At 45.1% G+C, this 67271-nt stretch overlaps 1 protein-coding gene across 1 annotated transcript; it reads left to right on the top strand.

Moving 5' to 3' along the window:
• The first annotated feature begins 16656 nt into the window (after positions 1 to 16656).
• On the top strand, positions 16657 to 60265 carry LOC118770483 (LARGE xylosyl- and glucuronyltransferase 1-like). Its single transcript, XM_036518194.1, has 14 exons — positions 16657 to 16762; positions 23973 to 24247; positions 26199 to 26281; positions 32315 to 32438; positions 33009 to 33180; positions 44756 to 44860; positions 46564 to 46676; positions 47210 to 47335; positions 48038 to 48193; positions 52174 to 52337; positions 54824 to 55102; positions 56733 to 56879; positions 57322 to 57517; positions 58006 to 60265. The coding sequence occupies exons 1-14, from the start codon at positions 16657 to 16659 to the stop codon at positions 58201 to 58203; spliced, it is 2244 nt and encodes a 747-aa protein (XP_036374087.1). The 3' UTR covers positions 58204 to 60265.
• Positions 60266 to 67271: the final 7006 nt, after the last annotated feature.

Consider the following 67271-nt stretch of genomic DNA (forward strand, 5'->3'; position numbering starts at 1 on the left):
CAAAAGAATAAATGATCATCTCTCTGTACATTCAGCAGAATCTCTAGCAATTGTGTTAGCTCTGTACTCTGCAGAAGGCGCATCGCCTGATAGGGTAGTTTGTCAGGAAGATATGCCGGGTGATGTATTTCACCACCTGTGTTCCTTGGCGAGGGATTGTACTGTCATTTTTATGGGTTAGAGCACGTGCGTAGTATGCAGGAAAACATACTTGTTGATCATCTGGCTAGGCAGGCTTTGTATAGTTATATACAGTTATGTACTACTGTAGGTACAAAAAAGGCTAAAGCTGTTATTAAAAGTCAAGCTGTTGGCATTGGTCTTGGACCACAGAATGGAGGGGAAGACATTCACAGCAGATACAAAAAGACGTTAGATCTCATCAGTTATGGGGAGAAATGGGAAAGGTAATTGAAGGTAATAAGAAAGGCAGGTACCTAAACAGTGGAACATACGTTCTTTAGACATGAGAGAAAGTTTTACTAATTTTAGTATAGCAGGAACACTGGGGGTCTAGGGGTGTCCTCAGAGTAGTTCTCACCTTTGCGTTTTCCACAGAATGAGCAAATATGGTGTGTGGATTTGCGATGTCTAACCATCGCACTCCCGCACAGCAGGAGGTGGAAGTACACCTTTCAGTTGGTTTTTCAAGCTGGGAATAAGCACCATTCAGGAAGAAGACAAGCTACTCTGCATAGCTGGGGGCAGTCTTTCTCCGCAGGGAATAAAGGCAGTGAGATGCATGGTTAATGGCGACATTAAGTTCAAGCAATTAAGAAAATTAGCAGACCATATTAATCTTGACCTTTCTACTGATTCGAAGAAGGTTAAGGCTCTCTGCTGACCTTGAAATAATTTACCGAGGACCTTCCTGAGCTTTTAGGCTGTGCCAAATAGTTAGGAATGGCCATAATTGAAGTGGAAGGAGAAGCTGTGCTTTGCATGAAAAGCAGGAATTGGAGCAGAAAGATGGAAAAATGTTGGTTGGTTAGGTTCAGGTAGAAGTGGCAAGTATGATGTCACATTAAACTGTAGAAACTCCAGAAGCTCCAGGAGAAGAAAACTGACATTGACTTTGACATTGACTTGTCTGCTTCCAAAAACTACTGACCAGGATGAGTTTCTTCTGAAAAGGTGGCCACTAGCTGTAGTTGGCTACATGTGTGCTTAAGAGAATAGTGACTTAGATTGTTGAAGCCGCTGTTTTACTTGGATATGAGTTTGTAGTGGAGCCTTATAGGTGCAAATTTTATAATAAAATGTGAAAGGCTAGACATATCCATATTGAATTTGCTGGAATGAAGGAATTAGCCCTTAATTAATAGTGTAAAGCCAGCCATGTGGAGTAAAATTTTGAAAAGATCAGACAGCTGATTTTTGTTGTAGGAGGATTCGAAGAACTCTTGTGCTAAGTGTTAAATCTTACCAGGAACAACATAAAATATCTTCCATTTGGAAAGGTGCTGTTACAGCTGATGACTATGAGCTATATCCCAGTTTTATGTTGGATAAAGACAGAATGCCACTTTTGCAAGGGATTGTGTGGAAAGAGCTTTGTGTTGTGACTAATGCTGGCTAAAAGGTCCCAGTGAGTCGAGTGCCCACAGGCAGAGGCACTTCATATGAGCTCGCTAGTTGATGCGGGCTCTGAATGTAAGAAACAAGGACACGTCAAATCACAGTAATGGAAGCTTCCTTAAAAAAGAATGTTCCTAGAGCAAACTTGATCTCCGGTGTCCCTAAATATATCTGAAAAACTCTACTATACCTGTTGAAGTGTAGGTAGTAGTTGTGTCCCATGGATTTGTTTCTCTTAGTGATGATCGTGAACTTGGTTGTCTTGCCTGATGCAAATTGGGAATTTGTGTCAGTACATCTCCGTCAGGTCCACCTTAGGTCTAGTTTAGTATAGGATTTGGTGATAAACTGGTCTTGCACTCATTGTACTCATTTAGGGTCAGTATATTCCCAATAGTGCTCTGGGTTCCTGAGGCAAAGCCTGAAATGGAAGAACTTTGAAGAGAAATCCTTGGCTTTCTTCCTCCCTGTGGGGTCTCCTGGTCCCAGTCCAGGGCAGCAAAGCAGGTTGAACATGGCATGAACTCCAATGAACCCATGCCTAGCTCATGGAAACATTCTTTGCTATTGCATGCACACAGAGGGAATGTGTTTATTAGAGCTAGGCTAACAGCTGAATAGTGGAAACGCACCATGATTGATAGCAGAGACTGCTTTGACTGACTGACAATTCAGCATGTACCTGAAGTTTTTGCTCATGTAGGGATGCGTTAATGAAAAAGGGAAGAGCTTCTGGCGGTGCTGCTGAGAACTGAAAGGTCTCACATCATATTTTCCTGTGTTATCGGGAGGATATTATTCCCCTTGGGGCCATTTCTTAACCCTTGAAACATGTAAGTCCGTATCTATGAACCATCATGAACACAGCTACCAGATTCCCAGAGGGAATACCCCTGACAAACATCACTGCTCTCTCTGTTCTCAATGCATTTTTCAGTTCTTCACCTGTTGAGGGCCCCCAAAGGAAAGTAAACATCATATCAAATGTACTACTTGGTGTGCTTCTTGTATTTCAGGAGGTCATGCATGAACTATATCAGTTCAAGCCTTATGACATCCGCAGTCTCCAGGCATTGGAGATGCACCCTCAGTCTTTAAAAACCGCTAGACATGTAGGAGTGAATTTCCCAGTGACTTGGAGAGAGACATTCCATTTAAAACATCCATACTCTGGAACAGCATTTCATTTTAACATCTTATTATTAATTTAATCTCTCTTTTATTGTTTTTTTTTTTTGATTTGGTGAAACACTTTGCGATGTGCTACTGCTTTACAAATAGAGACATTTATGTTATTCTCTCTCCATGATTTTGTCAATGAATCCAGTTCATTAAGCTGATTAGAATTAGTCAATGGCTATGAGGTATCGGACCCCTTAAAGCCGTTGTCAAGGAGAGCTGTTTATCTCCAGACATTGATGTTGCTTGGCTGGATTATATGTCTGAGTGTGACGAATATTCAGACCCATGTCTGCTAAGACACCGGCCGTTGCTGACCTTGCTGCTCCTAAGATTAAGAGTTGTTGTGGGTGTCAGCCTCAAGCGGCTTTGGAGCTCGCTTGCGTCTCATTAGAATGTGGAAATGTGTACTCTTTACCACCGTCACTGGGCATTTTCCTAATCTCCAAATTCCAGTGGACAGCACCGTGCCAGGTGGTTTTTAGTCACCTCAAGCCTGTACTTTATTCTGAGCCAGTGCTAAGGGTTGGTGATTTTTTTTTTTTCCTGATTCACACTTGTAGGTGTGGATGCTGTGCTTCTGCAGGGCATCCCTCTGGGGTGGATCGATTTATAGGTTCCTACACCAAGAAGCTTAACAAGAAAGCCTGCTGAACCATTGAAAAGAATGCATTAGCCGTTATTTATTACCATACGAAATTTTGATGTTGACATTTCTCGTGGGCAGGAAGAGCTTGCGGCCTACACTGATCATAACCTCTTAGTGTTCTTGGGGGAAAGTTCAGGACCCAACAACATAACCTATTTTGTTGGAGTTGTGAATCACAGCCACACAGTTTGCACATTACGCAGAAGAATGTTATAGTGTCTGACACACTATTCCTGTCTTCGCTCTCAGTCACTGCTAAAAAACAGAAGATGATGGTTTCAGTTCAGTTCAGTCGGTGGGGTTGACGGACCATAGGCACGCTTTTTCCTTTGCAAGGCATGCACTGCTATGTAGCTGGAAGGAATCCCCAGGGAATTAAGGCATTAAGGCAGGCCATTATTAGCACTGCTAAGTTTGTGCTAAGTCTCACACTCTGAGTTCCGTAAGTTCAGTGCTTTCAGTTTATTCCAGTGTGTTTCTGCAGCATCAGAATAAACTTATGCTTCTCAGCATTCTTTTATGCAGCCTCTACGATGCTAATACAATACATTGCCGAACAGACTGAAAGCCTGCTCACGGAGGACAGCGCAGAGCTAAAATACCGTAGCTTTCAGTCTCATTTCTGAAGACTGAAGGCTAGTAGATCTCTGTATTTAAGAAGCAATGATAAAGTTGGCCTCACTCCTTCATATTTACCTGGTGCAGCAGTCATGGGAAGACGATTTAGTTTGCTGACTGGATTCAGTTAGTGGTATGCATGAGACAAAATGCTGTAATATTGAATTTCACGGAATTTGAAAATGATGAGATTTTGCCCTGCTCAGAGCATATATCGTGAAATCAGATTACCATGTAACTTGGATTAAAACAGGTTAGAGTGTAATTTACATTTTTTTCCCCCAAAATAATCATGTCAGTGAAATATTTACCTGCCTTTATTCATTTTGTCCTTTACTTCTCTTGAATGGTTTCTACATTTTTGTGGCCAGTTGAACTACTACTTACTAACAGAACCACTACAAGATGTTACTGTTAGTTGAGAAAGACAGCAGAGTGCTGCAGACCTTGATAAGACTGCAACTGAATAAGGTTGAATTTGTACTGTCACTGTTCATACATTTAATTTGAAAGTCTGTGTGAAGAAGGGAGAGAAACTAAAAGTAAATTTGTTAGTCCTGTTATACTTTTGTTTTTCTGTCAGCATTATTTCTCAGGGGAATATTGTTCTGTGGTTTTTTTTTTTCTTTCTATTGTGAACTCCATTTTGTGAAACGTGTATCATGGCCAGAGTCCACCCTCTCATGCCTAGTTACTGGGGACTGCGGTGAGTACATGCGGTTTGGACACTGAATGTTGGTATTTTTGTTTAGAAGTATCTCCCATATGGCCTCCCGTATCCAAATGAAACTTTCTCCCCATTCACACAAAGTGTTTGACTGGTGAAGATAAGTGGAGAGACGCATGCTGGTAGATGCCATATTCATATTGTATGTATAGATTTGTGTACATCTTACTGCACAGGATATCCATTGCTGCAAACTAATTATTAGGAACGTAATATTTATACAGTGCTGCAGTTTCATATTATCATGTGAAATCATAATGCATAAAAAGGCAGGGAAATGGTGCAAAAAATGACAAGTCTATGAAAAGACATGATGACTACTAGATTTGTGTTTTTTTTTCTTTTTCTTTTTAGTTGACCCATATTTACCTTTGAATTGCCCCCCAAATGCACACACACAAATCAAATCCATACACGTCAAATCCACAGACTGTGCTGGTGCACCAGATAATGTTGTTTTTGCTGCTGTTTACTTGAGATATTTATCTGGCTCTGTGCCCTGGGTGCCTTTACCTCTGCTTGGGTTAAACATCAGGGACGCATATTCTCCATATCAGTCCTCCGCATACGTTTCCCTCACAGACCGCAATTATCGCATATTTCCAGCACAATCTCCTGTTTTCAGCAGCTCCGAGTGTCACCCGGCCCCGTCTTTCTCTCGGGCTTTTCCCTGCCTATCTCCGCACCTGGCAGCCCGCCTCTGAGTTCTTTGCTTACCGCCTGCTGGGAAAAAGGCCAAATATACCGCTAAGATCCTGTAATTCAGTCATTATTTACACTTTAAACAGTCTTACTGTTGGGTGAGTTTTTTTCTGGTGCAGTTCACATGTCTGTCCAGAGGCGGCAGTGTGCAAGCCTGACTATTTGCTATACTTAAAAGAAGCTAGCTGTGCCAAAGAGAGAGGCAGTTCTTCCTTATTGGAAACTTTTAAAATCACAACCGATATTTATTTAAACCAAATAAAGGCAATTTGAGGAGAGCAATCATGTTATGACCCATAAATTATGGCAGATGGTTGTGCTGCAAACAGATTGAACCCATAAATCAAATCAATTAAATTCACTTTTGTCTTTATGAATATAGCAACCCTAACAGTAGAATTGTCACTGGGCAAAGCGCTGAGGAGGCATTGTCAATTAGATATGATCTGTAAAACTGCACGTTGTGACCAACAGAAATGTACGGGGCAAAGATGCAAGCAGTGTGAGAGAACAGAGGCAGAGAGATGGCAGGAATGAAATGACTCCATGCCGGCCAATAAGGTTTCATCACTGAGTGGAACCAAGTGATGAGGTAACACACAGCAGCATGGTACAAACAGGATCAGAGAGTTCCGGAATGAGAAAGCGGCAACACTAAGCTCTATAAAAGAGAGCAGGAAAGAGATCTGCTCTCTGCTCTCACCACCTCTATCAGGGCCACCCGGTTTTGCATGCTGCTAACGGATATACCAACACGAAGGCAGCGAAGCGATTTTTGAAGCGGCACCAGCCTGTGCGTCTGTGATTTATGGGTCTGTGAGTCTGCCTCTGAGGGGGGCGTGGCGGGTTAATTGCCCTCAGCCTGAAGGTGGAATACCTCCCAATGCATGCTTTATTATGCTTCTGACAAGGTGTGTGATATGTCACTCTGAGCTGCACTGTGAAATAAAGTGGATGTTGCTACAGATGAATACTGAATTGTGTGGGGGGCTTGAGCATTCATCACCACCAGAGGAAATTGAGATGGGACTCTTAGGCCATTCATCACTACCAAGGGAACGTGGTTATGCCGAGTGTTCCTTTACTAATCCACTGGTCTAATAATTACCGGGGTGGAAATATCACTCCAGATCCATAGCACTGTGAGCCGGTCCAGGTTTTGCTGGAAGCATGACAGTGTACTGAGAGCAATCTGTTTGTTGCTCTGGCGGAACAAAATAATGGTCATTATTATTTCTTGAATTAGTATGTTATTTAAATGTGTCCTAGGTGTTTTTTTTATGTAACCCATCCTTTGGAATGTACTGTGTAACTACTGTACGAGTCAATCTATTTGTGCGGTATTAGTATCTGAATATCTGACTTGATCCCATCTCATTTGCATTTGTGATGTCATCACCACAGATAAAGAAATAGACCATGATCCCCTCCTATCCTCTTCTACACTCTGTAAAAAAATTTACAGCCCTTCTTCAGGTCCTGCTCATAACATTGCTCTGTGGGACGAGAGGACTCAGTTCCCGTTGATCTGGTTTATGATGATGCTTCCAGGAAGGCATTGTCATAAAAGCCTGCATTTATCCAGTAAAGGGTGTATCTGAGAGAACGCTCAGTGAAGGTGACAGCCTAGGCTTGACAGTCATAACAAAGAGGGAATCTCGGCCTTGTCCTGACACAGTGAGGTACTGTGAGATATGGATATGGGGACATGAAGTACACATGGATGTGCCTCATCTTCCCATGCACCTTCTCTGCTGACTAGTGTCAGCATTTCCACAGAATGGACTCAAGCAGCCCTGTCTAGCAAGAGCCAAATCGGTGCTTTTTTTTTTTTTTTCACAGAAGAAACACACACATACACGCTTTCACGAGTCAAGGATTTTTTTGTTTTGTTATGGCAAACATAGAGGAGGATAGGAGGGGATTATGGTCTATTTCTTTATCTGTGGTGATGACAGATGATCACAAATGCAAATGAGTGATGTTCACACACTCTGGCAGGTGTGATTGCTAAAGCTTCCGTTCCCTGCAGCATTCACTGGAATTGAATATCTCTTTCACAGGAGGTATTGCATACATCTTTCACAGGAGGTATTGCATACATCTTTCACAGGAGGTATTGCATATCTCTTTCACAGGAGGTATTGCATACATCTTTCACAGGAGGTATTGCATACATCTTTCACAGGAGGTATTGCATACATCTTTCACAGGAGGTATTGCATACATCTTTCACAGGAGGTACTGCATATCTCTTTCACAGGAGGTATTGCATATCTCTTTCACAGGAGGTATTGCATACATCTTTCACAGGAGGTACTGCATACATCTTTCACAGGAGGTATTGCATACATCTTTCACAGGAGGTATTGCATATCTCTTTCACAGGCACAGTGTGATCTCCCCACAGCTGCAGGGATACTGTATCTGTTTAAGTATATGCTGGGTGTGTAGGTGGGTCTGTGTCGAGGTCAGGCAAGGCTGTAAACCTCACTATTTTTTTTTTCTTTCAGCAAACGTGACATTCATTTTCAAACCCAAATTAAGCTGTGATGTGTGGTAGTTGTATGGCAAACCAGAAGTCTCCCTGCAGGGTTTTTTATAAATGTACTGTAATCAACTGAACATTAGTGTGAGGCTGAGGCAGCAAGGATTTCTCCAAACAGATTTTTTCTCCCCCGTTTTCAGTTCCAAGTCGGTTTGATTAATAGACCTTTCCAAAACAGTAAAGGTTTAAAACTCACTGTAAGTTGTGCTTCATTCTCATGCAGTTTTGTGAAAAATGATTGGGATTGTGTTTGGGCTTCTGGGTTCCTCTTTCAGCCCAGGCCTGAAATTGCCTGTCACCACCTGAGGTGGTTTATTTGCTCAGGCAGTTTTGGGTGAATAAAGAGGTTTTCAGAACAAATGAAACCAGCATGGAAAAATGCCCTCTCTTTATGAGGTAAGACAGAAGTGTAGAATTGGAAGGAGTGGGCTGAGTTCATCACAAAAGCCGAGCAAATTTCCGTTCAAGAAGCGCAAACCGCATCGTTTTACACAAAGTGCCATTTGGCCAGAGACTTTGTTTCCATGGTCACGGGGAAGTCACACCTCTGTCCGTCAGGAGTGTGCTCCTCCTGAATCATTTGGCTGGCCCTGTAAATCCGTTGGAAAATCTCCTTGCCTTTTTTTCAGGTGTTTGATTTTTTTTGTTCCTTTCCACACCACCTAAAACGACATGAAGTGCATTCTTTGCAGTGACCTTTTCACAGTTTATGGACGCTTTTTGCTGCTGATTACAATGTACTGGGCTGCATATTTGTGATAGCTGGGATCGTGCACATTGTAAAGCTGAAATTATGCTGTGAAGTGTACGGTTGCATGTCATGGTGAGAGGTTGTTCGGCTGTCTCACAGTACAGAAGCTGTGCTAGCATTTGATCACTTCTAGGCCTGAGCAAATGTTAGCTCTCTCAGCACACAGGTGTTTCCTGCCCCAGAGGATGATGGGAGATTCAAGGAACCTTTTGTTTCTCTCTTTCCAAAATAGAAATGATGGAAGAATCCATACTCAACACAGTGGGGCAATGTGTCGCACCAAACCGGAAACCATGGCGACTGTGTGCCTCAGGGACATGCCGGATGGCTGAAGTAGGCCATCGAGTTGGGCGGAGTTACCCCTGCCAAGCCAGATTCCCTAAAGTGTCCTCTTTATCCCTGCTTGTTACATGTGTTATTAAAGCTTTCACAGGCCTAATGATTTCCCATGCTCTCCCCGGCTGTCAGAATCAGTTTCTGCGGCGGGGTATTTAAGCGCTCATTTTCGAGGCGGCCGAGAGCTAACTTCACCCGGCACCTGGTATCAGACGGCAGGCTTAAGGACTGCACGCTGCCGTGACGTTAAGTGGCATGTCATCTGCCAGTATTGCGGTAATGAGCACACGTCTCACCCGTTTAAGGAAGGTGTCAGATTTACTCGGTCAGCACTCCCTCCTGCTATCTGATTGCAGTCTGCAGCTGGACACTGCTGGTCATAATGATGTGTCTGTCTCTAATGGGAAAAAGTGACCCTAATTACCTGTGGGTGATACATAACCTAACAGCATGGTCCCTGCCACCTGGTACATGTCAGATGATTTTACAATTAAAATAACCGCAGTTTCTCCTCTCCAAACTACACAAGGATGCAAGTACTACATCTTTTACACCATTTTTTACCTTTCCCTAAGCAACATAGAGCAGAAAGTTTGACTAGTAAATTATTTTGGACAGCACGGTGGCTCAGTGGTTAGCACTGTTGCCTCACAGCAAGAAGGTCCTGGGTTTGAAATTATTATTATTATTATTATTATTATTATTATTTTTATTATTTGGACAGTGGTAGCATGTGGCTCATTGCTGATGTATGAAATGCAGGAACCTGCTTGAGCCACAGGTGTTACTTATTGGATACTCTTTGTAGCCAATCGGGATGGAGCTTTTGTTGCTCCCTGCTGGAAATGTTATGTGTATGAAGCAGCATGTTTCAGTGATGTTGCCTTTGATTAGATATTGATTGGTGTGACTGTGCGGGTGGAGATGGAGAGTCCCACGCAGCGTCTCAGACAGGACCAGCTGTAGTGACTCGCCCTCATTGGCTGGAGACCCACAGTGTCTGGGCAGGTGGGGAATGTCACCCCAGGTGTCATGTCGCATGCTGTCAGCCCACAAAGCTGGTGGCCATCTCTCCATGATAATTCCAGTGTGCAGTTGGTTGCCTGTTCATCCTTTGCTGTGTCACCAACAATTCAAGATAAGAGAATCACATTATGAAAAAAAAAACATTTAAAGACAGTTATTCAGGTCCTGGAGAATTTGCTGGAAATTATTGCACTCCTTTAAAGTGGAACAAGTATTACATCTTTTGTAGGGCAGTAAGATTTGCTCTCTGAAAATCTGTCAGTTGTAGTTGTTTATCAAATATGAACCATAAATTTAATTTAATGTTTGCTTGGAAAAATGTAACGTTATTCAAAAGGAACCCCAGTGAAATGGTTGCTTCCAAACACACACCAGGAGGTGAGGTCAGCGTTACTTTGACCTATCAGTATGTGGGGTGGGGGCTTCTCTTTGGGGGTCACATGATCACAGAAGTGCAGGGCAGGGCAGATTTTTATTAAGTAACCAGGTGCTGGGCTGGTGGATGGTTGCTGCTAACTGTTGGACAACCTGAAAGATGATTAGGAATGCCTTTCGTCCATTCACAGCTTTTGCCATCCAGTCCAGTAAATCAGTAATGTCGGGCTTGTCTTTTCCTGGACCTATGCTGGCGTGCACCTGTTCCTCGCTCCCTGTTGTGATGCAGAAGACTGGAAACCACCTACTGCTGTCCCTCTGTCACTACACAGCAGTAAACTTTCCAGGAAAGGGTTCTGACGGAGAGCCTGGTTTGGTCCAGACGGAGAGGAAGATCGTAAGACTGCGGCGGCGTTCTGATGGAGAAGCCCTGTTTGGTCCCGACACAGAAGGACATTGTAAGACTGTGGTGGGGTTCTGATGGAGAACCCGGCTCAACGCAGACACAGGGAGATTGTAAGACTGTGCTGGGATTCCGAGGGAGAGCCTGGTGTGGTCTAGATACAGAGAGAGGTTGTAAGACTGTGGAGGGGTTCTGAGGGAGAGCCCAATTTTATTGAGATGCAGAGGCAGATCAGAAGACTTCAGCGGGGTTCTGACAGAGAGCCCGGTTTGGCCCAGACGGAGAGGAAGATCGTATGCAGGCCTGCTGTTCTCACTTACCCATACGGGACTCTTCTGGAGTGATAAAGCTATCTCAGCCGGAGCTTCGCTCACCCTCCCTCTCTTATTTACCGCCCTCGGCTCGGCCCACCTTTCAGAAACAAAGACCATCATCCCTGTGATTGATGAGTGTTGTGTTTGCTTTCACCTCCTGTTAAACCATCACTTGCGGCTGTAAAAGCTGAGAATCGGCAGTAAGTCAGGCTTTTATTTTCCTGTGCTCTGTGTGTCTCTGCTTGGGAGAGCATGTCCTTTGTGTGTGTGTGTGTGTGTGTGTGTGTGTGTGGGGACATTTCTGCCTTTGTGATTGATGTATCTCCTTCAACATCTCCTTGTTTTTAGAATCAGACAAAAATATTTCAGATCCCTGGGTGGTGGGTTTGCCTCTGCTCTGAGGAAATTGTTGAGAGTGATGTCTGCATCCGAGGTCTTTGATGGAAACCATTGACCTTAGACCAACAGATGTTTGTACCATGAGCAGCCACTCTCCCATGATGACGTGTGATAAAAACACAGCCTGAAATACGGAAGTATGAAGAAATGCAAGGAAATCAGGACGCGTCAGAATATTCTTCATATGCTCCTCAAATACTTACTCTTTGCCATGCCAGAATTTTTGCATGAGCTTTTGAAAATGTTTGCAGAATTATATACGTTTGAAACAAAGTTGCATCTTTGAATAAGGTATACAATAAATAATATATAAATAATATTTTGTAAGGCCCACTGTATATTATGAGCTTTATTGGAATTAAATGGCTTTTGGATTTTATATTTTCCCCTGTGCTGAAATATATCAGTTGTGTAAGGCTGTCGTGGCAGAGTGTGTTCGATACCCACACAGGGTTGAGTGCCTGAGAACAGGGCACATCTGGCTGATCGCCCTGCTGATGCATTGTGGGTATTTGACACCTGAAAGACAGACCAACACTATGCCCTTCCACTGCATTGCGCAAACGCTGCTGTTCTGCTGGAATGTAATGTCCTTTATCTGTCTTCGCTGAATTCATCCTTCCCCTGTTTGACGAATTTGACTATAGTTTGACTATTCACGCCTGTGTCCTAGGTCTGCGATTGCTGAATTCAAGTAATTTCTTGCTCAGTCAGCTCTGGCTCGGTTAATAATCGGTGTTTGCATTGCCCCCATACCTCCCGCGAAATTAACATATAAATGCGAAAGGCACCATTTCCAACGCTGTTATCCTTATTGGTGCTGTTTGGCTCGCAACATAAATCAGCTGTAATTGTTCTGAAATTAGCTGCTGCGTTATTACGCGGCCTGCCTTCTGCAGAGGAGACACTTAACAGGAAGTACAAGCAGCCTTTGTCCCTTTGAGTTTCTGCTCTCCTCATGGTGACTTTGTTGGGGGTATTTTCTCAGCCACATCGCTGCTTAGAGGGGTACAGGACTAGCCCCACCTGTAGCACTACTTGTTGCTAGGTAACTCATAATCAATGTTAATTACATTACATCAGCATTTAGCAGACGCTCTTATCCAGAGCAGCTTACACAGTCTAAAATTTTTTGAAGTTATCTATTCATACAGCTGGATATTTATTACTGAGGCGATTGTGGGTTAAGTACCTTGCCCAATGGTACAGCAGCAGTGCTCCAGCAGGGAATTGAACCGACAACCTTTCGGTTATGAGTCCTGTACCTTACCACCGTGCTGCATTGCCGCACGTGTTGATGGCATGAGGGCCTTTACGGCATTGGGGGGAGATGGGAAATGGCTTCCTTGGCTGGGGGTAACAGATGGAGCTCAGCAGCAGCGTGGAAGGGCTGAAGAGTAACGTTTCAGCGCTGGAATGGACAGGGTGATTCTGCCGGCTGTAGGGGAGGTTGTGTGAGCTCGCGTGTGTTTGCGGAAGGCTTCGAAAGGTGCTCTGGGGAATGGAGAAGGGGCAGAGGAGCTGTATGTAAACGGCAAGTGAATAATACTCCATGTTTATCGCCCCGAGTTCCCACCCACCGCAAGAGACGGCTCCGTTTCCCTTTTACAGTCAGCGCCTTGCAAGGGACTGAAAGCGGTAACAGGTCAGTTAACCGTCAGTTAACTGCTGGTTACCACCATAAATTCTTCCAGTAATGAACAGCTTAAAGCCGATTCCTGCCCACACGCATGGCTTGTCACCTGATGGAAACCGTCATACCGACTGGTTTTGTGTAGAAAGCAGTCAAGGGCCCTTGCTCTTGTGTAGGCCAGGCGCTGTAATGGAGAAGGGGTAATACTGAATGGGGTACCTGTCCTCTCCCTCCGCGAGCAGTGTAGAATCTGGCTTGGGGCTCAGGGAGAAGGAAGCTGCTTAGCGCTGAGCTCTCGAGGGGGGCAGAATAAGAGGTTCAGGCGTAGGCTGTGTGAACGTTAGGCTTCAGACGGATAAGGGGCGTTAAGGCAAGAACAGCCGATTCCTCTGGAGTGAAGGCTGGTAAGAAGCATCAGCTCAGCAGTGTCTGGGCCACTCTCTGAACACCACACACACATGCGCTCACAGGCATTCTCTTCTGAAGGGGCTGAATGTAAAGGGTCCTACTTATGGGGGGTGTGTTTGAGTATATGTCGTCTGTTCAAGGTGATCGTGCCTTGTACTCAGAAAATGTCATCACGTTACATTATTAGATTCGTCATTAGACACGTTAGATGCGTCATCCCATTACATGCACTGAACTGAGGACAGTTTTTCAAAAAAAAAATTAAAAAAACCCTGACAGCCTTTGGTAGAAGAGAGAAGAGGGCTTAGTGGCACCTCCTCAGATGTCTTCTAATATGGATGAGTGAACTTTACATTACATTATTGGCATTTTAGCAGACACTCTTGTCCAGAGCAGCTTAGACAGTCTACAATTTTTACATGTTATCCATTCATACAGCTGGATATTTGCTGAGGGACTTCTGGGTTGTGTACCTTACCACTGCGCTACACTGCCTCCCAATGGAAACACTGTTGGGTCATACAGGACCCAATACAGAGTTTCCATTTACTTACCAAAGTGCAGATATATTGAGGTGCTGAGAGCTCTGCACTTGGTTTCTTTACAGTGGCTTTTGTCTCACGCAGGAAAGCAGGACCTCTTTCTCTGCTGCCGTTTGATAATCTATTTTTGCTGTTTTGCTTTTAGTAAAAGAGGAGTTCATGTAGGCTGGATCATCTCCTTCATCTCCTGAAATGGTGTTGTTTAACACTGAGAGCTCTGAGGACGTGTATATATGGCAGTTCAGAAATAGTTTATGTCCTGTGTGGTTGTAGCGTGATTGGTGGATGGTTTGCGAAGCTGGCGGTTTGTGCGTGTGTGTGGCCCCCCCCCCCCCCCCGAGCGGCACGCAGGGGCCGCGTAATCCCCGTTTCAGAGCGGAGCTCTTCTCCCGCCTGACGCGGGCTCTGCGTTTGGATCGGAGCGCGTACGCCTCCGCACCCTGCCCTTCCGTGCTCAGGTCGGCGTGTTTGCGCAGAATAAACAGCTTTTTTTCGCGGTACATCTCCGCCAAATGCGCTCCAGCTCGCCAGCTCCAGTTTCAGGGCTGAGTGCCCGGTAAATACCCTCTGGGATCTGCACGATGATCCTTTTTTGATCAGAGCTGAAAAATTTCTGAAATTCACAGCCACACGGTACTGGATGAACTGTGTCCTGTGACTGAAGTCCTGCTGAACTGTGGCCATTTTTTATTATTTGGAGGCATTTAAAAAGAAAGCTGAGTCCAACTACTTTTTCTGTCTATAAACCGCTATATCTGTAATGTAATTATATGTTCTCAGTGTTAGGAATTGTCCTGTAATCAGTTCTGATGACTCTGTCTACATTAGTGAGGTGAAATGAAAGATAGGTCTTGTGGCAGTGCCCTGGCATCCCCAGTAGGCTCAGACAGTATATCACAGGTTCTGCTCATGATTTAAGTGTAATTAGATTGAAACACATGATTTTGAGTTTCATATCAAACTCCATTTCCTTTATCTTATAAAGAAAGGCTGTTGATACTGAGGATATGACTGTGTGACAGAAGATTAGAAGAGAAGAGGAATGACACATTAGGCAATTTTAGAGAACCTCTCTTTCCTCATAGTGCTCCCACTGCAAACTGCTGTCATTTAGCCTCTGCGGATGACAGTTTTCAGACTGACTCTGAACCATCGCCAAGTGGGAGGATTTGGAAAGGGCAAGCCGTTCACCTCAGTGAATCCGTGCACAGGGAGCCATCACAGTGGATTTCTTTCAGTAGTGAAGGTGCGGCATCCAAATTGCCCCCACCCCCTGTCTCCTGGCCTGTGAACCTCCACATGTCATTATCCACTGCCTCACCCCCCTCCTCCCTGATAGACCTCCCGCCCCGTGTGGGAGTTAAGATGCGCCACTGCCCTGAAGACGGTAATGGATTCTGAAGCGTCACATTATTAATGAGGATCACAGCATTAATCTGGGACCGCATGGCGGTGAGAGGCGAAATGTTCCTCAACAGCCCAGAATTATTCAAAGCTCCCAGCATCAAAACAGTGTGTGTTGTTCATTCAAGGCCTCTGATCAGCGGTAGCCCGATTTCACCCAGCCAGAGTCCTCAGCGCTCGGCCTCTCAGGAAGCCGGGTGAAAAAAGGCCTCGCAATCGAATTGGCATTCGTGACACAGGCGACACGCGTGTGCCTCAGACATCCCCTCTGATATTTCCTGGTTTTATGTGCCCTGTGCCTGGCTCACGGCAGGGGACATTGATGTTTGTGACCTTTTCAGAATATTCCAGATTTAGCCCATTGGAAACCTGAAAGGCAGCTGAATATTGGGGAGAAGCTCTTGCTGTTCCACTGAGGCTTTGGGGCAGGTTTGAAAATGCGACCAGGTCAGCCAGTTAACTCATTTAATATGGTTGTAATAGGGGGGGAGATGCATTTAGCTATATTCTGTGTAATGAGGACTCTACTCTGTTTGGTAATAGAAACATGTCTGGTAAGTCATTGAGTCATTCGGTCACGTAGACCAGCATTGAGTGAAAGAATTCTTTCATCTTTCATCATTGACCTCAGTGGCCTGTGAGCTTGTTTCACTCAGTGCGCATTTTTGAAAATTATGGGTTTTGAGTTAACCATGACAAAATTCTAAGTTTTCACAGCAGGGCAGTTTGCCAAACGCTTGACATCGCATTTATATCTTCCAAATTTTGCATAAAATTTTGAATATGTAATCTAAATGCATATAAAAATACAAAAAATATAGGGTGTGAGTACAGACGTGAAGTGAGCTTGAAAGCGTTCAGTGTGGCAGATGTGATTGGGTTAGCCACCGCCGCTGCTGTGGAGCTTCTGTGCCGTAGCTCAGTGACCCATTTCTCCTCCCGTCCCCCTCTCCTGCTCCAGACAGGGCCATGCGCCCCCCTGGCGACCAGCTGCTGCCCACATAGAGGTCCTGCCACCCCCCCCCCCCCCACCCCCCCGAGACCACAGCCTCGTGCCGCTCAGGATGCTGGGAATGTGTCGTGGGCGCAGGAAGTTCCTACTGGCCACCTTCGCCCTGCTCTTCGTCCCAGCGCTCACCTGGCTCTACCTCTCTGCCGCCAACTTCCAAGGTACGCCGCGACCTGTCACACCTTCCAAGGGCATGCTGCCAGCGTGTGCCACGGCTTCACACAGCGCCTCTTCAGCCTGTCAGCATGGGGCAGTTTTTTTCAGTAGTGTTAAATAAAATGTTCCATGATGTCATTTGGCAGACATCTTTGTGTCTCGGAGTCTTCATGAAGATGGTACTGTTAACTGTTTAAATTAACTGGAGCCACTATGCACTCTAGAAGCTGTATACCTGAGTGACACGTTACCTCCACGTTAACTATAAGATTGATTAAATAAGACAGATACCAAGCCTACACTGCCATGTTCTCCTGGCTGCAGATGATAAATTTGTCTAACCTGGGTTATAAACCACAGTGAAAGTTTGAAATTCTTTTCCATTTTCTAATTTATGTACCTGTATGCAAAATGATTATGTAATCTTAGGTCGGTGCTCTGTACACTTCATTTGAAGCAATGTGACTTTGTGAATTAATTACATAATCATTTACATAATATTAAAGATGAGTAAAGATGGGATACGGCATCCAATCTCTTGCAGTTTGCAGTCCATCAATTTAAAGTAGTTATGGACCCTTGACAACTCAATCAAGCAGGCTTTTTCGCTGGCACTCTCCCGCGGATGAATCGATACACAATTATCTCTGTAAAGATGTATGATAAACATGAAGAGTATTTTTTAATGATTGATTTTAAATCATGTGCCGCGTGGAGTCTTCACCCTTGTATTGGCAGTGTCGTTACATTGCGTTCACGAGAGTTGCAGAGAATCACTAAAGGAATGGAAGTGAACGTGAGGAGCAGCATGTGGCCTGTGCTGATGACCTGAGGACCCACACAGGACCCAACACAGGCTCTGCCGGGCCTTCCCTGCCTCTCGCCCAATCATCACGCAGTCTCATCGTATGCTTACTCCCTATTGGACGAAACCAAGTCTGTCAGCCAAGAATCCGTGCCGCGTGGGCCGTTGTGCTGACAGCAGCCTACGCCTCTATGTGTTCTGATGTCTTAATTTGTCACTTTCGATCTCCAGGTCCGGCTTGCTGAACTGCTGAAACTGGTTAAAGTGACACATTAACGGCGAATTCCTCCGAGGAGGCAGTTTTCTGTTGTACCTGTTTTTAATGGTTCGCAGTCTGCAGCAGTTAAACAAATCAAATGGCGCTCTTTGATGTAACAAAATGGTCTTAAATGGCCTTTTGCTCGAGCTGTAAAATGGTTTTTTGATCCGATGCAGTAGGTTTTGAGCTGCCATGTGAGTGTTTTTCCTGGTGATGCTCTGGAGTGCAAATGCACCATGCAGACCGGGGGAATGTTTATTTATGCCGTGCTCTGAGCTGCCCTTAAACGACCATGCAGCCGATACGGCAAGTTCACCACCATCTTTTCCTTCCGTTTGTGTCGGTTCATATGTTTGCTGTGATGAAATGCGTAACGTAAAACGTGTAACGTAAAAGGAAATTACCCGCGCACACAGCGCATTTTACACACTGTTCCCAACGCTGGAACCGTGATTAAATTGATCTTCCATGACTTCAGATGTTCAGCGTTGCTCAAAATTTGAAATTGAGGTAGATCGTTGGCTACGCCTAGTGTCGTAAAAGGATGTCATAAATTGGTTTGGTTTAAAAATTCCTGTTATGCAGAGAGAATAAATGGGGATGGTCCGGGTTTTGGTTTTAGAGGAAATGGAGGCAGAGACTGCGCTTTTATGTATTAGAGGCAATGGAAGCAGAAAGCTGCAGGTTTCACTATTAGAGGAAATGGCGGCAGAGGAAGCGCATTTCAGTGGCTGCTGGGGGACTGCTTTCGTCCGCTTGGGAGAGGTGCTTAACCTGAACAGTTTCAGCAAATATCCCACCGGATCAGCAGATACAGTAGGTAAAATAGAAACAATGCAAACCAGCCAGGATATGGGTGTGTGCAGATAAATAGGCCAATGCAAATGTGTCTGTGGGCGGTGCTATAAATGGATAATGTAGAAACGTATGGCTTCTGCAAACAAAACCGTGTAATAATGGTATGTAATAGACTGAAGGGCTTAGCACATGAGAGAGGGAGAACAGTGGAACAATGGCTATCAGTCAGAAACATTGCCTCTATGGCAAAGTATAGAAAAATTAAAGCTCCTACAAGATGGTACCAACAACAGTGGGTTTCCAAAAAAAAAAAAAAAATTATCCGAACACCACGAAAAGAAATCATTATTTGTCTACCTAGTGTCACAAGCGCCTCCTCCTCTTTCTCAGGCCTTTAGGTTGTCCACGTCTGTCAGAGATTGTAAGCAGCCATGTCTGTTTTTCTTAATGCCTTCAGTAAAAATGCAAAGCAGCACATTCGGTTTTCCCACGTCTGCTTTCCCTTCACTGTGAGAATGTTAGTGCCTAGTGCAGCTGCCTATCTTTGGTGTGACATGTTGGTATGAGAAGGCGTTCTCTACACTGTTGTGTGTTTGAACAGATAATATGATTTTTTTTTCCCCAGTTTGTCCTCAAACAGCTTCCATTTGGCTCGTCCTCAGCTAGGGGACCAACATGAGGAGATTGGCAGACTGCCCTGAAGCTTCTTCCACAGGCTCAAAGCCCAAATGAAGGTGTATTAACTGTGCATGGGAACTCCTACCTGGACATTAATCCTTTAGATCATAAGAGGATTTTCTTAATTTTTCACTCCTTTAACTTTTTTTAAGCTATTTCTCCTCATACCCAGTGTTGTAGCCAAGTGTTGCATATGCTTTTTCACAAGAGAGCCAGGGTAGCATAAAATATGCGTCAGTATAACCCTTTAAAGTGACCGTAACTTGATACAATAACTGAAATTAATAACATCATTCCGCCTATGAGACTTCAGAATCCACCAGTTTCCATTTGTAGTTGTTATTGTATTTGGGTAACTACCTTTCTTAATACTCATCTTGACCAGTGCTTATCCATTCACTTAGTACAACAAAGATCATTCTAAATTGTAGTTGTGATTATTTAAAATATTATAAATATAAGTTATGATTACATATTATAAATGATTTATTTTCACTGCTGTCAAGGAAGAGTATTATGTCAGTCTTTAACAACATCTGAAAAAAAGAGACATTTGTCTCCAAAAGAGTGGCTTTCTATCCATTAATATTTCTGCACCAGGCTCTTCAGCACTTGACTTTTTAGTTTTAAAATCAGCCTTTCAGAATGGCGTTAATGTGTCTTAGAGCCGCTTCTGGGAGCGTAAACTCCTAGGAGCTAGTTTCACGATACGAACTGCGTTAGGCCGCGAGCGAGTAATGCCACAAGGACAGCTTTGAAATAATGTCACTGGCCGAGGCATCATAGCAGCTGCAGATCAAAAACGCTGGCATCGTCGATGAGATCATTGTGCCCAAGGAATTAATAACGCCTGAAAATGGCCTGGTGTCTAACTGCAACCTGCCAGACAGTAGATCGGATCCTCCCAGTCTTTGCCCAGCAAGAGTCCGTGCTGACACAGGAAATACCCTCTGATCCTGAAATTATGCAGACGAGATAAACGGTGGATCATCAGAAAGACCCCATTGTGAAAACGCTTTATACTGATTAGCCTGGTGTTGAATCCACCGGCAATGCTGAAATATTTAAAAGGTATTTAATCGTCTCCTTAGTTATTAAAATGAATTTTAGCCCAGGGACGTCATCTGTTCTCCAGATGCGGACTTCGGTTTGAATTAGGTTGGGATTGAGGAGGGAGCACCAGTCAAGGGCAAGAGAAGTCGCCCCCTGGTGGCAGAATCCGAGGGTCAAATTTCCACAATAACTGTTGGAGTCCCTTTCCCTGCAAAAATGTCAGCGCGGTGACTGACAGTGCTGACTCATCACGTGGCCATGGCAACTGTAGCCTTTTCATTTCTTATTTACATCCACTTCATAAATATGCAGTCTGTTTACACTGCTAGCGAAACAAAGCTCCGCGGGTAATTGGGACATCCCTTTGTTTGCATGCATTTCATTATGTCGCCGTGTCAATGCCCAACCAGCAACGCTAAACACAGATTATGCAGAGGAGCTATGGCTGTAGTCTGTCCGGGGCATCAAAGCCCCAGTTTGTTACTGGTGCATAATTCATCGACGCACGGCTTTTCAGACTGCAGGGTCCTTATTGCAGCATGCGCACTGCTGAGCGCACTGGAGTGGGCTGTACTGATGGCACTAGCAGTACGGATCAGTCTGAGCCGTTGAAAGCGCGGTTGCATCCTATCTCAGCAGCACGCTTTCAAAGCCACGGTTCCTGGCTCCGGAGCTCCGTGCTCTGACAGCTACGGCATGTGTGTGATAACAGCAGCAGAGTGAGTCCGGCAGCGGGGTTTGGGAGATGCTGGAGGTTGCTGTGACTAAACGCTGACAGCCCAACCCCCGCCACCCACCCGCTGCATTGTGGGACGGCTAACGTGATGGTTTCATTCGCCCCACCTGTGCGGGGGAGACGGATGACCTCAGCATTTTGCTGTTCGTGTCAGCAGGTGATTTATGCCACCTGTCAGGAGAGCAGATGCTGTTTGAAGGAAGACCCGGTGCGGCTCGGCAGACGGCCCGGCACAGACTCCGGGATTCGGGGATGGGCCAGCGACCGTTAAATCCACATCAGAGCAGCCTGGCCCACTCGCAGCTCCACCCGCACACAGAAGCGCGGCATGGCTTAGCCCTGCGCTGAGACGAGCCATGGCATGCCTTAGCGCTTTTCGGTTTTGGACCCTCCGTTCTGACAGATGCCCTGGTGTGAGTTCAGAGGATGGGACATACGGGCTGAGAGATGCCGATTCCCTTTGCTAAAAATAGTCATTGTCTTCCTGCTGGGCTCTGCTCTTGCCCTCGTTGTTTGTCATTAAAGCTTAGGCTCAGGGGAAGCCCAGAAGGGACAGTATTTTTGTTATTTCAAAGTTCCTCCATTAACAGATTTTTAGCCAGTAGTTTAAAGGTCACCAGAGATTCTCCACTGGAGTAATTAAACTTAGGTAACGTGCTTAGTTGGCCATACCAAGCATGCATATGCAAGCTGTAAAGGGAGTAAGAATGTGTCCTGCAGTGTAAAATAACTGAATTTCCCCCCTCTGTTTGCCTCTCTCTGCGCTGTGGTGGAATTCGGCCTGCTTTCACACAGGTGTTTAGGGGCAGCTGTACGCCAGCTGGCATGACGGATAGCCGTGGCGGTAATGCACATGAGAACCTAACGCTGGCTTTGTTTGGTTGTTCATATTCCACCCCCCGGCTGTTCGAGGCGTCTTTGGAAGGCTGATGCTGGAAAAAGACGTGTTTGCAGGAAAAGGGGGCGGTGATGAGGGTTGAGATGCTGGAGCGTTGTAGGGGAAGAGGGCTAGTGGATTTCGTGAGCCCCTGTGTATCATCTTTCCACATTCTAACCCGAGCTTCATCCTCACCCTGCTCCCCTGCTGGGTAGATTGTGTGCCTGTGAGCTGGTGTGAGAGACCAGGCAGAGCCAAGTACATTCCCACAGACCCTGCGGCCTGCCAGGAAGCACCCAGAGCAAGTGATCCTTCAAGCACCACACACCCAGTAATTACACTAGCAATTAATTACAGGTTTTGGCAAAGTGAACACCAGAAAGCACAGTGGGAATTGTAGATCAGCAGTACACACCCCCTGTTGTAAATCATTGTACTACAGAAAAAGCTCCCTCTGTGACAACATAAATCCCAAGGAAAGCATTTAAAACCTGCTCTGTTTTGCCATTGATGTACCAAGCAAACACCAGAGCCATATCAAACTGAGCGCTTCAGTTCATTTTAAAGACTTGCTGACTTTCGAGTATGTTTATTGATCTTTTTTCAGAGTTCTTGATGAGTTCTATGAACTTGGCGGCAGGAACACTTGCCTACTTGTCTTAAACTCAAAGTAGTTTTGGTCTTATCAAACTATTTTTCCCCTAACAGGAGAGTACAGCTTTCAATACAAAGCCAACCACAGATTTATTTTCTGCGTTGTCCAATTCACCGTAGATAACAGGTTTTGCATCTCCTGATATGAATTGTAGATCTCTGCCCTGCTGAATGCTTTGCTAACACCGCTGAAGGAATGGTGAGAGCTATGGTCCATGTGGCTCTCGTCTGAAACCTGGCAAAAAGGGGGAGGGGCTATCTGGCTGAGGGGAATCTGCTCTGTGTTCATGTTATAATAAGGGATGATGTCATAGAGTCCATGTTCTCAATCCATTCCTTCCTGCAGCCTCCTGCTCTAGTTGCAGTGTATGTAACTTGCAGTTATACAGTCATCTGGAGATCCAAGTCTGTTCTGTTCCTCCCCTTTCAGTCCCCTGAACATACATGAACCAGTTTGGGGTCACAGGGGAAATAGGCTATGTGCAAATTAGGGCTTTGTGTTGCTGTTAAAAGCCCAGGATATTGAATTATGGCCCTGTACTCTAAGGCTTGGTTGTATTAACATGAGGCCCTAAGCGATAATTGAAAACTATAGACCTTCCATGTGTGACATTGTTACATGCCACATTTCCAGGGATAATAATTAGTGCAGTACTTGTACTTGGCATGTTTCAAAGTCTCCATTTTTCCTGAGTGTAAGTGCACACGATTGATGCCGTGTTTCAACAGTCTTTCAACGGTGTTGAAAAAGAGCTTTTAAAAAAACCTCTTGCGCTAATCTTATTTGTGTTTCTTCATTTGATATGATATGGCCAAGATCTTGGATACTTCATGTTCCAGTACAAACAGCTCAGCTCTAATTAGGTTATATCAAATTTTAAAAGGAAGAATGGATTCTTATCTCAAAAATGATTTAGAATTCCACCAGAGAGACAAAATTGCACTTCTGGCTATGTGCTTGTGATGCAGTTCTGTGCTAGCTTTCAAGGGCTTCAGGAAAGCATGCTAAAATGAATCTGATTTCATCATGTCGGCTGAGTGGCAGTGTAGCATAGTGGTAAGGAGCAGAACCTGTAACCGGAAAGGTTGCCGGTTCGATTCCCTGCTGGGGCACTGCTGTTATACCCTTGGGCAAGGTACTTAACCTGCAGTTGCCTCAGTAAACATCCCGCTGTGTAAATGGGCAACTGTAAAAAAACTGTAATCTCTGGATAATAGAGTCTGCTAAATGCTAATAATGTCATGTCAGGATGTTTATGGAAAGCTCTCATTTCCAGCTTGCCTTGCTTTCATGCAGGAGTGGTGATAAGAGTATCCCCCTCTCATGTCCCCTGTCCTTTGCCTCCCTCCCCCAGTGAAGTCCATCCCCCTGTCCCCTCTGGAGCCCCACGTGGCCACGGCGGCGCTCGGAGGGGACCGGGGCCACCTGGCGCTGGAGGTGCGGGTCCGGGAGGTGGAGGAGGAGAACCGCGCCCTCCGGAGGGAGCTCAGCCAGCCCCCCGGGCGCCACGGCAACCAGTCCCGCACCTACTCCACGGAGGAGGGCACCGGGGACAACGAGGGCCAGCGAGCGGTTGCCCCCGGCAACGGCTCGGACTGCGCGCAGCAGCCCCCCGTGGACAAATGCGAGGTGACTGCCGTAATGTTGTCACAATGTTGTAGCAGCGTTGTAACTTTGTTCTTTGTCAGCTGGCTTAGCTTTTTCCCCCTCACATCTTTTTCAGTGAAATATTCTCATAAGATGAAACTCTTGTGCTTGAGAAAAAAAATGGGAACCACATTGAATTTGTATGAGAAACATCCAAGAAAATCAACCCTGTACCTTAATATTTTATGATAAAAATAGTCTAAAGAGGAGAGATCTCCAGTGGAGCTCACCAGTGTGGGTGTGCATTCACCTCCTCAAACATGGGCTCATGTTGAAATACTGAGTTTGGCTCTATTCATCCTCAGCGGGATGCTTTGCCTGCGCCACTGCAGTCTCTTTACTGAAATCAACAGTGATCAAGTGTCATTGGAGCTGTCCTCCTGGAACCGCCTCGCGGGGGGCAATCAAAGCAGCTGCGTGAGGAAAAGAATTCAGTTTTCACACAGTGTTGCAGCTCTGGGATGTGACACCCACAGGTCCTGGAGTGATGCAGTATCTGCAGGGCTGCTCCATCCCAGCACGAGGAGGACACAGACTCTGTTGTATACGTTTTCCCCTCCACAATCAACATGCATTGAAACCTGTCCTCATCCTCTCAGCCAGATGGACATAACACGCAAATGTTTCCAGAATGTTACCACACTGTTCTTTCAATTTCTTCAGAATGTCTGATTAGAGTCCCACTCAGACACTGTCATAAGCAACTTCCAGCCCCCAGGTTTAGGCTGGTACACAGCAGTACACATAGTCGGGAGCCGCCTGGCAGCTGTAGCTTAACAGCACTGACTGTCAGACTGCAGCTCTTTAGGGGCCGCGCCTGGTATCAATAATTAACAAAGTTAAAGTATCTTTTGGAGCACATGGCAAAAATGCAAAGGCTGTTTGACCTGTCAGTGCAATTTGCTTGAGGTTGCGGGTGCTGCATCTGGGGCTGACGCCTCAGGCGTTGCAACTGTCCAAATGATTTTATGATATAACTGCAACGGTGAAAGTAGGAAAAGCAGTCTCAAACAAGCTTTGCTTCTGTATGTCCAGTTGCTGCTTGAAGTCCTCTGATAGAAATTTTCTCTGATAGAAGTCCGCAGAGATGAACCTTTGCCTGGAATATACTCTCATAGACAGTAACCATCTGGCCACTTGAGCACCCACTGATCGGTCCAGTGGTGAACGCATGCTGTGTGAGGTGAATGCAGATACTCAGTGCTACAGCACCGGTTACAAAAGCAGCAGGAATGTGCCGGAAAGCCAGAATATAGGTCATGTAAAGCAGTGGTGCTCTTCTGTGCGGTTCCTGTCTCTGTTGCTTGCTCGCTATTATTTTTCCTGAAAATGTATTTTTTGCGGGGTGGGGGTTGGATGTTAATTAAATTGTAATTCCATGCCACTGTTGTATTTGTTAGCCTTTTTATATCCTGCTCGAAAGTATCACGTCAAAGATGCTGTGAAATGCAAAAGATAATACCGTTAGCTATGGTGAGTTATTCAAATATTCAATAAAAACACATAGCCTGAAGGGGGTTAGTTGTCCCCTTTTTTTAGCCTCATGCTACTGAAACTTACGGCAGACTTCAACTCTTGTCTCAGTGATTAAGTAGAGATTATGGCTTCATTGGAAGGTTGATTAGTATACGCCTATTATAGCAACAGAACATTATCCTTGGGTGTTGGCTGTTGCTCACTAGCCATAATCATCACTGATTTATGACTCAATCATACTTTTTAATGCTTGTTAATGGTATGTGTGATTTTAGCCAGGTAAAAATGAAAGACCCCTATGAGTTAGTTCAGAGCACATTAGATTCCTTCCTCCACAAAGTGCTGCTTAGTGGATAGAGATCAGCAATAAGTACCACGCTTTAATTTCCAAAATGATGCAAGATTCACATAAAGGAGGATAACCTTTTTCCCTCTTGCTCTCTTTCTCTTTCACAAGACGATTCACGTGGCGATCGTTTGTGCCGGGTACAACGCCAGCAGGGACGTGGTGACGCTGGTCAAATCTGTCCTCTTTCACCGGTAATCACTTGTCTTCCTCTCTCTGCTTACCCATCTCTTGTGTGTCCTCTGATTAAAGTGTACCTTGAACCATTTATAGCTTAACTTACAAGTGTTATTTACATGTGTATCTGACTGAAGCTTGAAATTAGTTGTAAGACCTTGTCAAAAAGTCATCAGTATTTCAAAGTCAACCCACAGCAAAACTGATTGGATCTGTCATGCAAAAACTGTTTGTGGCTATCATAGAAGGCTGTAAATATAAATAAGCCCGAGCATTCCTCAGATCGACCTTTGGTACCTCTGCATACAGATGTGGCTGTGTTTTCACTAGCGACGCTTTATTTGCAGGGTAATTGATTCTCCCCGCGCAGGCTTGGTCCTTAGCGGAACCTTCCACACACCAATCTGAATATGCTGCCTTGACACCTGCTGCTTGCACTGGGTTGCCAGGCAACGCCGCCTCTGTGAACTCGGGGGCAAACAGCCCCTGGTCCTGTGCTCCACGGTTCACTCAGAGAGTTGCCGGTTCGGCTGTGTAAAAAACGGCGCCTGCGGTGGCGCCCGGCAGAGAGCGAGGGGCCGTGTGTCGAACCCGTCCTCCGAGAGCGTGGGAAGCCCCATTATCTGGGGTTTTCAGCTCCACCAGATGTGATGTAACAGGGAGTAAAATGCCTCTGCCCTGTAATGTGATTTGAGGGGCACAGTTAAGCTCTCCCCACCACAGTCAGGAGAATGCAAGTCCTTTGAGGTGTCAGTAAGTTGATACCCAGTGCTTCTTACAAGGAGAAAAAAAAGGGTTCTTATTTCTCTTATTTTCGTGAAAGTTTCTCAGGTCAGTTGTATTTGCCATGTGGGTGTTTGAACATAGGCAGTATTCCTAGTTTACGTTGTAAAGAATTTGTGAGATGTGGGTAACTTAAGTAGTCTCTTTGTGCTTATTCATGTGTCCAGAGTAGTTTCATTTTTGATTTTTGATTGATGCAGCCTGCATTCACCGTCTTGGCCATATCAGAGTTATTGGTGTGGGCTTGTTTTGTGTTATTGTGTTACTGGCTTTTGAGGTTTTCTGCATACATGTTAATTTTTCAAATTATGCACAGTTGTCCTGGCGAACTCGTGTCGCTGTTCTAATGCACAGCGCACACGTCCTCTCCACCCATGTCCACTTCAAATGTATGGCCAGCTCCCCTGGTTGAGTGGCTTTGTATGTCAGCTCTGTTCCCGTATTGCATTACATTATTGTCATTTAGCAGGCACTCTCGTCCAGAGCAATTTACGTAGGTTACAATTTTATCCATTTAAACGTTTATTTTCTGAGGCATCTTATGGATTAAGTACCCTGCCCAAGGTTACAGCAGCAGTGCCCCATCATGGAATCGAACCAGTAACCTTTTGGTTACCAGTGCTGCTCTTTACCACTACACCACACTGCTGCCCACATGTCACAATAACAGCTAGTACCAATTGTTGGACATTAGAATAAGCAAAGTGGCCCAGCTGCTTGGAGGAAGCTCATGTTGGCCTTGAGTGTGTTCTAGAACACTTCCATTACACAGCCAGTACATCATTTCCCATCATATTCTACTGTGACAAAAAACCCTTCAAAAGATGAATCTTCTGGGTCAACAGCGGGCCACCCAGACAAACCTATCTATGTGAATATCAGTTTCTTTATGTGTCACAGGTAGACATAGATCACACACAGTTTTGACCATTTGTTAAGAATATACAGCACTGTGTGGACTGATTAATGTTTTTTTTTTGTAAACTCCATCCGCTACCTTTGGGTCCTGATATGCTCTGATATGTTCTGGAAATCACTCTGGATAAGTGTCTGCTAAATGCATGTAATGTAATGTAATTATGCAGTGTGGTGTCAGCTCTACACCATCACAGTGCCATCTCTAAAAATGTGTTGTTACTGTCTAATAAACACTTTATAAGGCCTTAATAAAGTGAGTCCTGCCCCAGGATTCAGGCTTGTTAAAGCAGCTGTGGGAGGACCGTCTTGCCTGGTCCGCTCTGTAAACGCCCCTGATAAAGTGGCTTTGCTGCGGGCAGTCCTAGATGGAGACTCCCCAGGCCTGCTGCTGCTGGTGCTCTGTGCGCCAGGTTCCCCCTGACGTTCGCACGGTGAGAGATCTCCTCCGGCGTCCGCCTCACTCCACAGGCAGGCGTCTTTGAATCCGTGCCGCTGATGGGGCGGGCCACCTGCTGGGTTTCCACGAATTTATGCGGCAAAAGCAATTATTATCACCGCCGTGATGCCATACGATACGCCGGATCCGTGCGCTGTCAGAGGCGGCTTTGTTTTCCCTCCGATTTTTCCCCACAAAGGGCTCAATCAGTCGCCATGGTAACCGGCAAAATTAAAGTGAGCTGAGATGGGTGGGGTGTGCGTGGGGGTGGGAGTTAGGAGAGACTCCTTTACAGTGCGTATCAGAGGTCAGATGCTTCCAAAGCAGCAAAAATACAAGCAGAGATAGGTCAACGGATGAAAGCCGAGTGGCGCACTGTATTCTTATTTCAGCCACTTTACTACATTGTGACCACAGCTGCCTGTGTGGTCCCACACTAGAGTCAAAGTGTGCCCCTCTTGGCATTCCCCAATACAAACAAATCACAGAAGTGGTCCCCCCAAAAACTCTGACGTCCCTCTTAATGTGCGTCTACTGTGGGGCGTTTCATTGAAAACCTCTCAGTAATTGATCTCAGTTGTTGTTTAATGCGTATAAATAAGTGGAGCTGGACGTGAAGGTTCAGATTTCTGCAGGAAGTTAACAAATTTTGGGGAACTGTTGAAGCTAACACTTGCCAAATCAGTGGCCCCTCCCACTCTTTTTCCTGGCGTTTCTGCTCCGCACGGAGCCACACCGCGTGCCTTTCAGTTCGGAGGAGTTAGTATGTGAGTTTATCTCATCAAGCACTTGAAGCCAGCAGTGACTCAGAAGCACCCTTAACCACTGTACGCTGCTTTTTTATGTGACATCAGGTGTGTATTGGCTCATGGTGGTAAGCGGCAATACTGCACAAATACAAATGACACATTCACGCAGTAACACATAGCGTAAATGTTCCATTTCTGAGCCATTCTAACGGAGCACAGAAGTGTGAAACTTCGGTATGTTTGAGCGAGTGTTGTCTGCCTCGGTGGAAAAGGCTGACCCAGTTATGTCTGTTACGCGCTCTGTGAACTACATTTCGGACATAAAACGATACTCTGGGACCAGGGCCTGTATTCATCACGCATCTGAGAGTTACTCCTAAGGGTCCTGCTAAAATCAGTTTTCGGAGTAAAAAAAAGTCCTACCTCAGAGTAGGCGGTGGGAGTTATTTATGAAGCTTTCTACTCCTACTCAGCTGAGAGTAAGACTCTTTCCTTGGAGTAGATCTCGGCTGATTTTTACAACATGAGAATTGCCGCAAACAAATGCTAGTGATGACATTTACCGCAGTCTGTTGAAAATGGCCAATAAATGCAGCCACTGAATGCAGTGGTGTTGTCATAGCGCTGAAATTTGTGAAGATTATTAAACATTTCATAAATGTGAGTAAATGCCAGCAAAGCAGAGCGGAGGGTACTCATTCCTTGCTAAATTGAAAGTGGCAAAAATAATTATTTGAATTTTCTAGTGATAGTAGAAAATGTTTGTGAAGACAATATTCTTTTACTTTTTCTTTATGGTTAATATTCATTCCCAATTTCCCCCGAGTATAATAGGCTAGAAATCCCACATATGCCAATGCAGGTTCACAGCTTGCAGATAATGCACAGAATTATGCAAGCTGTTACTGCGACTGGCTTTTTCAGGGCTGTTGCTCGATTTTTTCCTGGAAAAGGGAAATCTCCTTTTTCAGATACCCGATTCCTATCTTCACACCACTACAGATGATCTTATGAACCTTGCAGATGACTGATATGTAGCAGATATGTGAAATATTGTTTGCAGTGAGTCGTTTATGGTTTTCATGTGCTGCCATATATTGTTATAAATACTGAAAAGCAGCATAAATGCTTGACGTGTATTTCATTGCTGTACTTGAGCCAGGCGCTGCCAATTGGTGATGGGAATAGAGGCATCATCCGAGGTTATCCTGGGGGTATCCCTTATCACTGCATAAGATACATCCTAGTGGGATGAACTAATCAGCAGATAAAAACGTTTCCCCTTCGCCAAGAAGCAAAGCTTAAATTACCATTGTCAGTGTAGTAAGTGGTCATGTTCTTCTCAGAAGGGAAGGGGTGACAACATCTCTGAGGGTGGTGACAAATTAAATACTGTCCTTACCTGACTGATGTCTTGTTAACAGCTGTGTGTTGTCAAATGTACGCAAAGTGTATCTGCTCTCCTGAAAAATGTGTGTGCTGCCTCGTTGCAGCAATCTAAATACTTGCTGAAGTAGGAGTACCTTTAAGAATTTTGAATATAAAGACACTTCATGAACAGCTTTTACTCTTATGAGTAAGAGTAGGACCACATTGACGTCACGCTCAGGTTTTTCAAGCAGCTAGTACCAATTTCCTGCTCTGAGAAGCTTGATAAACATGGGGGAGGGGGACTTAGGGCTTAAAACCACAGCTTTTAAGTCTCACTAGAGGTAACTAAAACCTTTACTCATTTCACTGTGGTGACATTTTAAAAGTAAAAAAAAAAACACTTCTTTAGCCAATTTTAAACTTCAACCCTGCAGAAATCAATTACAGGTGACACCCCAAATCTCCCAGGCAACAGGAAGTGTGGGGTGGGGGGGTGGGGGGGGGGGGGGGGGGATGACAGCTTGACATTCAGTGAGTCATCCTTAAGTCAGCGTTTCAGACATTCTGAGATAATGCGGTACACAGAAGACAGTGCCGTTTACCGTTTCACTTTGGTTATTGCTGATGCTCAGGTGGTCATATATTTGGTGTCTCTGCTTTATTCCTGTGGGGGGGGGAGTAGTTTTATAATTGGACTCTAGGCCATGTGGTAGCACAGAGCTGCACGATTGCCTAAAATGGTTATAGATCATAATTACTCATGCGTAGGCATTTACGCGGCCATATCGCGTTGATGCAAATTATGGATGTTTCTCAAGGGTACACTTATATGTATGTGTTCATATGCCCCCTGTGAGATGCATAGATTGCCTATAAATCTCTCTGATTGGCTTGCCTGTGTCCCATGTGGTCTGAGCTGCTGAGGAGGTCCTTATTGGAAGAGAGCCATATTGAGAGCAGCCGGCAGGGCCGGGGAGATGAGGCTCCTTGTTGCTGGGCTACCTCCCCTTCACTATGAAACTAACTGGTGCAGGGAAAATAGGCATTATATAAATCATATTTTGTTTTTAAATCACCCTGAGCCATCTTTTTGTTTTTTCTGTTTGCACTGATTTGAAACTGATATGATGCAGATGGTCAGGTGGCATGCGATTTGACTTTCAGAGCAGCGTGATCGATTGCTGCCACATTTACATGTACATTTAGTCATTTAGCAGATGGTCTTACCCAGAGCAACATACGAAAGTGCATGCAAAACGGTTCTGTTAAGAGCAGAGACGATACTAAATCAAGCATCACTATCCGATGCAAACCAGACTGTGTTTCCTGTGTGGTCAGACTGTGTTTCCTGTGTGGTCAGACTGTGTTTCCTGTGTGGTCAGATTGTGTTTCCTGTGTGGTCAGATTGTGTTTCCTGTGTGGTCAGACTGTGTTTCCTGTGTGGTCAGACTATGTTTGTTCCTAAACTGTGTGCTGCACAGTGTGTGAACAACAGAATCCATTACTCAGAAAAACCTTTCCCCTTTCCCACTTTCAAACTCCAGTCATTAGATCTGCTTGGTAAACAGTGAGGTGGTTAAATCCTGAGAAATCTGGAGAAAAGCACCAGGTTCTGCTTAGATATATTTAAATGAGTTGCACATGTAGCTTAGAATAAAGTGATGACTCTGAGATTGCATTGTTATTAATACATGTGCAACTGCAGATTGTGAGAACTGCAAAAACCCAGGTCTGAAGGTAAGGGATCAGTGGGAGTATTTTTTGCACCTTCTTTGCATTCTTGTATCTCGCAGGCGAAACCCCCTCCACTTCCACTTCATCACGGACTCCATTGCCCAGCAGATCTTGTCCTCCCTTTTCCATACCTGGATGGTCCCTGCTGTCCGTGTGGACTTCTACGATGCAGATGAACTCAAGGTGAGCCCCATTTGCTGGTCCTGTAAACCCTGCCCACTTGTTCTGTGAGTCCTGCTTACTGGTCCTGTAAACCCCGTCCACTGGTTCTGCGAGTCCTGCTTTACTGGTCCTGTAAATCCCGTCCACTGGTTCTGTGAGTCCTGCGTACTGGTTCTGTTAGTCCTGCTTACTGGTCCTGCAAGCCCTGCCCACTGGTTACCTGCCTACTCTTCATATGAGCCCCACCTCCTGGATTTATATGCCTGCCCACTGTTCCTGTAAGCCCCACCTACAGGTCATGTGAGCTCCACCCACTGCCCCAGCCCTGTAGACTTCTAGGGCTGATTACTGAAAATGTCCATGAAATGACAGTTTTAAGTAATCAAAGAATCAATATGAATTCAAAGGATGAATTCATGTCAGCAGAGTGATTGTTTTGGCCTAATGTCTGAGTCAGGTGGATGGAACAGAATCTCACCCATGCTGGTATCAGTGCAGGACCACCCAAGGTCCATGATCATGTCTGGGTGGTGAGGTCCTGGGAGACCCATAATAGCAGCCTATGTTTGGTGTTTTCTTTTTTCTCTGCAGTCCGAAGTGTCATGGATTCCCAACAAACACTACTCTGGCATCTACGGGCTCATGAAGCTGGTGTTGACCAAAACCCTGCCCCCCGACCTGCAGCGGGTCATCGTCCTCGACACCGACATCACCTTCGCCACCGACATCGCCGAGCTGTGGGCTGTCTTCCACAAGTTCAAAGGTACCTCTGCTGCCTTCTGCATTCTTCTGCCCTTCTGACATTTCATATTGATCCTTGCTCTCCCCTCTCCCTGAGTCTAGCCAAGGCTCCTGGAAAGCTGGGTAGGACAGTTGCTCACTGCAGCAGGAAGCTCTGGCTTGCTTTCCCCCTCTGCTTCCCCACATGAATTTCCTGTCTCTCATAGAAACCCTAATTTGGCTAATTATGTCACTCTAATAATCTGCTGAAGATGTCATGATTACAGTGGATGAGCTGAAGTTGATTCGGCCATATTTTAACAGATATGCATTCAGCTGTATGTAAGCTTGCATGCGTTCAGCTCTACTAACATGTATGTATACAAGTATTGAGCTGCATTTTAACAGGCTTATATTGAGCTGTATTTTGACATGCAAGTATTCAGCTGTCTTTAAACATGCATGCACTTAGCTCTGTTATTATGTAATTATTCAGCTATATTCAGTGTTATTTTCACATGCAAGTATTCGGCTGTATTTAAACATTTATGTATTCACCTCTATTATCATGCAAGTATTGAGCTGCATTTTAACAGGCTTATATTGAGCTGTATTTTGACATGCAAGTATTCAGCTGTCTTTAAACATGCATGCACTTAGCTCTGTTATGTATTTATTCAGCTATATTCAGTGTTATTTTCACATGCAAGTATTCGGCTGTATTTAAACATTTATGTATTCACCTCTATTATCATGCAAGTATTGAGCTGCATTTTAACAGGCTTGTATTCAGGTGTATTTTTAAAACCTGTGTATCGATGGTTGACTGCAGAATAATGGAGCGGCTGTTTTGTGCACTGAAATTTCTTTCCCAGCATGTTTCAGCCTGTGGCTAGACCTAGATCTGATGTGATCCCATGTACTTATAGTCTTGGATAATACCGTAATATTTCAGTTGACTCTTTTGTTCATTCAGTGTAATACACACTGCATATTATAGAATGCTTCCGAAATAAATTCTACTGTACATGCATGGAATTACATATGCCAAAGTGTCAGTAATTGTTAAATGCAGTCATATAGCACAGGCAATACATTTTGACATGTTAAAATATATTCTTTATGGCTTGTATTTTATATTTTAACATGTATTACTTTTCCATAAGGGATGGCATCCCTTCAGGCTTTTGCTGCTAAGCTCTCCAGTTTACCAAGGTGTTTTAAGTGCTCAATAAAACTGCGAAGCGTAAAGTACTGTAGAACGCTAGTGATTTTCTGAGCAGCTGCTGGAGGCGGAAATGACCCTGTCTTTGCACATATACGAGGCAGTGCACAGCGGGAGGTGGTGTTTGAAATCACTGCGTCTGTCCTCATGAAGAGGCACAAAGGCACATTTTTTTATCCCCCTCAGATTTAACTCTGTGTAAACAGACAGCCTGTCCTTCATGCGACACACGGTGGTATCGTTACCAGTCATTAATTTGGCAAATTTTTACCCCTAGAAACCGACAAGGTTTGGCGCCCACACGCAATTGTGTAAAGGCACCACGATTAAGATTGGAACTTCTTGCTGTGATTGCACACCCTGTGCACGGCATCACGCATGCAAACGTGACCCCACGGAATGATGCGCGTGCTGGCAATTATCCCTGCAGCTTGCATTGCCGGGAGGCATAGTGAAGTGAGCGACATCCAGAAAGACTCATTAGAAGCAGAAATTAATTAATTTTGAAGTGGCATTGATTAAATAATTTGCACACATGTCTGGCTAGTGCAGTTGCTGAATACATGAATGTGCTTTCATGTTATACAGTCTAATATACCCTTAATTGGACGTGTGCCTGGGTAGTTCTGACAAATAAGCTAAAAATGAGACTGCCCAATTGCCATTTTTTAAAATTTTTATCACAGAATCAAATGTAGAATTATCATCAGTTTTTTTTTTCAGCTGTTAGGGAGTTGCTATCCAGCTGTGTGCTGACCTCCTTCTCCATGTCTTTCTTCCTCTGTGGGTTTGGTAAGTGGTGTCATGTCTGGAGGGTTTTTTGCGTTTTTCCCATGGATCAAATTTCACACTTCCCAAACAGTGTTTTTCTCTGGTTTGCCATGTTATTGTGTGGGCATGCTGAGTACATTATGGTGCAGTACATTGGTGTAACAGCTGGTAATGCCTTGCAGAGATGTGATTTGAGAGCTGATTTGAACCTAATGATTACAACTGCATTCTGTAATAAATGTCTAATTAGAAGCACATTAGTTTTGAACATATCAAATTGGAGCTTTTATAACACGTTGAGTTGTCTGGATTTAGTCAGTTACTGTGGAAATTAAACCCAGGTTTGGTATTTTGTCAGATGCAAGAGTCGGGTCGATGTCGATTTGTCTAACTAAAAGCAAATCCAGGTTTAACTGGCGTGCATTTCCCAGACGCGCGGAAGTGTTTCGGACCGCTTGTGAAGAACGGGCATTGAAACAAACACCCGTTCGGCGAGGATTGGGGCTTGGATTAGTATTGATTCTGAGGAACAACAGAGAGAGCGCTGGAGCCCGTGATGAAATGGTGCGGGGATGAGTGATGCGGTGCTGTGGAGGGCTGTCATCTCGGGGAATTGCGGCACCGCGGTTACTTTCAGCGGGACTGACAGCGTGGCTTCATTATTTATTGGGACAGGCACAGTGTGCTTACACTGATAGAGGGGAGGTCCTGCGAGGGGGCCGCCTGACCTGTCTCTGAGCTCCCCCTGGCCCCGGCAGGATAACATTTACTGCGGCTTGTAGGGCGGCTAGGTTCTCTGCGTATTTCCATCAAAATGTAAATGCGGTGCTAAATTAACTCGTGTGGCTTATTTGGGCGCCACACATAACTTGGGGAATTGATATGGGCACTGCCTATAGCTGGGTCTGTTGGGTCGCCGGTGTTCAGAGTCCTTGGTGTGTGCACGTGTGCGGTGGCGCCCGGATTAATGGCTTTATGCATGGACACATGTTTGGGGGCCATGTGTCCTGTGTGCCATTGTCACCTCTCAGGCCTTTACTGCATGGTGAGTGATGGGTGGCGGCCCGCGCGGAGATCGAAAGAGCATAGCTGTGGGGTATGGTAGGAGGGGCGCAGATAGGAACATGGGGGGGGGGGGGGGGGGGGGTGGTGGAGTGGGGGGAGGATGAGGAAACGTCTCCTGCAGTCCGAGCACGTTCTTGTGTCGCAGCTTAGAATTCTACTACGTGCAATCTGCCGAGGAGCCTGATCAGTGTGTTTGAGAGAGCGGTGAGAGCATGGGCTTTTACTGCGGGAAGCACAAGGACGTGGAGCAAACAAGCATGCAAACAACACGTGAGCTGGAGCAGCGTGCAGGCGCTAACCTCCCCCTGAACCCCACTCTGCCCCCATTCTCCCTCTCCTAAATGCAGCACGGTATTTGGGAAGCTATATCAGCTCTGAGTAAGAGCATGCCTTCTGACAGTGTTGGGGTAGCAGTTTCTTATAAGCACTTTCTTAAAAGAAAGCAGTACTTTCTTAAAAGAAAAAAGTAGGAACCCAGGGAAAATGTTTGCTTGGACTATTTATAGATTGGACCGTTAAAGGTTGTCTTGTTGGTGTGTGCTTGGTACATCCCACCACACAGCTTCCCTGGTTTTATTTTTAATGCTTAATAAAGCAGTCCAATAACTTAATAAAGTAATCTGAAAAGTACTGATCTCCGCAGTTAACACATATCACCAGGACGATGAACTGTATATTAGAGGATTATATAATTGTTCAGAGAACGTCTGTCACAAGTTTTCCTTATAAGGCTTTATGTTACATAACCAGAAATTGTGCCCACGTTATATTTAATCTTGATATTTTCTTTTACTTCACATCATCCATTCTTTCATGTAGAAGGTTCCACAATGGCACATTTTAATGATGCGGATTTGTGTAAAAATGCAGTTTGTTTTGTCACTGAAATGAGCAAATTCACATATTGTATCAAAAAGAAAAAATAATAAATGCAATTCACTAAAAGTGAATATAAGTCACTGTTTAAGTCACTGTAAGGAGTGCCCTAAGACATGCTGAAGCTGAAGGAAGGAAACTCTTACGTGATTTTTTTTTTTTGACAGACAGTGTGCCTGATACCAAGTGTGCTGGTGTGGGATAACCAACTTGAATAATTTTGACTTTGTCTAAATGACTCAGAGACAGATGGTATTGATGACTGGACAATTTCTTGTTACCGGGTGACCCTCAGGTATTTCAGTCATCTGGAATATTTTGCATTTGTCTTTTGTGATGACAAAATTAGCTTGACATTGAGATACTTGATTGTATCAGTCTTTATTGTGTGTGATTGATGTAAGTTCATTATTCACATGTTGGCCTGAGTGATGAATGCCTTCCATGTTTTGGCTGGTCTTTTCCCTGGTCTACACTCCTGGATGCTGTATGATCCAGAGGCGCTGCTGCAGGCTGGGACAGGGCTCGGTGTATGTCAGGGGGAGGGTGGTGCAACCGCAGTCGCCTCAAAATCAATAGACTTGCTAGACTCAATCAAGCTAATGAAATTTTACCTCTTGGCTAAGCTGATTTTCACTGTAAGGGGTACAAGTAAGTTTAGAGGAGAACCCAGGCGGACACGTGGCCCCTGTGTCACGAATTGTTCTGTCCTAACCTGTTCCTTTGGTTCCTCTCATCCCATCAGAAAAGTCTGATTTACAGCTGACAGCACAGGATTGAATTCTGTCTCTCAGACAATCCTGTCAGGGCAGGGTTTATGAAGGGGGAAGGTCAGTTCACAAAGCTGTATAAAACTGGATCTCATGTTAGCCTTTTCAGCTTTCCCTTACAAAGAAGGAGAACACCAAAATATACTCCTTAAATTACAGGTATTTGTGTGCCTTCTGAAAAACAATGAGTTTCATGAAATTTTATAGAAAATTTTAATTTATATTTTATCACACATACCTGGAATTGACATATTTAAAATGTTGTTTTTATATTTGAGATTTAATAGTTTATGTGGACGTTTTCTTTTCATGGGATGGCAATCTGCAAAGTATAAACATTGAGTCTTATAACACATCCATGGAGCTCTGTTGTCATTTTGGTTGTCTAATACACCAGTTTTGTCTTCTTTTGAATCTTTGGAATCCAAAATTCCAAAATGTTGGAATGTGTAAAGGGCAGCAGCATAGCATAGTGGTGAAGGAGCAGGACTTGTAACCTAAAGGTTCGATTCCCCACTGGGGCACTGCTGCTATACCCTTGGGCAAGGTACTTAACCCCAAATTGCCTCAGTAAATATCCAGCTGTGTAAATGGGTAATATTGTAAAGAACTGTAACCTCTGTAAGTTGCTCTGGGTAAGAGCATCTGCTAAATAATGCAGTAAGGTGTAAGCAAATGTAATTCTTTTCGTTGGCATTCAACAAGAGTTTGCCATATCTTACTATAAAGGTCTGGTTATGCTGTTAAGATGTGCATAATAAATATAATTAGAGGTTAATTCACTTATTACTTTAACATTTACAATTTCTACACAAGTTTTAATGGATATTGATCAAATAAACATTGAGTAAGCCTTTTATAATTTAAAAATGAAAAAGCTATTTACAAATCTCAGGTGATGTGTTTTTGATGTTCTTAATGAAAAACAACATTAAAGGAGGAATTCAAACAAGCGGTAACAGGTCATAGCAATAAATCCTGATAAAAGCAGACTTGCAGAGGTTTGTAAAGGAATTTCAAATTGCAATACAGAAGCGGTATTAAGAAGCAAACAGATATCTTAGCGTATAATCGCTGCATAATGGACAATTTGTTTCATTGTTAGATATTGTATAGATATTGTATTAATGGAGCAATTGTATTGTAATTTTTCATTTTGTAGGTCTTGCTGTATATTGCTCAGTGCAGGTTTCAGTGCAGTCCCTGTTTTATGAATCAAATCGGTAATATCCTTTTTTATCAGGGGACTGAACTCTCCACAAAGAAGAAACATTAGGAAAACAGTCATTTATGGAGTGCAGATGGAGAGCCATCAGTCCCCATAAACCGAGGGCGATGTGAAACCCACCGACTTGAATTCCCATTCAGGCTGAATAACAAACACCCAGACCTTTTACTCTTCCACAAATGTGATTAATAAGAGGATTTGGATTTCATTCTGTTGCCGGGCCCTGCGCTGAGAGTGGAGAGATTAATCTCGCCGGCTTTGTTAACATTTCCACGGCGAGCTGGGGTCACGGCAGGCCAGGAAGCCTTTGGGAGCTCAGGTGATGAGAGAGAGGCAGACAGGTTGCGGTCCGTGGTCCCTCTGAAGCCGAAAAAAAAGGCTTGAGATGTGAAGGGACGTGCCCCGTAACACGTCATCCTACCCTTTCGGTTTACATCTATACGGCACCACTTTCATCTGAGCAGCCTGTGTACACTTAAGGATTCTCTTTTGAGAAGAAGAGAAGGTACGCAGTGAGCGGCTGTTTCTATAGGGTCTCGGTACCATGTTCTGCATTCTTACAAATAATAATCGTAATTATTTCATTGCATTAACTCAACTTTCAGTCAGTAATATTGATATATCTAATGATCCCATCCAACCATTACTTTTGAAATTACAGGAGCAGGACTGAAAATTGACTACATCAAGAGTTTCCATAAACGGCCATGTCTATACTCGCCTATTCTCACCTGTCTATTGGTCTGAGTATAGACAGGGATAAAGTATAAATATTACTTTCTCATTTAGCTATCTAGTTAGCTTCTAACAGGCATTATTTAGAGCAATGCTGTTTCCCTGTTGTCCTGTGATGTTACACACCTATGATGTGAATATCTTGTGTTCACTGGACACCTGACATTGTTTATATGGTATCAAACACCCCTCCAGTGAATGCTGCGGCTTGCTTGGATTTATGTATCATTTTCCATGATAACAGCCGATCTGTTAAATCTAGGAAAAAAAAAACCCATAAATACCATTAATAATGATAAATAATGGTTCTGTTATCTTAGGTACACTCTCCTGGGCTGCTGTAAAATGAATGAAATAAATCGGTTTGGAGTACTGTTGACAGAGGCGTCAGTGGAATCAATCGTTTGGCACAGACACAGGCTCCAAATGTCATGGTGCAAAAATGGCATCACGTCACTTCGTAACAGGGTTATCGAGTTCCACAGTATACTGTCTAACACGGTCAATATTGACTCAGTTGGTGGAAGATGAAGATGCAGGGAGAAAGTTAAGCCAGGCAAGTCTGTTACCCTAGTGTTTGCAGTGGAGCATGCAGCTTAGCACATGACAGTGGTGTATTGTTTTCTTCAGTAAAAAGATTTGATGAGTACTTTGGGGTATGGGGACACTCTGAGGAACCAGATAACACTGTTTAATTTAATTGATTAAATTAATAATTAGTTTTAAAAGTAATTTTGATGAGTTTTAAACTTCCTCACATCAAGATATGTATCTAGTTCAAACATATTTGCACTAACTGTGAAATGTTCAATAGCTTTGTAAAGGCCTTATGTTTTATTAGTTCTATAATCGCATCTCCTTGTTATCATCCAACTTGGACTCAGTGAAATACGCTTGGCAAAGTGTATGCTCCACTAGAGAGCACTTTGCAAAAACTGGTTAAACTCGCCTAAGCCCTCTCATTGGGATTTTTAGGCCTGCCTGGCAGAGCGGGTTTCATTTCCCTCACAGCCGTTGTGTAATCGATGAAGGTTGAGGAGAACCCTTAAACAGCGTATTTCAGGGTTTAGGAAATATGCGCATGCGCTGACACAGTGGGATGCTTCTTCCTCTGAAACAAATTAGCAGATTGGATTCCTGTTGCATGTGTTCCTGTAAGTGCCATCCAGTCAGCCTTTCACCGCAGCATCTCAAATAATGAGACAGGTGGACCCGGGATGGAGTAGCTGTTTTTGAAGCCGATCTATGGGGGATTAAACCTGCCACAGTGCAGTCAATTTATATAACTCTGGATTTATGCAGAAAAAATGTAAATAAATGTTGACATCATAAAGTGTCGAAAGACAGAAACGTAGATGAAAGCTGTAAAAATAAATGATCAAAGAATAAATGAAAAAAACCTGCGTTGACATTTATGTATTCATTTATGTCAGCTTTTACATATTTATAGCACCATATATTCATGGAGGTATTCATTGAAATAAATTGTCCAAAGAGACATTCCCATTACAGTATGCAAGTCAGGCAGAACCATGCTATAGTATAATCAGTTCTAGACTTGTTTGCCCACATTAATTTTCACTACCAAGCCAATGTTTGGCTAATTTAGATAAAACCAACCATTGTGGTGGACTTCTTAAAAATGGGGGTCCAACACTTTGTTTCTGTTGAGTGCCATGATAATGCTTTCTACTCTGATAAGACTAAAAAAGCCAGTTATTGCAGAGATGAGACAGTAGTCTGCATATTTATGAGGTGATGTTTTTTCCTTTCAGTTTAGAAAATTTACCTCCAGTATCAGCCAGGCAGAAGAGCTTGCAGAGTCCATGCTAGCATGGGAGGTTGTCATGAAACAGACAATTTCAGGATGTAGGGTTTGTAATTGTATATCGTATACTGTATATACAGTATAAAACTTTATATAACTGGCTTGATATATTGTTATAGCTGGCTAATTTGGCTCTTATTTTATTTGATAAATGGGTTGCATTCAGCAGTAAAAGTTGTTCTTGTTGAATTTTGATTGAAGAAAGATTGCAGTCTTAATTCCTGCATTCAGATAACGTTTTTAACATTTATATCCAAATACACACTGACATAGCACTGAAAGAAGCATTGAAACAGTCTCTGTCTTTAGAGACAAAAGAGACTTATATCCATTGCTCAGGGTTGGTCTTTAGCCAGAGAGGTGCTGTATTTTTGGCCACAGTAGTGTGCGTCAGTCCACTGTAGATCCCGTGCTGTCTTCTGCATTGACCTTGTGCGCGGTCTTTCCATTTCCTCGTTCCCCTCATCTCTCTCTCTCTCTCTCTCTCTCTCTCTCTCGCGCTCTCTCTCTCTCTCTCTCTCTCTCCCTCCATCTCTCCCTCCATCTCTCCCTCTCTCTCGCTCCCTCTCTCTCTCTCGCTCTATCTCTCTCTCTCCCTCTCCCTCCATCTCTCCCTCTCTCTCTCCCTCTCTCTCTCTCGATCTATCTCTCTCGCTCTATCTCTCTCTCTCCCTCTCCCTCCATCTCTCCCTCTCTCTCTCTCCCTCTCTCTCTCGCTCTATCTCTCTCGCTCTATCTCTCTCTCTCCCTCTCCCTCCATCTCTCCCTCTCTCTCCCTCTCTCTCTCTCTCTGGGATGTAATGAGCATGTCTCTGAGAGGGCGCTTTAATGGATTTAATCATTTTCACAGAGCCTGCGGAGGCTTCTCTTCTTTTCAACAGTGTCAAAAACAAAACAAAAAAAAAATTCCTCATATTGCCAGATTGTAAAGGGTCACCTGGAGTGCCATTACCGTTGATAACATTGGGCATTTAATTAGAAAACAGGGGGTTCCGTTTCCAAATCACTTTCCTCATTATAAGGTCTCTCCAGGAGCCGCGTCCCTCATTCTCCCAGGCACCTTTGTAATTGTGCTGGCAAATCTGCGTGCCTGTAAACATCTCTCCACTTATCCTTCTCCTCTCCTTCACATCAATACGTTTCCCTAATTTAGTGACACGCTTGCCAAACAAAAAAGGAAAGTTACACATTATAACGTGTTTCCCTTGAGCTGTAGCATGCCTGGTCAACAGCCTTACACTATAGTTTTCTTTTTGCCGCCAGGTTAGCACCAAGAATTAGAGGGTAACTTTCTTCACTTGTAAATGACTGAAACTCACAAAGTCAGATCAGGACCGAAAAAGAGGCAGCAGACGAGTCCTCAGGAGTGGAGGCTTGGCGTGGCTTGTGGCGGCTTGGAGGGAGACGGGACTAATTTGGTGGCTGTGTCACCCGTGACCCGGGCCCATCATTCATCCATGTCTGCGGCAGCGTCTCAGCAGGAGACTCCAGAGAAGATAAGAGATCTCCCTCTGCTTCCCTCCGTTTAATTAAATTAAGAAGCGATAAGTCCCCACCCCCCCCCCCTCCCTTTCATTTGTCCTTCTAAAAGGAAGAAAATTAAAGCAGCCGCGCTTGAATTTCTAATGTGTTCCACTTCTTTCTGTGTCTGCTGTTGACTTCTGTGTGGCGAAGATGGAGATTTCCTGGTGGAGTAGATTTTGATTGGGCAGAAACTCTAGGATGGAGGTGAGATAGGATGGATTAGATTCCAAGTCCTGCTCACAGCCAATCGGGATTGACTGATTACTACTAATCCTAATAATGCTAATAATATTCACTCCTCTGATTGGTCTATCCGCCCCACATGACATGCCTGCACTGGTTAAAGAGGAATGTTCCCAGAAAAGAGAAACAGGCTCACATTAAGAGCCAGCTGAGATTTTCCTTTGAAACTTGCTGTACAAACATGCTGTTTTTTTTTTTTTTAGCCTGAGGAGGAACCACAGTGTGAGAACTCCTGTCGCTCGCTTTTGAAGTTGCGCCTTTCAGCCTCATTTCCAGCGATGAATAATTAAGAGAAGCCGTGAGAAGCACGATGCGTGCCCCCGTCTCGCGTCCCGGGGAGTGGTGGGGACGTCACGCCGGTCGCAGCTAATTACGGGGAATCGCCTTTAAGCCCACCCCCCCCCCCCCCCCCCCCCCCCCCCCCCCCGGCTGCCTCTGCTGAAACAGTCGATGGCTGGTTTTCCCGGCTCCATGAATGTCACGCGCGGCTGTCACCTTGAGAGTGGCGGTGAGAAGCTGTCTGCCCAGCGCTGCGTGGTCCGCGAGGCCCTCATTAATCTTCCTTACAGGCTTCATTAAGCGGGGCGTGCACGCCCGTCCCTCCCTCACACGCCCTCTCAAGTCTCTGTCAGCTCTGTGTTCTACGTTGCGGTGGCCGTGCCTTCTGAGTCAGTGCTTTCTGTACCGGTCTCCCTGTCCCCTCTGTTCTCTTACACGGTGTTAATGGATTCTGCTGTCAGTGCTCTCTGTCACAGTCTCTCTCGCTGCTCTCGGGTCTCCTTCATGCTGTTGCTGTTCATGGCTTATGAGTCCATGCTTTTGGTCCCAGCCTCTCTCTTCCCTCTCAGTTGTTTCTCATGGTGTTCTGATTATCTGAGTCTGTCTCTCTCATGTCGTTCAGCTCCTCTCTGTCCCCTTTCAGCCCCAATGGAAGTGAATGACACTGCCACGTTGGGGTGGGCTGTAGACTTTGTGCCTATGCCTGTGACTCTGAAACTCAGGGAGCATTGCTTTTTAAGCCTGGCCAGGACTGGCCGTTTCAGCAGTCTGCCTCAATACACGCTGCCCACTTTTAGGGAACTCAGCTTGTCACCGGGTTTCAGGTTCCAGGTTCCTGAATGAGACCGTAAACCTGCATCAATCTCTGTGTGTGTGAATAAAATGTTAAAAACAAGTAAGATATTGAAGGCACTTGGTATAATCGCATCTGCTATGATAAAACATCTTTCTTTATAACTCAGCTGGGCAGAGAGATTGTAAAAGTCCAGCTGACTCGTTCTGACCCAGCATGCAGAGGCTACATCCCAGCATCACAATTCCAGGTGTGCTCACCCTCTCTCTGTCTTTCCACAGGTCAACAGGTGCTGGGACTAGTAGAGAACCAGAGCGACTGGTACCTGGGAAACCTGTGGAAGAACCATCGGCCATGGCCTGCCCTGGGAAGAGGCTTCAACACAGGTGAGAGCAGCATTAGCCCAACTGGAAGTGGGAGATCAGTCTTGGGGGGCGTCCCAAGTCTTACTGGGTCACCTTGTCTACTTCCTTTACTGCACTGCATCAAATTAAGCACTTTCCCGCTTGTCTGTAGCACATGAATTTAAAACGTGTGACGTGTTCATATTTTTAATCACGGGCGTTCACAGTTCTGTGCTTTTGCCATGCTACCATAGCCAGATTCTTTGCTGGCACAGTTGCGTTAGGTCGGTTAGAGTGAGATGTAATCATGCCGGAGAGGAGAAGACAGCCTGAAGGCTAAAAGTCAACCAGAGTTTAGCATGTATGGTACATTCACATAGTACTCCTGCTACATTGTTTTCAAATTAAAGCTGTAAATTAGCACAGTAAATAACATGATTTCCTCATTGAATTGTTGTATTTGTATTATTAAAAACAAAACGTAACCACACGCTCATAAACATATCTTTTTAAAAGTCCATGTAAAAGCCAATAACCTACAGAGCTGTTGGCTCAGGTTTTCAGGTTTTTGCACGTTTTGGAGACCTTGGTTAATTTTCACGTCGAGGGACTCGGACTGAACATACTTGAACTGGCAACCCCCAGCCACCTACACTAGCTAGAGATTAGTAAGGGCCCCCGTGGCAACCTTGTCCTTCACTTCGCCGTGTGACATTAGCCGTTCTCACAGGGACGCCCCCTCCTCTTCCAGCGTGCCGTGCATGAGCAACCGTGACAACGCTGATGGGACTCAATCAGCCAATCGTCGCAAATGTCAGCGGGTTGCTCGCCGAGCTGCTTAAGCCAAGGACGAAGGCCCCTCTCGGCCTCCCCGGGATGCGAAAAATGATACATTAGCGCTAATGTGACGTTCGGATCCGGCAATCCCCCTGCCCCACTGTCGCTGCGCATTACCCCAGCCATTGATTGCACTCCCCCTGATGGCGGTTTCATCACTGGTGCTTACGGAACCAGCGATGGGGAGCGAGCGCCCACTCGGCTGTGCGGGATTGATTGATTAGGTCTGCAGTGTTTGTTGAGAGGAGGGTTCTGTTCCTGGAGTGGTAATGATGGGTGGTGATTGATACGGCATTCGCGCGTGTAAAGGGCACCCCCCCCCCCCCCCGTGACGCGTGCTGCAGGTCTGGCAAAGCAGTGCTGTTAAAATGTGCTAAAGATGCAGCTGTGAGCGGACGAGTGTCTTCAAGTGTGTGTGTGTGTGTGTGTGTGTGTGTGTGTGTGTGTGTGTGAGTGAGGTGTGGTCTTACGTGTATGACAAGGTGTATTCTTGTGTGTGTGTGTGTATGATGACGCAGGTGTGCTGTTGTGTGTGTGTGTATGATGATGCAGGTGTGCTGTTGTGTGTGTGTGTGTGTGTGTGTGTGTGTGTGTGTATGATGATGCAGGTGTGCTGTTGTGTGTGTGTGTGTGTGTGTGTGTGTGTGTATGATGATGCAGGTGTGCTGGTGTGTGTGTGTGTGTGTGTGTGTGTGTGTGTGTGTGTGTGTGTGTGTGTGTGTGTATGATGATGCAGGTGTGCTGTTGTGTGTGTGTGTGTGTGTGTGTGTGTGTGTGTGTGTGTGTGTGTGTGTGTATGATGATGCAGGTGTGCTGTTGTGTGTGTGTGTGTGTGTGTGTGTGTGTGTGTGTGTGTGTGTGTGTGTGTATGATGATGCAGGTGTGCTGTTGTGTGTGTGATTCTGCAGGTGTGATCCTGCTGCTGCTGGACAGGCTGAGGAAGCTGAGGTGGGAGCAGATGTGGAGGCTGACAGCAGAGAGGGAGCTCATGAGCATGCTGTCCACCTCACTGGCCGACCAGGTGAGTGCGCTGACACTAAGCCAATCAGATCTCCTCACCAGCAACAAGATGAGCGCGCTCAAATATGCAAGCCAATCGGATTTCCTCACTGGCTGTGCCAGTGAGTTTGTTGACACAGAAGCATGACTCACATCTGATGGGCATCCTCTCCACCTCACTGGCTTGACTGGCTGAAAGGAAACTTATGGCTGAAGCCACTATTCCAGTTTGCTGCATCATAGAGGGCCACGGTAATCCATGTCACCAGTGCCATCATGAAGGGCCATGATGCCACATTTTACCCCACCAGAGGACACTTTGATATCACACACCTGCAATATTAACGGTCACAGCTACTCTGGTCATAGGACAGTCAGAAGGACACCATTTTGCCATGGCAGTTTCGTATAGTGTATAGGAATCGAAAAACACATCACCCATGTGTTACACATGGAGACAGACCACATTTAAGCTACCTATGCGGAATAGAGGCGTAGGTCCCCCAATGCACTGGTTGCGCACAAATAAAATGTAATGTGTTGGTGTGTTTGCAGGACATCTTCAACGCGGTTATCAAGCAGAACCCCTTCCTGGTGTACCAGCTGCCCTGCTTCTGGAACGTGCAGCTCTCCGACCACACGCGCTCAGAGAAGTGTTACAAGGACGTGTCTGACCTCAAGGTGAGCTGTTGTCCTGGATCAGGGAGATGCTGAGGCACTGTGCGGTTCATTCGGATCGACCCGCGACTCGAGCATCTGTTACCGCCGTTACTCCGTCCCCCCGTGAATCTCCTCTTGGAAGGCGGACCGTGTGCGATCTCAGCTGATCTGTCAGAACAAATGGCGCGTTGAGCCCCCTTTGCTCCAGAACGCGCTGTGCCTCTTTTCTGCTCCATCTGGGCCTTGGTCAATGGAACTTGGCTCATGACTTGAACCTGTCATGTCTGGGAATCAACCCACCATGTATTTTAATGAGTATCAACCCCCCCCCCCCATCCTCTTTGTTTTAACCTCCCCCTTTCCTTTGTGTTCTATTCTGTCTCTCCGTCTGTCTCCTTTATCTTCTCCTTTTTTCTTTCTGTCCCCTCACCTCTCTCTATCATCTTTATCCTCTCACTTTATTTTTCTGTTTCCTCACCTCAATCTCTTCTCCTTCCTCTTTCCCTCTATCTCTGTCTCCTTCCTCTTTTCTTCCTCTTTCTCCATCCTCTGCCTTTTCTTTCCGTCCCTCTCCTTCTCTCTCCCTTTCTTTTCCTTTGCCCTCTCACTTGCTAATTCTTCATCCGTCTCTCCCGCTCATCATCCTGCTTTCCCTCTCTGTCTTCCCTCTCTCTCCTCCCTCCCGTTTCCCTGCCCCCCCCTCTCTCACTGTGCACCCCCCAGGTCATCCACTGGAACTCCCCTAAGAAGCTGCGCGTGAAGAACAAGCACGTGGAGTTCTTCCGGAACCTCTACCTGACCTTCCTGGAGTACGACGGCAACCTGCTACGCAGAGAGCTCTTCGGCTGCCCCAGCGAGACCGACCACAACAGCGAGAACGTAGGTGGCGCTAAGCGAGGCCGCAGAGAGAACCGCATACAGCATGAGTAAATAACGCTCACGCCCGAGAATCTGTGAGGCTCAGGGGCCGTCTGGAACGGCTGTCGCCGGCTTGTCCGTCGGGGAGATTATGAGTCATTCTCTTTGCAACCAGGGACAGGAGGCGCCATTTGGAGCTCAGCGTTTGGTGAGAGACTGTCCTTGATTTACACCGGCCTCCGGGGTTTGTGGCTCTGTTTTACCGTCATTATGACGAGCGTCTCAGGGCCATCTCCACGGCAGCCGTAGTTGTATCACAAGAGCGGAGCCTGCTGGGTGACCTATTGGTCACGTTGCATCGGGATGGCACGTCTCTCCCAGGCAGTCACACTCTGCTTCTGGTTCTTGCTTCGAGCCGTGCTTAGTCACACGTCCTTGTGAGACATGTCCCGGTGACCTCATGAGCGGCAGGAACCACTCTGGACCACATTTCTCCCTGACTGGGTCTGTCCCCTTGGTTTTCTATGCTGTTATTTATCATGCTGGTGGTCTGTGACACAAACACCAGACGGATACACTTACTCATCCGATCTGTTCATCATGCAGCTTATATTTACATATGAGGAACAGTTGCCGCATGCTGCATCCTTCATGGTCCTTTTCCACAGGCCGGACATCACCGGCATCGTCCAGGGCTATAATTTGCATCCGTGCATAGGTCAAAGCTGTGAGCAGATTAGATTCTAATTGGGGGATGAGGAAACGGGCCAGCTTCCACTCTACTACTCTCCTGCTAATGAAGTCTCCTGCAGCTGATGCTGAGCGCAGCCCGGCTCACTGTGCTGGCCCTGGCACGGCCACGCCGAGCGAGAGACAGTGGAGCGGAATTTTCCATCGCCCTGGTCAGCCCTGGCAGCGTGTCGGCTCCGGGGCAGGGAGGGTGGGGGAGGAGGGGGGAGGGGTGCAGCAGTGCGGGGCGAGATAAACAAACATCGCCGATTCTTGGAGATACAGCCAATCGCGGCGAGCCGCAGGGGGGCTTTTTTAATGAGGCGGATTCCTCTGGGCCGTGAAGGCAGCTCAGCCGCTGTGCTGCAGCGAGAGATCAGGAGGCTCAGTCAGGGGAGGAAACGGGGGCTCTGCATCGTCCAAACGCGGCTGCGGAGGAAGGAGGAGGAAGAGGGGAGACGTAGGGAGAAATCGAAGCACAGACGAGGGGTCGTGGTTGGGGAACGGCCCCTGTAAACAGGTCATCGGATCAAATCCAGTGCTGGATTGCTGCGCCCCAGGCTTTGGGCTTTGCCTGAATTAGTGTTGTTGAATTAAAAGGAGGCAGACATCTTAATTAGCAACAAGGGCAGCCTGAATAAGTAGGACAAATGTCACACGTCTCAAAACAAGCTTTTACAAATTCATTTTGTGATGGAGTGATAAAAACTGTGTTAGTCATTGTTGCTGTTTTTACCACAGAGCTCCAGATTTAAACGTAAGTGAATGGTCTCCTTAGGAGTTTCTCAACCATTGTGTTCCACCTTTATTTCCCTAGCAAGCAAATGAATAATGCAGTGCTAGCTGACATTGAAATAGAGAGGACGCGTTTATGAGGAGAGATTTATGGGGCTGAATTTGTATGAGGGCAGCACCTCCCGCTGTCCTTCGCCTCTGTCCCTGTAGAGACAGCGGGCCTGTCCCTTTGGGGGCCACACTTTCTTTTGCGTGAGTGAAAACGGTGCTGCTCTCCAGATTTCTGTCAATACAATGCACTTTTACCTCTTAATGTACCCCAAAAGACCCAAAGTCCTCTTAATCCTACTGTTCCTGTAAGAAGTCAAGATATTAGTGCCATAGAAACAGTTACGTTCCCGATTTGTAATGGTTCTTCTGTGTGTCAGTCATACATGAAGATAGTGATTTTTCATGATGTGTAAAGGAACTTTTTGGCTGAGATCAATAAAAGGCTTGTAAACCAAGCGTCATGCGTGGGGGGTGCTGTGAGAAGGAATCTGTGAGAGGAACAGGCTGGGTAGCAGGGTAACAAGTAACATAATTAATACAGAAAGAAAAAAAATTGGAGGACTGAAAGAAAACAGGAGAAAATGATGGTTCAGTGAAGGCAGCAAAAGTCAGTAGGTTTCAGGAACCCCGGCCTCCAGTCTCCTTGTACAGAGACTCTGGAAGAGCCTGGTGGTTGTTCTCCTGCGCTGGAGTCTGGAGTAAAACGGCGAGGATCATGGGATATCTGTCGTCTTCCTTCAGCTTGATTTGGGAGTGCAGAGCAGCCGTGATGGCTGCTGATCCAGGGTGGGTGCTTTGGGGAAGAGCCGCACTGGCCCGGTGTCTCCCTCTCTCATTGGTGCTGGAGTGTCCTCTGTACCAGAGCAGCACCTGGTGCTGTCCAGGGTGCCAAATCGAGGTGTGCGCCTTCCTGAGGAGGAGGAAATCCACAGCCCCTGCCCCTCCGTAGCACTGCCAGGCCCTGACACTGTCACGCTGAATCAGAACACACGTGCGCACACGCACACACGCATACACACGCACACACACGCATACACATGGGGCGCACATGCAGCAATTTCCTTTATAATCTCAAGATGATGCCTCTTTTGTTTCAAGATGTTTTGCACGTTGATCTACTGCTTTGATCAATGGTCCTACACCACTGCCATGAACAGTTAAAAGAAGCTGGCATTTGTTTACAGAAGGCCGACATAGTCATGTATTTATATTGCTAATAACATACTAGACTATAAACAGATAGATTTAGTTATAGAAACATTTGTAATAATCAGTTAAGTTAATGTCACTTCTTGTCATAGCTCATACTCTTTCTGTCATAGCCCATACTATCTCAAAGAAGTTAAGTAATTTATGAAATAATAAATTCCGTATCAACAGAAGAGGTACTCTACATGCTCTCTAGCCAGGCACTCTTGACATGACATTGTTGAAAATACTGATACAGGAATGGCGCTAAGCACTGTTCCCAACAGGCTCTCCCATTTGCATTGGCATAATCGGACAAATTGTGTCCTCAGTTAGATGTTTTCCGCTGTTTTTAACAAAGCTGTCTCCAGCCATTGATTTATTGATGCTGATCCTTAACTGAAGAAGCAGTTTGCTTACCAAATGTCATTGTCTGACTTAAACGCATCTCATTAGTAATATCATTTGACTAATTCACTCTGCTGGGAATGTTCTGGAATGGCAAGCAGCTTACACTGCTGTCCGTCCACGGCTCTGTAGTAGTTCCACTCAAATCCAGGCTAGATCACCAGAGAACTGCGGTCCAGGTTAGCAATAACTGGGGAAAAATCTCAAGCGTGCGGCTGAAGACTACATACAGTAAATAGCAAACAGTGCAGATTTGGTTTACCAGGGCTTAGCCAGTATGAAAGTGTCAACATTGCTGAATGTAACACAACTGAGTGAGTTTTGCCGGTCTCAAAGTGTCTCTGTCACTCTGCACAGAGAGCTTGTGACCATTATGACAGTGTCACTGTTATACAATTGCAGAGTGATAATAACCAGTATTACCGTGCTACTGTTATACTCTAGAAAAGTGATCGTTACCAGTATGACGGTATCACTGTTCTACATTAGGAGAGTGATTGTGACCTGTATGACAGTGTCACTTTTATACATTAACTGTGTGATTGTGGTCAGTCTGAAAGTGTCACTGTTCAACAGCTGCAGGGTGATAATAACCAGTATTACCGTGTCACTGTTATATATTAGGAGAGTGATCGTTACCAGTATGACGGTATCACTGTTCTACGTTAGGAGAGTGATTGTGACCTGTATGACAGTGTCACTGTTCTACAGTTGCAGAGTGATAGTGAACAGTATGAGAGTGTCAGTGTTATACACTGGCAAAGTGATTGTGACTGGTATGACAGTGTCACAGTTACACTTCAGCATAGTGAATTTGTCTGCTGTGACAGTCGAATTGTTGTTCTACGTTAGCAGTAGATCGTGAGCTGCGTCTCTGTCTTCTCCCACAGCTCCAGAAGACGCTGTCCGAGCTGGACGAGGATGACCCGTGCTACGAGTTTCGGCGGGAGCGCTTCACCGTGCACCGCACGCACCTGTACTTCCTGCACTACGAGTACGAGCCGGCCAAGGACGGCACCGATGTCACGCTGGTGGCCCAGCTCTCTATGGACAGGTGAGACGCATCCTACTTCCCCTGTCTGCAGGGCCAGGGCCCGAACAGACAGCCTCAGTAGGTCATCGGTGTCCAGTGGCAGGCTGATGTTGCAGTGAAGTCTTAAGTTGTTCCAGAAACCGAGAAAGCTGAAAACTCATCTCTTCAGGCTTTATCTCTAATCTACCCTCCTCCCTATCCATCCTATCTATCCCTATTTTCCGTTTTAAAAAAAGCACTTAACTTTAGCACTTTTCGATAACTACTCTTAGCATTGTGAAGCACTTATTTGGAAGTTTCTCTGGGTAAGCACGTATGATAAATGACATGATGTGATGTAATGTAATGTAAACAGCTGCGACTGTTAGAAGATAGGCTCCCTTGAGGTCAGAGCCCTCTCCATTTACACAAATACATTTTAAACATTGTCATCTTTTGCTATGAACAAGTCTGGTTTGCATAATTTGTTTTAGATGGAGCAGTAACTTGATATCCTTGTTATGCTAAAATGAGGTTGAATTTTTCAGGTATTAAGGGGAGACATTTTAATATTTTACTTAGTAGTACTTAGTACTTTACTCATATGCAGCCAAACTAACCACACAAAACCAGAATTGTCAACTGCCACAACATGTTAACCTGGAGTTTTCTTGCCTTTTTGTTATGACAGATTAAGTGGCAAGTCCAGTTGTGGATGGGAACCCTAATGATTTAAACTCCTGGAAATTTTATGATCATTCAAGCCTTACTCAATAAAAACAGTTACATTTCTAATCAAAAATAACAAAACCTGTCATCTTAACGATTTTAACCAATCTTTAAATCAAGCACCAATCTTTAATAAAACGGTTTATAGAGAAAATGGTGATTAACCCTTAGGTCAAACTGATTTATTCCCTTTTTGTGGCAGAGGTATTGACATCTTAATTAAAGATCGTTACACCCCTACTTCCTGGAGCACCGCCATGCTCAATGCGACGATAATAACCCCACTGCGGTTTCTGCTTCTTGTTTAGCGAAGCCTAAAAAGTCATGCTCCCGTAATCCTCATGTGGGATGTGGAGCACGCGTTCTCATTATGCCACGGTTCAGTCGCTCGTTAAGTTCCCGGCGCCTTTGACAGATCAGCCCGGAGCAGGATGATTGATGGCCAGGCTGAAGCCTGCACTGTGCGGGCTAAACATGAAGCTTGTTGCTTGTGCAGTTTGAACACATCCCTAAGCGTGCCGTTAATTTTTTTAATTATTGGAATTTAGCAGATGCTGTCATGCAGAGCCACTTGCGTAGGTTACGGTTTTTACATGATATCCATTTATACAGCTCGATATTTGCAGAGGCAGTTCTGGGTTGACCCTTGCCCTTGCAAAAGGGTACAACAGCGGTGTTACAGCAGGGAATCAAACCAGTAACCCTTTGGTTACGAGCCCTGCCCCTTACTACCATGCTAAACTGCGGCTCCTAACACTGGCTGAAGGAGCAGAGCCAATGTTGAGTGGTCTCTTACTGCCCTTTTGTTTCAGTGTTTAAAGTCTACGTGAGATTCTAAAGGCCAGACAGTTGCTTAAAAACAGAGAAGTCCCTTTATCCACTGCTCAGCCCAGCTGGTAAAAAGGGATTAAAACTTGCAGATTATCCTGAGGTATTCTGCTGGGTATCAGTTGTGTAAGCCGTATCAAATTGTGTTTTGATAGGATTAAGATGCAGTGCACTCTGCTTAGAAGCGTCATATTCGCAGAGAAAGATTTGATTCGTAAGGGCAGTTGAAATTTAAAAGCAGATTCACAAATAACTGTGTTAAGTTACCACTTAGGTTTAAACAATGCTTTTGTGTTGTTTAATTGAGATATGTCCTTAACTAAAATCAGGAAAAGTGAGAGATGAATCTGCAGTTTGGCTGGATTATAGTTTAAAGGTGCGTAAACAGCAAAAACATTCACTCAGCAGCACCTGGTACCCATACTCAAAAAGCAGTCAAAAGCTCAAGGACACCAAGATAGAAAAATTCTGGATTTAATAAAACATGAAGTGCATGTTCACAGTACAAAGTGAGGAGCAAACATTTTTTTTAGTGCTCCTTGCAGTTTTTACTTTTTTTTGGGTGTGAGTTATCGAAATTATTTTTATTTTTTAGTGTCTCCATGACAACCGGCTGTGCACATCTCATGCATCGATCCCCCTCTTTTAGAACCAGGGTCTGAAGGTGACACAGAATTGTAGGAGGAGGACATTATATTACACTACATTACATTATCGTCATAGCAGCTGCTCCTGTCCAGAGTGACTTACATAGGTTGCAGTTTTATCCACTGATACAGCTGGATATTTACTGAGACAGTAGCGAATTAAATACCTTGCCCAAGGGTACAACGGCAGTGCCCCAGCAGGGAATCGAACCACAAACCTTTTGGTTATGAGCCCCGCTCATTACCGCTACACTAAACTGCCAACCCTGAGGTGTACCTGTGAGCTTTGTGGTCAGTGGTTAACGCTGTCGCCCTGTCCCGCAGGCTGCAGATGCTGGAGGCCATCTGTAAGCACTGGGAGGGCCCCATCAGCCTGGCCTTGTACCTGTCGGACGCCGAGGCCCAGCAGTTCCTCCGCTACGCCCAGGGCTCCGAGGTGCTGATGGGCCGCGGCAACGTGGGCTACCACATCGTCTACAAAGAGGGCCAGTTCTACCCCGTCAACCTGCTGCGCAACGTGGCCATGAAGCAGGTCAACACGCCCTACATGTTCCTGTCCGACATCGACTTCCTGCCAATGTACGGCCTCTACGAGTACCTCAGGTGAGAGGGCCTTGTCCCGAGAAGGCAAGCTGGAAACTGCCATTCATGGCAAGCCGGGCTGTGGGGTTGAACTGGACACTGGATCTTTCAGGATGGTCAGGAAGGAGACTGCTAGCCTTCATTGATACAAGCAAGGATTTCACATCACATATTACCCCTTTAGACTAAGGGCATGGAGTACATGCATGTCTAGGTATTCGGTTAACCACAGATTACTGTGTAACAGGTAACGCTGAAGATTAAAGAGCAGTCTGAATTACAATGTGTGGAAAACATTGTTGGATTCACAGTCTAAAATCCTGATAGATCCTAAAAGTGTAGCAGTGGCCCCCATGTTTCAGAATCACAATAGACAGGAGTGAGAGATGGGTAGTATGTTGTTCAGTGATGTATACGGAGCCATTGTTAACACCAACAGAGCACAGTTGTTCCAAGCTGGTGCACCAAGCTCCAAGTGAGTGCAGCACTGTGTGGAATCCAGCCCCTGTGTCAGACAGCGTGTTCACACCTTTCCCGTGAGAAACGCTAGCGTTTGTTTGCGTCAGATGCCCTTTTCTAATTCGATTTGGGATACAGTTCTTGTCAGTAGTTATTTCAGAGCCCGGTTTTAAGGGGCAGGCACAGTGGTATTTGTACAAGGAGCAGAAACATGGTAGAGGGTGAAGGAGAGAGCCGAGCCGGAGCGCGCGTGCACTCGTACAAAGTCAAATTTACCTCCCCCTCTGAGCAAATAGCGGTGTTCTTTGTTTCATTTACCGTGAGTTATAATGTGGTCTGGGTCATCGGGGACTTTCCACTGTCGAGAGGGAAGTAAAACTCTTCCGAGCGAGAGAGCTCATTTTCTGTCTCCTGCTTTATTTCCATTCTGTTGGTGAGCCTGCAATGCCACACTCTATTCAGTACCATTCCCCTGACAAACTGTCGCTGTGTTTGCTGAGGCTAGATTGGGGGGGGGGGGGGTGTTTTAAAGGGAATATTATCTGAAGCAGTGATCTCTGCTTTTGTCCTTCAAAATTAGGCCGATAACTGTTAGTGTTTGAAATGGGTCAACAAAATGCATTCTGACTTCATTTCCATTCCTGATTCAAGCATTTCAGGGCTGCAGCCCTTTCTGAACGTGATTCCAGAGCTGTTGATTAAAGATTTATATGACCTGGGTTTGGTTGGTGACAAGACTGCTTGCTTTGTTCTTCAGTCCTTCTGTCCGTAAAGAATCAGCCTCATTTTCACTGCCAAACCCTAGTCATGCTCTTATCTCTTTTACCACCAGACAATAATTACATTATCGGCATTTAGCAGACACTCTTATCCAGAATGACTTACATATGTTACAGTTTTATCCATTTATTCACATGGGTATTTACTGAGGCAATTGTAGGTTAAGTGCATGGCCAAAGGGTACAGCAGCAGTGCCCCAGTGGGGGATTGAACCAGCAACCTTCTGGTTACAAGCCCTGCTTCTAACTGCTACACCACACTGCTGCTCATACCCTTTGGCCATTTACGTATACTCCAGATACTGATATGCTGGATGTGGCTGATATCCCTGTTGTTGAGTGTGATCTGTGATGGGGGAGTTGGCATCTGTCAGCCCTCTCCTGTCCTTACGGACTGTTCTTTTCTCCCTCAGGAAATCTGTGGTGCAGCTGGACATGGCCAACACCAAGAAAGCTCTGGTGGTTCCCGCCTTTGAGACGCTGCGCTACCGCCTGTCCTACCCCAAATCGAAGGCGGAGCTGCTGTCCCAGCTGGACATGGGCACGCTTTTCACATTCAGGTAAACCAAGGTGACCCGGCTCCCTTCTGCCGCACACCTGGCCAATTTAAGGCTAGTGCTGTTTGCTGTAACATTGAGTCTGCTGTGGTTCCTCCTGAATCATAATAGCTCTCAATTCACCATCTGGCCCAGCTTTATGGTAGAAGAGAAAGGAATGAGGGGAAAATTGAAAACCAAAGGAATTTAAACGTGGACTTCTTTCTAACACATCAACCATTAAGTGCTTTTGAGAAGTTGTAGTAGCAGTTTGGCGTTGTGTCCATCAGATTCAGTTTTGGTATGACTTAGATACCTAAGTTGCCTCATGGATATTTCAGGAGTATGAGGTCCGTATTTCTGAATCTGTCATAATTCTTGACCTACGTTATTCCTTTCTCAGAGGTCTGTAGAGGTTAGCAAACACATGAGATGAGTAATCTGTGACCTGCACCACTATGAACAGGTACCACGTGTGGACAAAAGGCCATGCCCCCACCAACTTCGCCAAGTGGAGGACGGCCACCACGCCGTACCGGGTGCAGTGGGAGGCGGACTTCGAGCCTTATGTGATGGTGCGGAGGGACAGCCCGGAGTACGACCGCAGGTTCGTGGGCTTCGGCTGGAACAAAGTGGCCCATGTCATGGAGCTGGACGCCCAGGTACCGCCTTGTCCCCAACACGCTGCCCCCCATGCAGACAGAGTCAAAGTATGTTCAGTTCAGTATGGAGTTTTCAGGTTTAGCAAAATTCAGAATTTTGACTTCCGATGTGTAGGTTGTCAGTGAGCTAACGATTGGACCATAAGAAGAATCTGACTTTTGAACTTGACCTTCTTCTGAACTTGTAAAGAGAACAGCCATATATGTGATATTCTTGACATGAAATTTTGGGGGTGTAATTAATTTTCCATGTTTCCAATTTAATTTTGAATTAATTTTCCATGTTTCCAATTTTCTCTGTAATATGATAAATCATAGTACAGAGATCCATTTCAAGCTACCAAACTGATTTTCTTGATCCAAGATTGTTCACTTGTTGTCTCATGGAAATGCATTCATGAGCGTGTTTTTGTATGTATATGCCCTTGTTGGGGAGTGGTTGTCGGGAGCAGGATCGTGTGTCTCTGATGTTTCCCTTGGTCCTGCAGGAGTATGAGTTCGTGGTCCTGCCCAACGCCTTCATGATCCACATGCCGCACGCTCCCAGCTTCGACATCACCAAGTTCCGCTCCAACAAGCAGTACCGCGTCTGCCTCAAGACCCTGAAGGAGGAGTTCCAGCAGAACATGTCCCGCCGCTACGGTTTCGCCGCGCTCAAGTACATGACTGCGGAGAACAACAGCTAGGGCCCCGGGGCTCCAGGGCCCCGCCCGTCCAGGATCAGACACTGCCCTCTGTCCAGGGGGGGTAAGAAGACTGCAGCCTCCTCCGGTGAGGCATCACTCACGGGGTGTCAGGGGGGTGGGGGCAGTTGGGACCACCGTGGGTGATGAGGAACACTCAGAAAATCTCAGTACACCCCAGTCCTGCTGCAGGGATCTGGGAGTGCTGCTGCTTGTTCAGACATTGAGTAGATCGCAGAGGCTAACTGTGGTTTTGTGGATCCGCCTTGATGAAACGGGTTAGGGAAACTGGTTTTAGATTCACTGGCTGTTTAGGTGTTCAGTCTTGTGGGTGCTCAAAGCTCATTAAAGATGTTTTAAGGAAAAGTGATGTGGTGAATGGAAAAAAGTTTCATTAAGCCCAACACACCAACAGCATAACATGCCAATAATGTGATAGTCTTCAATAGCACGGGGAAGTAATTTATATTGCCGTCCAATAACTACAAACACTGTTCTCCTGCTGGTTTTGGTTTTCATTGAATGTTGTAGGTGTATGTGAAAAGGAACTGCTTCACTGGGATTAGCCTTGAGAGGAGTGGCCATAGGAGGCCTTGGCCTATGTATGGTCATATGGTCACACGGTCACACACACACACACACACACACACACACACACACACACACACAGCAACACTTTTCATTCATATTCAAGTGTGCGTGCCAGTTGAGTGGGTAATTTTAAAGGTTTTAATGTTTTGTTTATACCAGACAGTAACTGCTTCAATCTCCATTAGAATTTGAATAAAGGAATTCCATGGTTTGACTGTATATAATGAAAACATTTCTCTCACTGAAAAAGGGAATTTAGAGTCCGCTGCAAAGTGTCTGCAGAGAAATACTCAGTGGACTGTGATGTTTAGACACTACTGAATTTATTTCATAATAAACGGCTGATATGATCAGAATACATTTCCTGAATCGCCACAGGGGAACTGCATTGACATTTTTTACTTTTTGCTCATTTTGAGAAACTTGTTTATCTGTTTGTTTGTATATTTATCCTGTGGGAACTTTTCTGGATGGCTCAGCAGTTAGTACTGAGAGACTCAGAAGCTTCATGCGTGGCCTCAAGGACACTGATCTGTGGAAAAACTGCTTCTGTCTACGGATGCTTCAAGAGAACTGGTCAGAGTGCAGGCAGTCGTCTTCTGCTGGCCTCGACATTAACTTCATGAAAAGGTCATAAACACTGGAATAGACTGCAGTTCTGTGGATGGAGTGAGCCCTTTGGTCCGGGGGTTGTCTGCTTTTCCCGGGAGCCCACTGTCCTGACGCTCCCTTTGTGGTCCTGGTCACCCTGCCAGCTGCCAGCTGCTCCACCTGACTGTATCACACTTAAGAGTGACACTGGAGTTCTCATTTCCAGTGGAGCCGAAGGAAGGACAGTAATGACTCATTTTGTTTTTCCTTTTGTTTCTCAGTATTAAGTATCAGTATGTGTTTACAATTTTATGGTCTAAAATAAGCAAGCAAGCCACTAATAAATGCACTACCCACAAACCCTGGGGCTGGAGGAGGGGAGTCTGCTCTTACAAAGCCTGGTCAAAGGTATCCATGTTGTGTGCCCTCAGTCAGCAAAACTGCACAGAAGCTGTGGAGCTCAGCTGGGCTTCATTAGATCTGGATCTGCTGACGAAGAGCACAGAGAATTGGATCAACCCATCCACATACTATTAAGATCAGTGGATATGCAGCATGGTTGGGATGCCAACAAACTCACCCGGTGAGACTGGTGCTGCAGTTGCAATGTAAAGTGGACAGTATAGCCAGCTTTAAGTGATAATCAGGCAACTCAAAGATAAATTTGGCAGTATTGAGCCTGAAATAGCCATCTCTCCTCTCAGCCATGAATGAGTAGCCCTTGCTGTAAGCCAATGGGGTGAGTTAAGTGTAGCTCCACCTACTGGCTAACAGTGCAGGAGCCCCATGTCTGGCCCAGTCATCGTCTATGACAAGACCTGGCAGATGGAGTGCGGGGCTTGGCTGTGTGCGTATGTGTGTAAGTGGGCTCTGTGTGTGTGTGCGTGTGTGTGTGTGTGTGCGCGTGTGCGTGTGTGTGTGTGTGTGTTTGTGCGTGCGTGCGTGTGTGCATGCGTGTGTGTGTGTGTGTGTGTGTGTGTGTGTGTGTGTGTGTGTGTGTGCGCATGTGGGCTGTGTGTGTGTGTGTGTGTGTGTGTGTGTGTGTGCGCGCGCGCGCGCATGCGCGAGGGTGTTGTCAGAGTGAGAGCTGGCAATGGTAAGGACACTCTGTGTTTGGGACATGCTGCTGCCTAAATAAAACAAATGAAGAAGCTGGTGGGGCTGAGCGGTGTTCTTTAAGAGCTGTTCTTCTGCAAACGCGGGATAATGAGAAGTGTCCACTTCAGCGCCTGTCAGCACACGCGCTGTACACTGGCCACACTTCTTTACACCGTCTCTGCAGCTGAGAGGCAGGCACGCTGCTGTGCCCAGTGGCTTGCAGTGTAAAAAGTGGCTGTTGATTGTGGGAGTGTGCATGGTGCATAGCCCATGGGAGGACCGCATACGCCTCTCTGCAGTGCTTCATGTGAAGGGTTCAGGAGATGTAAGGGTAAGTGTAGCATCCTTTTACCTATTTGTTTATTTTTGCAGGGGGTGGGGAGTTTGGTGGACAAATGTGGGATATGGTTGTTAAATGATGTTCCTGATGTTACTTTTTGTTCTGTGTTACATACCCAAACAGCAGTGTTTTTGTTGGTTAATGCTGTAACACCAACATTTTCTATAACTTCTGACTGTATCTGAACAATCCTCAATTGTTACGCTGCTGACAGCAGTGGTTAAAAAGGTCCCTTGTGCTCTAACTTGGTCTCCAGGGGAAATACTTTACAAGCGCTTTACAAGAACGAAGTCATCAGGTACATGGAGGACTACGGGACTCAAACTGGCAACCCCTCGCAAAGACCATAATGTGTCACATCATTTCCCATGAGGCTTTTGGAGCAGAGAGGTCAGTGGAACAGCTTTGCTGTGACTTATGTTCAGAAGATGTTGGCAATGCTACTCGTATTCCTTGTGTTGAGCTTGTGGTGTTAGGCCTTCTGTTTCTGTATTCTGCAATAATGTGGTTGCATGGGAAAGAGGCTGTGTGGCTGTCCCGCTATTAATTCCTGTATTTTAAGATTTTTTTATTTATAGTTGGAAACATAACTGTCACTTAGTCCTCTCAATCTGCATGATAGGGTGAGGTGGCTGGAGTTTAAGAGAGGCTCAAATCACTGCACATGCCTTTGGTTTCGAGGTTCCGCTGTCGTCCGCAGTGTGAAAGTCCACTGCAAGGCGGGGTGAACTTTGCAGGCGCTTGGGACAGGCTCACCCCCTCATTACCATGCGGCGTTGAGGGATTAGGTGTACCACATGAGCGTGGACTGAAAGCGAATGTATTGACCGCCCCGGCGCATATTAATTCACAACGCCTGGGGTAAAACGAACGTCGCAGCCAGATTGCAGAGAGGGCCCTCGCTGTTCAGTGAGAGGGCCAATTAAAACGGAATTAATTATCAAGTCGATATAGTTCAGCTGTAATGATGTGACCTTTTTTCCACCCCTCTCACTTTTCACAACCTTTTTTGTAGGAATAAATTAAATATGCGGAGATGGTGTGGACATCTAGATAGCGATTTAACCAAAAGATGCCAATTAGTGTAGTTAACCAGCTATAAATGGAGACTCTTGCTCAGAAACAAGCACATATATTCTACTGTGTAATGGGATAGGCAATCATGAGCTTACAGAAGGATTTTGTTGCTCCCAGTAATATAGAATGACTAATTTCTGGAAAAGATTCTAATTAGTGATTATATGATTAAGTGTACCTTAGAATCACCACTGTTTGTCATGTTAATATGTCTCAGACCTGACAGAAACTGCGCCACAATTGCAATTTCAGCATTGCTTTATGGAAATATAACCTTATTAAATATGATTTGATGTGTTCATGTAATGTTTAACGTGATGATTAAGAAAATCATTAACTGCGGCAACCCACACTGACTATGCATGCAATATTCTGTGTGCAGACTGCCTCTCGGTTTAAAATGACACCATCAGTCTTCATGCCAGCTCCTTGTCCTAATTACACCGACTAATCAAGATTTTAATTGCTCAGCTGTCACAAATAAGTGGCATCTTAGCATTTATACGCAGGTACATTTCCTCTGAGATACGTTGGCAAGGGTGGTTTAACCAACGGCGTGTGTGGGTCCTTTTGAGAGAGAGTTACCGCCACCTTAATCACAACTCTATTCCTGGGAAATTCAAAGTTTTTCTCAGAGCAAGAATAGGAACATGAGGGAAATATGCAATTGATGCACAGATTATGGTGATACACAATATCTTACGGGCCTCAAATCAAGAGCATCCTCTAAACCCAAGTGATGCACTGTGCTGGATCACGCTAGATTAGTGAATTACAGAGATCCGACAACCTCTGTCTGAAAGGTATCCATCTACTAAATATGTATAGAGGGCCTCAATTGTCAGTTGTCACAGAGGGTAATTTTGCCTTTCTGTGACTAAGCTTTTATCCAATGAACTTGATGTGAAAGGGGCTGTAGCTGGTCTTCAGCAATCAGCCTTTAAGCACTTGACAATCACAGAGGGTGAGAGAGTGCAACCCGAGGATCATTTGAGCTCCTGCATGAAGTGAATGCTAGCAGAAAAGGTACAGGTAGCACTTAAACTAGTAATTATCCAACACAGGCATGAACCCTTCTAGAAATCTGTTGCAATGAAGGAATATATATTCCACTTCCACTTCACTTCTCCATACCTTGTGTTTAGTGTTAGCAGAATGCTAATGGACTGTTAGCATATGCCATTGTTCATTGGAATAGCAGGGCAAGAGCTGTTGCTTGCATCTGGGAGTTTTCTGCCTCACGAAGCCACCGGTAATGGCCTGTTGCCTAATTTGTTGTTGTTGTTCCTCTTTTTAATTATTTACTTAATTAGGCTGTATTTTCATGGAGGTTAAGCAACATCTCCAAAGCTAATCATCACCAGAGAAAAGGGTCAGAGTGTGAGACCACTGTGTATGAGGCAACAACTCACTTAGCGTTTACGACTTGAGTGTGCGGCAGCTGAGGGACGATGTACATTCACCATTGAAACAAATTACTACTACGGTCTAATGTGTGAAATTGGAGAGCAGTGCTGTTTCCTGCAGTGTACCATAAGACCCCGATGCCCCAATTTTCTGCTGATTGTGTTTTCAGAACCACAAAAGTAGGTCATTGGAGAGAAGTGGTACTCTGAAGTTTCACACAGTTCCCCCTGGACCACATTGTAGGCATCTTGGAGCAGGTCCTGGAAAATAAGAAAAAATGAGCAGTGATTTTAGTCTCAGCCCACGTTGATGTACCACATCACAGTTGTCTAGATAGAAACACTGCTGATCGTTGCTGAGTAGGACTATGTGTGTTATGTTTCAGCTGGTATTGACCAATGTCTGAAACTCTTGCTTTTGCATCCCACACAGTGAGAAAATGAGTCACAACCTGAAATGAGCTGTTAATATGAGAATGGCTGAGACATGGGGGCCACTGGCAGTTTTCTTTTGTGGATATCTGCGGGCACAAATGAGCACCTCACCCACCCTCTATTTGCAGAATAGCAGTCATGTATATTATATCTAGAGTGATTTAATAAGTAGTGTCAAATCCTAAATATACTGTAACCAACTGCAAAAATCAACTTTGACTTTTCTGATGTTGAGGAAGTACACCTTCTTTAGCTCCGCGGGTCAGAAATCTCAGTGGATGGATGTTGCCCTCTAGTGCCAGAAATCTGCACTACCGTTTGCTGCAATCATTGCTGGCAACAGGTTCAGAGCAGGCACAACATGGAGTAGATACGCTGATCACTACCCGGGTGGGCCAATGATTTCATATCCATTCCATATAATGCAAACTGGATCTGCGCAGCGCCTGCTCTGAACTGATGCCCGTGAACACTCAGACTACTACACTTCCCTTCCGTTTCTTTTTCAACCAGGTGGCAGTGAGCTCTCCTGAAAAAGAACCACAGCCCCAAAAATGTCAAATTGTCAATAGAATAATACAATAAAAATTTCGGTATATTCTTTTCCCTCTGTCCTTCTTTTGGGCGCGGGGTGGAAGGGTGGACAGAGACTTTATACTATGTGAAGGGCTATAAAGGAAAAAGGCATGGTATACTGTCGTGAGATCGGAGATTGATGGCAGCGCCACAAATGTTCTCTCCTTGCGGGTCTGCAGCCTGCAAAGCGGTAGGGTACTGTCCACGGTGCTGACTAACTCGTTCCGCTCGTGCTGCGGGGGTGACAGATGCGCTTCTTATGATTCTGTTTTTCCCACCGCTTCAGGCGCCTTCTAAACGCACTTTTACGATCAATAATACCATTAATGCCTGCCACGCAGTAATGAAGTAAACAGACGAATTATGCATAACAAAAGTTACTGAGATACATTACCGCTTTACGTCCTACATTAATGAAGTCATAGGCTTATGATCCACTGGAATACGACTTTTTAAAATAATTTTTACATCATCGACTACACATCCATCAAATCCAGATGTGATGAGTTAGGTGGCAGACTTTGCATCGTAAGAACTGCAAGACACTCTGGCAGAAAATTCTTGAAGAATTGTATTACAGCGACATAAACCTACTGGGCACGTTTTACGCTATTCTGGTCTGTTTCCCACTTACTTTGCTGACCTTCTGGCATGCTACCTTGTGATGCCATTCTGGACTTGCTTCTGCTTGAAATCCACGCTTATATGCGATATTGATAATTGCTTTCATTCACCGAGAAAAATGTGTATAACTATCTACACATGCACAGAATAGTTCATGACCTAAAGAACGGTGGTCCTTAGGAACTAAAGCCAAGAATCGTGGCAGCACACATCTCTGACCGCGCTAGACTTGTGATATCCGGAGGTGACCGCTTTATCGTAGTGCTCAGTTGTCTCACATTGATCAAACTAATTCTTATTTAATCAAATACGTAGGGTAGATAAGCATATTAAGTACGATGCCAGTTGTTAATTAAGGATGATGTTCTGGCAAAGAGCATAGTATTACTTCAAGAAAATAGTGAGATGTCCAATAAAATCATACATAGGTGAGGTGACATTCCAAGAAACTAACCTTCAGAGTGCAGTTTGGAGATGCGCTACTACAGCGTTAGTGTGGTAGTGGTGCCATGTCTCAGTCAAACTTGCTGAAGCACACAGCTCGTCTGTCCTTTGGAAGGTCTTCCTGAAAGATATCACTTCACAGGCCACGATTTACAGACGCGATGTCGCAGGAATCATTGCATTTCATCGCCATGTGATAAAATACAACCTGTCGTGACATACAAAAGGTCCGTTTGCCAATGCGTCGCTTGTTATCTGTGATTATTTTATGTTTTATTGCCTTGAACTGCAAGTCATAGTTTTCACAAATTTTAATCAAGAAAGGAATGCTTGTCCTTGGCAGAGTTTTGATAGAGCGTTATTAGTGCTTGGGCATGGAGTCAGAGACGAAGCACGAGGGATCATCATGTGAAAAAGAGGGGGAACCAAGGCAGTTGTAGAGGAAGGTGTCAATAGAAAGAGAGAGTGTGGAGGAAGACGGAGGTAAGAGTAGATGAAGAAAATCTGCTTGGTATGGAGCGAGGAAAGGGAAAATATGAAGAAACAGTGGAACTTGGAGTGAAATTGGAGCATGAGAAGAATTTAGAGATCAGTGGAAGAAAAGAAGCAGAATATGAAAGAACAAAGGTGTAAGAATACGGATATAAAACTGCAGCCAAAGGAAAGAGAAAGCACAGAAGAGGTACTTAGGGAATTAGAACATCCTGTCCCACATCACACATGCATTAAGACAAACCCTCAAAGGTAATTGCACCTCCATTTCACACATCTAATATGTGCTAATACCAATGTGTGTTTAGTAAACACACTGACATGCTTTATTGTGTAAGATGATATTGTCCTGAGTCTTAAACCCCCTTTATTAACATTTAGTAAATTGGCCCATAAAAATGTGTGTCAACTGGCTATTCTCGGGGAGAGTTAAAAAAAAAAAGCAAATAATGCTTTATATTACAATTGAAATCTCTAATTGTGTCAACATCTCCTACCACAGCCAAAAAAGCAAAATATTTTGAACCTTGCTGACGCCTTGCTTTTTTTTCTGAGCCTAAATTCCAGTTGCACTTTGGTTTTGGTCACCACATTTTTGTGTAGATTGCTCAGCAACTGTACAAATGCTTGCATTGACAAAACATAACTGTACCTGTTTAAAATTGTGATTTAAGACATAATTTATTTGGAGTGAATTAAAATAAGAGATCGATGTATGGCATGGCTACAGTTCTAATGGGGAATATCAGACTCTTCAGATACCAACTCTAGCCACAAGGGGGAACCTTGTATTCAGGGCCAGCAGAAAGCAACCACACCTATCAACTTCTTGCATGTTCCTGTGTGATAACCCACAATGTGTCTGCATTCAAAGCTTCTTAAAATGACATCACATAATGATTATTCACAAATAGGTGTATTAGGTGAACTAGCCCTTGCATTTGAAGTGGTCAGTCGAAGGCATGTGGAGATTAGTTGAGTCACCCACTCCACAGTGGAGTGGTTAAAAAAAGGCATTGAATTCCAATGACAACAGAACAATGCAATCACACTGCATTGATTAAAAGGAAAATTTTGTAAGCAGTTGCACACAATTGTGATGTTTTACAGTAAGGTTACAATAAGTAAGGTACATTTATTGGTAATGGTGAAGTGAGTCACAGCTTCAGGGTTACATCTGACCTGTTTAAGTCTTTGAGAATGCCTCAAATTGCATTAAAAAGAATGCATAATGGCGGACAACTGATTCAAGATTGTGTTGTCAAATCTTGACCACAATCTATCTCTTGAAGAGCTGAAACTGATATAGGGTAAGAGCTTGGGTGGCAGAACTGACCTACAACTGAACTACACCATGAGGAGCAGGAGAACCCAGCACAGATATCCCCTCATGGAAC

Source organism: Megalops cyprinoides, chromosome 23 (genome assembly GCF_013368585.1).
Source record: "Megalops cyprinoides isolate fMegCyp1 chromosome 23, fMegCyp1.pri, whole genome shotgun sequence".
Classification (NCBI taxonomy): Eukaryota; Metazoa; Chordata; class Actinopteri; order Elopiformes; family Megalopidae; genus Megalops; species Megalops cyprinoides.

Coding starts and splice junctions, on each gene's coding strand:
- LOC118770483 (XM_036518194.1), top strand. CDS start 16,657: ATGCTGGGAATGTGTCGTGGGCGCAGGAAGTTCCTACTGGCCACCTTC. Junction 26,282..32,314: donor AAATCTGTCCTCTTTCACCG/GTAATCACTTGT, acceptor TGTATCTCGCAG/GCGAAACCCCCTCCACTTCC. Junction 44,861..46,563: donor GGGAAGAGGCTTCAACACAG/GTGAGAGCAGCA, acceptor GTGATTCTGCAG/GTGTGATCCTGCTGCTGCTG.